Source organism: Ursus americanus, chromosome 21, assembly GCF_024610735.1.
Source record: "Ursus americanus isolate L20-20 chromosome 21, mUrsAme1.1.p, whole genome shotgun sequence".
NCBI classification, from domain to species: Eukaryota; Metazoa; Chordata; class Mammalia; order Carnivora; family Ursidae; genus Ursus; species Ursus americanus.
In genome coordinates this window covers 57,585,697-57,655,667 of record NC_142147.1, presented here as the reverse complement: position 1 = coordinate 57,655,667, position 69,971 = coordinate 57,585,697, and the positions used below count along the sequence as shown (strand labels likewise).

Genomic DNA, 69,971 nt, shown 5'->3' with positions numbered 1-69,971 from the left:
TTATAAATTGCTTATAAACAAATTTAGACCTCTGCTTTCAATGATGCACACAAAAAAGTAATTCTAGCTGGACAGGCTTAGATGGGAAGACAAAAATCGCATCTCATATGACGAGTTAATAAAAGAACAGATTTCTCAAATCAAAGCATCACAGTAAAGAATCCCACTACATTACAATAAAGGGCTCCTGTTGTCATAAAAAATGAAATGATGAGCCACATAGCTGAGCAAAAATGACACAAATTCTTGAACCCTTCATAATTATTAAAATAAAATTTTAATACCTAATAAATTGAAGTCTTGGTTATATAAACAAGAATTCCAGCAAGCACTTTGTAAAAATGCAAATGTAATGGTAATCATTAAAGCAAAACTCACTAAGGCTGACCTTACAAGCCTGACACTGCCCAGTGCTAGTAAAACTGTAGAAGTTAGTAAATACTGTAAGCTGCTACAGGATATAGATTGGTAACATTTTGAAAACCAGTCTGGCATTATAAATTCAAACCTTTGACTACTTATAGAAATCTATCCTTAATATGCATATGCTAGACAACTGTGTGCTTGTATATCCCAGAACATGTGGCTATAGTAGCAATGTTTATAAATGCAGCAAACCAGGGGCAACCACCTATAAAGACTTTTATGTATTCCTACCACAGAATACTGCACAGAAAAATGGACGTAAAAAGTTAAAGCCACAATATACTATTGTGATGTGACTGTGATGTCCGTCCTTTCATAGAGTGTTCCAAGACACATGGCAACAAACTATCAAGACAACAGCTTAACTTTGGAGACTGGGATAATTGTGGAAACACTTTTGTGCACAGCTGGCTCCTGGGGTCCTATTTATATCCCATTTCTTCACTTGGCCAGTGTGAACGTTAATTAGAATGGAGTGGTCAGGCCGGCAGGAGGAGCTCTCAACCCTCCCACACGTTTTCAGTCGCGAACTCAACAGAAGACTGGTGGACCCTACTATGAGCTACTACTTTACTAGCCCTGCAACAGCCCAGCCAAAGAAAAGCCACCATACTTACAATGCCCGCTTTGCCCCAACGGGCTTTGTTTACAACAGCCCTTTCTAAACCTGCCTGGACTGCAATACTCTTGCTATTCCCGAATTAAACCCAAATAAACCCAACTGTCGTGGTAAATACCTGGCCGTTTTATTTTTTAAGGTTAACAGTAACAAGTATTAATTTTACAGCTGGTTACTTAACTGCACGTGTACATCATGTACAAGTCTCTTCAGGCAGGTCTTATTTCAAAATGTGGAAGAGCAAGGTAAATAGGACCGTACCAAGACCAAAACACTACATTTTAATGCAGAGTAAGAGCGGGGTGAGGGCCCAGAGAAACGCGGCCCTTACCTGAATTGGAATCGCCACGGCAGCTGCGGGGAAGAGCGTGGCACCGCAGGCTTTAGCCCCGGCGACAGCTACGTTGATGCTCAGAGCAGCCGGCGCAGCACGTCTGTCTTCCCGTTACCTCAGGCCCGCCCAGCAATCCAAAGCTTCCGACCGCAACAGAACCAAGTTTACAAGATGTCGCCGGAGGCCAACGCCGGAAGGCCCGCCCAGTCGCCGACCTTAGGGCGGAAGTACCTCCCCCCGAGTCCCCATTGGCCCAGTAAAGGTGACGCACAGCGCACTGCCTTCCGGGTAATGTAGTTCTGACGGAGTCAGAGAGGTCCAAGAGGGTCTCCATTCCTGACCTCAGGGAATTGTCCAGGCCCACCAAGAAAGGCGCTGGGTAGGGATGGCTGCAGGCTTTGAGGAAGGGGCGGGGCGGGGCTCCAGCTTCTTGGGTCACACCCAGATTTCCATGGAATGTAGTCTGCACTGAGACATACGTATGATTTCACATGTTCCCCAAAACTACAAATGGTTACTCAGATAAAAAGTGCATCCACCCACAGCTGGGACCTAAAATGCTGTCTTAGTGCTTTCCAAGTACATGTTACACTGAAACTTCAGAATCAATCGTAGGAGTTTTTCTGTTAGAAACAAGCTAGAGGGGCGCGGTCAGATAAGCATCTGACTTTTGCTCAGGTCATGCCCTTGGGGTCCTGGGATCGGCCTGCCCCAGGCTCCCAGCTCGGGGGTAGTCTGGTTGACATGCTCACTCTAAAATAAATCTTAAAAAACAAACAAACAAACAAAAACCGTAGAGCTGGTGATTATATCCAACCCCTTACTCCATGTATTACATTCTTTCTTAGATTTTAAGACCCATCTGAAAAGAGTGAGTGACTTACCACATGGGGAAAGGTGGCTTACGAACACTGCGACACAGAAAAGGATGAAGAGAAACTGGACACCTCACACACAACAGTAATGTAAAACAGTGCCAGCGTTATGGAAAACAGTTCCTCAGAAAAAATGAACATATTACCAGAGGATTCAGCAATTCCGCTTTTTGGGGATATATGCAAAAATAACTGTAAAGCAAGGTGCTGAAGAAATCTTCTTTGAAAGTAAGGTGTTAAAGAAATATTTGTACACTCGTGCCCATAGTAGCATTATTCACAATAGTCAAAACAGGTAGAAGCAACTCATGGTCCATGGACAGATGAATGGATAAAATAAATGGATAAAGAAAATGTGTCATACAAATACAACGAAATACTATTCAACCTTAAAGCAGAAGGAAATTCAGACAGATTCACACACAAGATACAGCATGAGTGAACCGTGAGGAGGATACTATGCTATATGAAATAGAACAGTGGTTTCAAAGGATCGGGGGAAGGACAAAATGGCGAGTTGGGCAATGAATTTAACAAGATGAAAAGAGTTATCCATTGTACAAGGTGAATGTACTTAACATTCCTGAACTGTACCCTTAAAAACAAGATGGTAAATTTCATGTGATGTGTATTTTATCACAACTTTGAAAATGAAACTATATATTAGTTTTTTTTCCAGTGCTAATTTAGAACACACTTTCGGCTGAAATCTTTCCCCATCTGCTCTATTCACGAGGTCGTTTGTTCCCAGATGCTGAAAAACGTGGGAGGTACCGAATGAGGTGGCAGTCTTGGCTAAAGAATTTCCCACATTCCCTGCACGCATGATGCCTTTATCCAGCGTGAATTCTCTGATGCTTAATGAGATTGGTTTGTACCTAAATATCTCCCCATGTTAGCTGCACTTGTGAAGTTTCCTCCACTGTACATTTTCTGCTGACAAGGCTTTCTAACAAAGGCCTTGCCATATGCTGAACTCCTAAAACCTCGGCCTGGTGTATTCTTTGGTGTTGTTAAGTCCAGCTTTTTGTGTAAAGAATTCCCCACAGTCTCTGATGCTGAAGGAGGTGGGACTTTCTGAGGAAGGTCTTCCCACATTCATGACACAAATAAGGCCTTTCTCCAGTGCAACTTCTCTGCTGTGTAAGGAGACTGGAGTTCTGTGTGAAAGACTTCCTGCAGTCACTGCACTTTCTACACTATGAACATACTTCCTTGTAGCTGGTAAGTGTGGAGTGGTACCTAAAGATTTTCCCACACTGGCTGCACTTAAAAACCCTTAGAGTTGTACCTAAAAAATGTTCCACTTTCGCTACACTCTTAAGACCCTTCTGCAGTGTGGACTTTCTGGGACTCTACAAGCATGTCCTGTGGCTGAAGGCTTTCCCACACCCGCTGCACTTACCACCATTTTGTCCAACTTGGTGTCCCTGGGTGGCTTCCACCCACTGTGAGTGGCTGGGAAGGGGGAGAAAGACTGTGAAGCCCTCTCCACGGCCTCCCTCCATGCCAAGGTCTTCTCTGCCATATAAGCTATGTGGTCCAAATGCAGGCCTCCCCTCATCACTTCTGGAAGGATTCTCTCTAATTTGATGCTTTTGGTGCCGGACATGCTTTCCCCCACAAGTGTGCAGGCCTCGCTCAGGGTGTGCTCACCATGCTCAGCCAAGTGCAAAAGGTCTTTCAAGAGCAAGCTCCACGTCTCCCAGGGCTGGGACTTCTGGATGCATGGGGCTGGCTTTGGAGTCCTGACCTGTGACCCTCCTACAGAAACACCTTGCTCTGAAGGGGCCTCCTCGTCCCGGGCTCCATGCCAGCAACCTGTAAGCAGAGAAATGCCGGTAAAGTGCCTGCTGACTCTGTTGGGAGGAGGCGGCCCCATTGGGAGTGTGTGTCGGACACACGCACGGACGAGGCCGCGGGACTGCTGACGGGTGAGGGGGACTGAGGACAGTGAGAGGAGGGTGTGCTCTGCAGAGCTCTGCAAGCTCCCAGGATGGGAGAGCCCTGACTCTGGGGAAGGCCACGAGGGACGGGGAAGTGCAGGGAGGAGAGGTGGGCTCCCCAACTAGCTCCTCTGCAAATGACTGTCAACAAGGCCAGAGCTGCTGGTGCCTGGTGGGCACTGACACAAGACTGGGTCCAGATGCAGAAATGGGTGATTGCAACACAGCAGCTGGTGTTCAGAGACTATTTAAGAATATGTGCAGCCCTCCAAGGAAGCAGTGGAAGGGAAAAGATGAGAGCCCAAAGTCAGAGTGGAAATATTAATGGGAAAGAAAAGGTAAAAATGAGGTGTGGCCACTGTCCCAGGCATCACACGATGGTGGACACAGGACAGATGTTCCCTGTGAGGGCCACATTCTTTTGAGCCTCTCTTGATGTTGCAGAAGTAATGTCCACCCTGTCAGGTACCCGGGGTCCTCCTATTGCTCAATGTGAGCAACTACCTGGGCCTGGAAGAGGCCAGTCCTTGGGGAAAGATGGGGAAAGGGAGTAGCCAGTACCCATCCAGAGTGACCCACCTCACAGCGACATCCCACGTTCTAAATTTACAACAGCTTCAGAGGAAGGTCTTTAAAAAAACAAACAATCCAGTGTTCCCTACAAGTGGTGACCAGATCAGTGCCTGAAGTTCCTGGCACAGGCAGGCCCCAAAGTATGTTAGCAAGAGGAATGGAGAGGCCTGGGGCGCAGAGGTTCCAAGCACAGAGAGAGAGGCGCCCGACCATGGATGGGCAAGGCAATGGCACTGAAACCCCCAGGCCCACACCGGAGGCACTGCTTTGGCCTTCTAACGTGCCGGTCTGCGCACTCAGCCCCAGCGGTACACTGCCAAGGCAACCCGCATCGTCTGCCCCAGTCCTCCACCAGAACCAAAGTCCCCGGGCACCGAAGAACAGCTCTCAGTTCCAGTATCTCCACCTAACTCTGTTTCCTGCTTTAGCTCATCCGCAGGGACCTGTGTGGGGATCTGACGATCTCATAAGCAACCCCGACCTTCTCTCACCACCTGACCCCTCATTCAAAGCCCCAGACTAGCAACGCTTCTGGCTGATGCCATTTGCCTCAACTACACTACCAACCTGAATGAAAGGATCCCAACAAGGGTCACCAGGAAACCCTGCTGCGTCCACTGAGGGGTAATAGGCCCTGTCCTGCTCTGGTATCTGGTCTTCATTGTGGAGGCACCTCAGCATCCATCTTCTGTCCACTGAGAAGGCTTTATGACCTCCCCCCTTCACCTCACATGCACAGCCCCGCAACACCACCATCCAGGCGCCCAACTGAGACACAGATTTAGCCCCCTCCTTCCCTTACCTTGTCCCTAGTGGTGCTACCACCATAATATAAAGATGCCTCCTCTGAAATCAGACCCACAGCTTTACTGGGGTCCACAGGCCAAGTACTATATTGTGTGTGGTTGTGTCCCACTGAACACTAAACTCCAAATCTTTGGGTCCAACAGCCAACTAACTGGACACATCCACTCAAAAGTCTCTGGAACATTTCTGACGTAGCCAAGAACGGATTCTTCAGATTTCCTCTGAAAAACCCCTTCTACCACTGACTTCCCACATCCAAATTGATGGAATATCCATTCTTCCAAACAAGGCCCAAAGCCATGGGCCTGTTCCTCATTCCCCGTTTCCACATCTCCCAGCTCCCTCTCTCTCCACATCAGAAAACGTGGGCAACTCTGTACAGAACGCATCCAGAAGGCAGCCCCAGCTCCCTCCTGTCTGACCACCACCAACAGTCACTTGCTGGAGTGTCTGTCTAACCCGGTCTACCCTCCACTCTGTAGCCATGGGAATCTGCTACAATCTGGATCAGTCCACCTCGCTACTCAGCTCCAAACCTTCCCTAGGTCCTGCTGTCCTCAGATTAGAGGCCTAGAACCTAGGGCTGTCATTTTAAGCCTGACCTCTCACCCCACCACCTCGCCACCACACTCCCTACCCCATCACGTATAATAGGAATGGGAAGCTTCCTAAACAACCCCAGCTAAGTCTCACCTGCAGGCATTTGAACACTCTGGATCTGTGCCCAGGATGCATATTACATCTTATCCAGTTGGCTGTCAGCAACAGAACTGATCCATGGAACCCAGATTGAGTTTGGGACCCTGGGCTTTGTGGAAACACAGGATCATCAGTCCTGAAAGAGAAGAATAGATGAAGATTCTCAGAACATCACCATTTCCTATATTGAGTCGCCTAAACCACTCAGGTGACAATCAGGGTTGGTGAGAGCCTGGGACATCCTCTACTCATTGGTGCAGGATCTAGAAGCATCATGGGACCTTGTGGAAGGAGGGAAGCCATGAGAAATGGGAACCATGGTAGGATCCTATAAGCTGAGCTGAACCACGGTCCAAACTGAGCTCCTCAGGCCTCAATGCTGCCTCTGCTAGCTGCGTGACTCTGCAAAGACAACGTTCCTGTGCGTCAGTGTCCTTATTCCATAAAATGAGAAGACGTTTGCACCTCGGGGCTGATACTGATGCCACACCTACGAAGTACACACCATGTACCAGCTGTCGCTGGCCACAGCATCGATGGTTTTGCCTGTTTTCAGTGGAAGTGAAGTGGTAGAGTTTTTAAAAATTTGACTGTATTTCTCCCACTTTTTAAGGGTTTAAGCAGATGTGATACACAAAACTTACATCACAAGCCAATACTTAAAGGTAAGTTAACATTTAAACCAATCATTAAGTATTTGGATAAATTTAAGTAATTCAGTGCGTTTGTTTCTAATTGCCTGTCTATGTGTACATATCTGGAAAGTGGTTGCTTTATCAGTGTTCAAAGGGAGGCACTGAGCACTACTAGTCCTTGTACTATAATCCACTGAAGACGGCATGCGGGAAGCCCTTGACCGGACAGTGGATGGGAGGTGAGGCAGCAGTGCCCTGGTCAGGGACCCAGCTGCTTCATGAACCCCGCTGACCTCTGCCTTGTTCCATAGGGAGTGGTCTTGGAGGTCTGCTTAGCCTACAAGGCGCAGAAGCTGTAGCAACTCACGCCTCAGTCTCCGTGTCAGGCCAGCGCCTTCACCTGAACCTCCCTTTCTACATACACAGGCCAGAATTCAGCCTACAGCAGGACGGCTCCTCTCTGAAAAAGCATCAGGGATACGTGCCCACCTGTGCCCGGCTCTCTGGTCTCAGGCCTTCCAAACCTCACTGCAGAGCCCATCTGAAAGAACAATCTTAAGAGTCTCCTTCTTTAGGGGTGCCTGGTGGCTCAATCAGTTAACTGTCCAACTCCTGATTTTGGCTCAGGTCATGATTTCAGGGTCCTGGGACTGAGCCCCAGGTCAGGCTCCATGCTGGGCATAAAGCCTGCTTAAGATTCTCTCTCCCCCTCCCTCTGCCCTTCCCCACCTCTATAAAAACAACAACAACAACAAACTTCAGATGGTCTTTCACCTCTGTCCTTTTACTCACAGACATACTGGATGCAGCAGGAAATCTTGTCGACTCTATATGATCTATCCAAACTCTTATCACAGCTCTCCTCTAGTGCCACTCCGTTCTAGCCCTACCACAAATTCTCCTGGATCTATTGCAGTGTCCTCCTCATGGGTCTCCCTGCCTCCATTTCCTATTCATCATTCAATAACCTCAATTAGGTCCCTGGAACCAATTCCAAGAAGTGTGTGTGTGTGTGTGTGTGTGTGTGTGTGTGTGTGTTGGGGGGGAAGGGTTCCCTGAGGTTCCTTACACAATACCAAGCAATTTAAAAGAAAAAAAAAGAAATTATTATTTTGGCAGCGGCGGAGGGGGGAGGGTGGTGAAGAGCAGAGGGAGACAGAGAGAATCTTAAGCAGACTCTGTGCTGAGCGCATATCCTGAGGCGGGACTTGATCTCATGATTCTGAGATCACCACCTGAGCCGAAACCAAGAGTCAGATGTTTAACCGACTGTGCCACCTGGGTGCCCCAACACGAAGCAATTCTTAAAAGCCAGCAAGATGTCCAAGCAGTCAATTCAATTCTGACACTATCAGGAAATAGCATCAGATTCACAGGTTAAGGGTTCTGTCCTAAATGAGTGCACCCCCCACCATCAACCCCCCGCCATTTCGGATACCATTTGCAAGCCAGGCTGTTACTTGTGATTCTCACTGACTGGTTAAAAATCAGAGGTTCTTAAGACCCCCTCCATAGGTTTAACTGATCTGCTGGAATGGCTCACAAAACTTAAAAAAAAAAACACCACCAAAAAAACCATTTTTCTTGCTAGATTACCAGTTCATTATAAAAAGGATATACCTCAGGATAGCCAGACGGAGCCCTGATGCATATGGCCGGCTATGAAGACAGGGCGCAGAGTGTCCATGCTCTCTCCAGGTGCACCGCTCTCCTCAAATATCCGTGTTCACCAACCTGGAAGCTCTCTGAACCCTGTCCTTAGGCTGCATTACAAAGCAGAGTAGATTAAATCACTAGCTGTTGGCTATTGGTTCAACCTCCAGCCCATCTCCCTCCCCACAAGGTGGGGAGAAATGGGAGGGGAGGAACTAAAATTTCCAACTGTCTAATCACATGGTTGGTCTCCCCCACCCCCCACCTCCCCGCAACCAGCTTAGGTGCTTCCAAGTCACCTCATTCATAGAGCAAAAGACAACTTTATTACTGCCAACACTTAGGAAATTTCAAAGTTTTTGTAAGCTGTGAGTCAAGAACTATAGACTGAGTCCAGATATATATGAGAAATATATTCTGGTCATCTGATGAACAAATACATATTTTTTTGTAAGTCACCGCCGCAGCCCTCCCATCCCCGACCTCTTGCGACCTTCCGCGGACCCCGGCTGCCCACGCCGCCGCTGCAGGCGACACTCCGCCTAGCCCTCTGTTCCCCGCACACACAGGAGTCCCGGTCCCCCCGCCCCTGGTCCCGACTCAGGAGCACCTGCCGGGACAGCCCCCGGCCGCGCCCCACCGTACGGGTGGAGCCAGGACTCCACGCCTGGGCGCCCTCCGCCCCCGCCCCGCCGGCCCGGCTGTAAGGAGCTGGGCGGGCGCCCCCCCATCCCGGCTGCAGGGCTCGGGGCTGGGGGAGGGCGGCTGAGGGTCCGGGGGTCGCAGCACCCACCTGAGCCGGCTTCATCGGCGCGGCCTCCGCCAACGACGCCTGGGAAGAGCGGGGCGGGGAGCGGCGGGCGACCGGGCGGGGACGAGGGCGCCTCGCAACCGCCTCCGCGGCCGGGACGACGCCTCTTCTGAAATTTTCCGTCCACTTCCAACTAACCCAGGGTTCCCCAAACCCTACATCAGCCAAACCGCCCAAGAACGCGAAGACGCCCAACACCACGAGGACGCCGCCGGAAGTCCCGCCTCACACGCGCACCCGCGGGAAAAGGGCTCCGTGCTGCGCTTTCATTGGCTTAGCTCCCACCCGGGCTTGCCGCAGAGCCTTCTGGGTAATGTGTAGTTCTCCGGGGGCTACCCGCCGTATTTGGGAGCCAGGTCCTTCCTGACTTCGGCGATGGAGGCCAGGGGACAGCATGGGGTGCACTGGGCAATGGAGTTCCTAGGTTCCTATGATGTAGCGTGGGGTCGCTGACTCTTAAAGAGGTATACCCAGATTTTCTCCGAGTGCAGTGTTGAACAAATGCCAGAAATAGAGATCTGTTATTACAGACTCTAAGAAGCACAGAAGTTCCCAAAGGCCACACAACCAAAGGGACATACCATAGTATTGTTAAAAAAATAAAATTCAACCAAGTAATTTTGAAGATCTAATTGGCTTTATTAAACCCCTTATCAATCCCATTTAGCAAATAGAGGAGAGCTCTGAGGAGTTGTACAAAATGGAAGATTTTATAGGGAGAAGGTTGGGGCAAGGAAGTTGGCAAGAGAATTGTTCTGGGCAAGGCAAGGGAAAGCATGCAGATGACCTCATGTTCCTTTAGGGGATGGAGAGGGCCCATGTGACAGCTTACTTCATTGGTGCTTTTCAGAAAATTCCTGACTGGTTAAGACTACAAATCTGGGGGAGGTGGAAATTGCAATTAGATTAGGTATTAAGCCCCAGTTTGGGGACTCAGCCTGAATGACAACATTTAGGGCCTGTGGTTTTCTTTTTTACTCCGTAATAACACTCAACATCCACTCATAGCTCTCCATTTACCTTGTTGCTTGTCAAATACATGTTGACTGAAGTTTTGGAGGCTGTTTTATGACCTTCAATATGCTAGCTCAGGGACAAGAAAGAAAAAGACCCTAGACAGGGCAGGATGGGGAGTTGGAGGAGGGATATATATCTGGCTTGGATAAATCAGTAACTGTGTTCGAACTAGCAAGCAACACTTTTATTGAGATAATATTTAATACTTCATATCTTAGATATTTTCCATTTCTTAGCTTTAAAAATAAAACGGCCGGTTATTTTGCAAGCAAAAGATGGGTTTATTCGAGAACAGCTCAGAATTGTAACCTGGTACAAGCAAACTTTGGCGAAGTCATGGGCAAGTCTGGAGAACAAGGGCGAAAATCTCTCTTTTATAGAGGAAGGGAGTGGGTGGGGCTGTTACAAAGTGAAGGTCCATTGGAGTCAACTGGGAGTTGTAATTATAGTGGCTTCTCATTGGCTGGGCTGTTCCAGGTGCGGGTGGAGAAAGAAATGTTTCTTCCTCCTGATGGAATAGTAAAGTAGAACGGACTTGCAGTGTCCACCTTTATTCTTCCCCTTGGGTCTGCAATTGACAACTAGTGCTGGGAGGCCCCTGCTGGCCTCCTGAGTCCATTCTAAATCATGTTTTCTTTGATTAATTTTCTCTCATTTAAGAATCTGAAACCTATCTGAAAATGAGAGCAACTTGTCACATGTCATTCCCTGCCAAAGCAGTGTGTGCCCTCCAGTCATGGAAGCCTGCCCTGTCTAAAAGTAATATAGCTACTCCTGCTTCTTTTAGAGTTTACATCGTATATTTTTCTCCATCCTTTTACTTTTAATCTATCTAGATATGTCTTTATATTTAAAGTGGGTTTCTTATAGACGACACATAGTTGGTCTTGTGTTTTGATCCACTCTAACAATCTTCCTTTAGATCGCATTTAGACATTCAAAGTCATTAATGATATAGTTGGATTACTAATCTACCAATCTACCACATTGGTTATTGTTCTCTATTTGTTGCCCTCGTAATTTGTTCCTATTTTTGTCCTCCTATTTTTTCATCCTTTCTCTCCCCTTTGTGGTTTTAACTGAGCATTTTATGGACTCCATTTTCTCTTTTTTTTTTTTAACATAAGTTACACTTTTTTTATTTACTTTGTTTAGTGATTGCCATACAGGTGACAGTATATATCTACAGCTAATCCAAGTCCACTTTCAAATAACACTACCATTTCACAGGTAGTGTGTGTACCTTAATATAAGAAAATAATACTAATTCCTCTGTATCGTTGCTGTTATTTATTTCACACACACACACATATTCATACACATACATACTCAAGTACATTGTTGCTATTATTTTTTGACCAACTAATCTGTTAGATCAGTGAAGAATAAGACAAATAAGTTCTTATTTTACTTTCACTTATTCCTTTTCTGATGCTCTTTCTTTCTTTGTAGGTCTGAGCTTCTGAGCTATGTCATTTTCCTTTTCTCTAAAAACTTATTATTATTTTACATTTCTTGCAAGGCAGGTCTACTAGCAACAAATTCTCTCCATTCTTGTTTTTCTGAGAAATGTTTGATTTCTCCTTCACTTTTGAAAGGATAATTTCGTAGGGTATAGAATTCCAGGTTGGTGGAGATTTTCTCTCAACATTTTAAGTATTGCCCTCCACTGTTCTTGCTTGCATGGTTTCTGAAAAGTTGGGTATCATTATCTTTGCTCTTCTAGAGGTGACATGTTTCCTTCCTCTGACTTCTGTCAGGGTTTTTTTTTTCTTTTTTCCCACCTCTGATTTTCTATAGTTTGAAAATGATATGCTTAGGTGTAGTTTTTTGTTGTTGTTGTTGTTTGTTTGTTTTTGTTTTTTTCCTTTTAACATCTTTCCTGCTTGGTGTTCTCTGAGCTTCCTGGATCGGTACCTGAACGTTTAAATTTGGGTAAATTTGAGGGAAATTCTCAGGCACTATCATTTCAAACCTTTCTTCTGTTCCTTTCTCTTTCATTTCCTTCTGGTATTGCCATTATTCATGTTACACTTTTTCAGTTGTTCCCTAGTGTTTGGATATTCTATTTTTTTTTTTTTTAGTATTTTCTGTATGTTTGCCTTTCAGTTTTGACCATTTCTATTGAAATACCCACAAGCTCGAGATTCTTTTCTGAGCCACGTCTAGTCTACCAATAAGTCCATCAAAGGCATTTTTCATTTTTGTTAGTGTTTTTGATGTTTTTACTTTTTTTCCCTTAGAATTTCAATCTCTTTGCTTACATTACCAATCTGTTCTTGCATGCTGTCTGCTTTAACCATTAGAGCCCCTATCATCTTAATGATAGTTGTTTTAAATTCCTGGGCTGATAATTCCAACATCCCTGCCTTGTGTGAGTCTGGTTCTGATGCTTGCTCTGTTTCTTCAAATTTTGTTTTTAGCCTTTTAGTATGTGTTGTGATTTTTTCTTAATACTTGGACATGATGCCCTGGTAAAATAAACTGCTATAAAGAGACCTTTTGCAATGTGGTGGTAACCGGTGGTAAGGTATGAGAGGAAGCATACTACAGGACTACAGTTAGGTCTGTGTTTCAGTGAGCTTCTGCTTCTGGGCTATGAATTTCATATACTTCTCCCAGTTCCAGCACCCCCGTGAACGTGGGACAAGATGGGTAGAGTGGCCTGGATTTGGGTATTTCCCAGGCTCTGAAAAATCTCCACCTGATTCTGAGAGCAGTCCTTAAGAACGGAATGTTCTGATGTGTTTCAAATCCATTCCTTTGTCCCTCTCCCACACGAGTGTTTTTCTCTGATATTCATTGTGAGGAAAATTCCCACAAGTGTGATGATTTAGGTTCTCCTACCACAGCACTGGGGTTCATGGAAGAGGGTCGGCTCCTGGGTTTCCTTCATTCTCTGTTCCCCTGTGGGACTAATTTGGGGTAAGCAGTTTGTCTTACCACCTCACTTCTCTTAGAGACCCAAGAAGAGTTGTTGATTTTCCATTGTTTTCAACTTTTTACCCGTCAGGTTGGAATGGCAACTTTCAGCTTCTTACGTGCTGGAACAGAAAACAAATTCCCTGTCTGCTCATATTTTGTTCTCGTCTTTGACTTCTTACTAAGAATTTAGAACATGCACGTCTACAATTATCTAAAACTAGGCTCATTTAGCTATCTTAAATATCTTCTCAATCACCCAAATCTTAAAATTTTCACTGTCATGAGCTTTATGAAACAAAGTTTGTTTTAATTTCAATTTGTTTAAATTCTAGTTAGTTAACATATATGGTAAAACTGTTTTCAGGTGTAGAATTTAGTGATTCATGAAACAAAGTGTTAAATGTAAATGTAAATTTAGATAATTTTTTCATTAAATATTTTGTGCATGTTGAGATTTGAACAATACAATCAGAGCGTGGAATCGGGAATTGTTTTCCATGTCTCACTCTCACACTGTTTTCTTTCCATTTCCTATTCTATAGTGCTTTGTTGCCGTCCTTTCTAAATTTCAAATTTCTCAATGAGCCACCTGGTTTGAAGATTACACGATAAAAGGTGACCCCAAGCAAGAAGAAATCCTACCAGCAGACCGCCTTCGGGCCTGAACTACACCACTGCCTTGGTCCCCAGCCTGTTGGCCTACTCTGCAGATTTTCCACTGGTCAGGCCATCACAGAGGCTTTAGCTAATTCTTTAGAACACATATCCCCCCCTCCCTCTACACACACACCCTGACGGTTGTTTCTCTGGAGAACCTAATAGAACACAAAACCGAACACTTAAAAATAACAAGATAGTAAACTTTGTGTATTTTACACAATAAAAAATATTTTTAAAAAACGTCCTAAGAATTTTTATGATACAAAGACATAGCTTAAAAACACTACTATTAAAAAAGAGGTCAAACACGAATTTTCTAGAAAGGTGGTTCAGATGGTTCAAAATCTTTTATTGATAATGAATTCATACGAAACCGAACTTAAATTTACTTTATTTAAACTTCACTTTCCCACTCTAAACAACTTTCACTCGGTGACTAGCACCGTTGTTGCTGACAGACAATGCAGCTCTAAAACATAACCTGGAGCCTTGCTTGTTACTTGATTCCATGCTTTTGCATACACGACATGGATGATACTAAAAATACATATATGCATTTAGTGAAAACAGCTTACAAGAGTAACTGTAGGATTCCCTTTATATAAAATTCTAGAAAATGCAAACTAGAGTGTCCACCTGGGGATGGCAAGTTGGGTAAAGCTTGGAGAGACAGAACATGAAAAGGGGCTAAGGGAAACTACAGGGCCTGTGGATTATTCATTATCACGACTCTGGTGATGCTCCCATTGTGCACATATACGAAAATATATTTTACATTTTTAATAAATGCAGTTTATGTCAATACCTCAATAAAGCTGTTAAGAAATAAAGATTCCATATAAAATCCGGATCTCCTCTTCCCTAGAAATAATATAACATCTGGCAAAGCTGCATTGATTCCATCAACACCCTTCCCTATATCTTAGGTATGTCAACTCTGATTCCTTCTCAGAACAGAAGGAAACGCTCAGAGAAGGAAATGCTGACAAATGGAGAAATCATGCGAAGCAAAACAAGCCAGTCACAAAAAGACAAATACTGTACGGTTCCACTCACATACAGTACCCAGAGTAGTCAAATTCATAGAGACGGGGTATAAAACCGTAGTCGCCAGGTGTGGTAGGGAGGGGGCAGAGAGGCAGAACTCTCTTTCGTGGGTTTCGTTTCAGTTTTGCCAGATGAAAGGAATTCTGGAAATTAGTTGCATAAATATGTGAATTTTTTAAACTACTAAACTGTACAATTCAAAGACAGGGTAGACTGCTACATGTACTTCGCCACAACATAAAGGTAAAATAAAGAACTAGATTACGGCAGCTCCCAGCGACAAATAAGAGCAGATATTTGGCTAAGTCTCTCCCCCTCTGCAATACTCTCTGGCGTGGTGTGAACGTTTTGGTGCTGAACAAGGCTGGCGTTTAAGATGAACAAATGCCCGTATCTGTTGCACAAATAAGGTCTTTTTCCATCGTGAACTCTCTGATATGTAATGGGGCTGGAGTTCACCTAAGACCGCACACTGACTGCACTCAGAAGGCCTTCCCCAGTGACCTCCGGCTGTCTAATGAATGGCGAGCTGTACAAGAACAACTGCGCACGTTCGCTGTGCTCGTAAGGTGCTGCTCCAGTGTAATGAGTCCAGAGCGGTACCTAACGGCTTCACCACATTCGCTGCACTCAAAGTTTCTTTGCCAGTGTCATTCTCTGGCCAATGGCTTGGAGCCATATTTCATGACTTTCCCACATTTACGGTGCTCACAGACCTGTTTTCACTGTGGATTTTCTGGTGATGAACGAGGTGGGACTTTCGAATGAAGGCCTTCCGACATTTGCTGCACTCATAGGGCCTTTCTCCAGTGTGGATTTTCTGATGCTCAACAAGTATATGTTTGTGGCTAAAGGCTTTCCCACACTCGCTGCACTCGTAAGGCCTCTCTCCAGTGTGATTTCGCCAATGTTTAATAAGGTTGGAGTTATACCGAAAGAATTTCCCACAGACACTGCACTCATAAGGCCTTTCTCCGGTGTGAACTCTTTTATGTCTAATGAGTCTGCAGTGGTACCTAAAGGCTTTCCCACACTCGCTGCACTCATAAGGCCTCTCTCCAGTGTGATTCTGCCAATGCTTGATGAGCTTGGACTTGTACCTAAAGAATTCCCCACATAAGCTGCACTCATAAGGCCTTTCTCCAGTGTGAACTCTTTGATGTCTAATGAGCGTAGAGGTGTACCGAAAGAATTTCCCACATTCACTGCACTCATAAGGCCTTTCACCAGTGTGAACTCTCTGATGTTTCATGAGTGTGGAATTGTACCTAAAGAACTTTCCACATTCACTGCACTCGTAAGGCTTTTCTGCAGTGTGAACTCTCTGATGTCTAATGAATGTGGAGCTGTACCTGAAAAATTTCCCACATTCGCTGCATTCATAAGGCCTTTCTCCTGTATGAACTCGCTCGTGTCGTATCAGTCGATAGTTGTACCTAAAGAATTTCCCACATTCTCTGCATTCGTAAGGCCTTTCTCCGTTGTGGATTCTCTGATGTTTCATGAAGTTGGCATTGTACTTAAAGAACTCCCCACATTTGCTACACTCATAAGGGCTTAATCCAGTGTGAACTCTCTGGTGACTAATGAGTGTAGAGTTGTACCTAAAGAACTTCCCACATTCATTGCACTTAAAAGGCCTTTCTCCAGTGTGAATTTTCTGGTGCTGAACAAGGTGAAACTTTCTAATAAAGGCCATCCCACATTTGCTGCATTCATAAGGTCTTACTCCACTGTGGATTTTCTGGTGCTCAACAAGTCCCTGTTTTTGGCTGAAGGCCTCCCCACACTGAGTGCACTTGTAATCATTTTGTCCAGATGCAAAGGCCTCCCCATGCTCAGTGTCCCTGGGTGGTTTCAACGGGTCCTGGAGAAGGCCTGCACTGGCCGGGAAGTCCTTCCCACTTCTGCTGCACGTGAAGCTACTCTCTGCCATGTGAATACTGTTGTTCATTGCAAAGGAAGGACTCCCCTCATCCCTTCTGAAAGATCTGTCTCCAATCTGCTCCTTTTGTTGCTGGTACAGGTTTGCCCCACAAATGGATAGCTCTTGGTCAGGGGACATTCCATCATGCTCAGCCGAATGCAAAATGTCTTTCCAGACTAGGCCACACATCTCCCAGGGCTGGGACTTCTGGATGGATGGGGCTGGCTTTGGAGTCCTGACCTGTGACCCTCCTACAGAAACACCTTGCTCTGAAAGGGCCTGCTCGTCCTGGGCTCCATGCCAGCAACCTGTAAGCAGAGAAATGCCGGTAAAGTGCCTGCTGACTTCGTCGGGAGGAGGCGGCCCCATCGGGAACGTGTGTCGGACCCATGGACGAGGACGTGGGACTGCTGATGGGCGAGGGGGACTTAAGACAGTGAAAGGAAGGTGTGCTCTGCAGAGCTCAGCCTGGCAAGCTCCCAGGATGGGAAAGCCCTGACTCTGGGGAAGACCACGAGGGAGGGGTCCTGTCTTAGTCCATCTGGGTTGCCACAACAAAACACCACAGACTCGGTGGCTTATAAATGACAGAAATTTATTTCTTGCAGTCCTGGAGGCTGGAATTCCGAGATAAGGGTGCCAGCATTGGTGGGTGAGGGCCCTCTTCTGGGCTGCCAACATCTCACTGTGTCCTCACACAGCGGAAGGGGCTAAGGGACTTTGTGGGGTCTCCTTTACAAGGGCACTAATCCCATTCATGAGAGCTCTACCCTCATGACCTAAGCCCCCCGCAAAGGTGCCATCTCCCAGCACCATCACCGGGGCCTGAGGTTTGCGACACAGGAGTTGGTGGTGGGGCACAAACACTTAGAACGTAGCAGGTGCTGTGCAGGGAGGAGAGGCAGGGGTTTCACGTCACTCCTGTGCAAAGGGCTATGGCTGCTGGTGACCGGTGAGCACGGTGCAGAAAACTAAACAGACCTAGAAATACCTCAGCACATGGAGATGCTGCAACTCAAGAACTACGTAAGGACACCTGCAGACCTCGCAATACCCTAAGTCTAGCTCAAATGCTGGCGAGCCCTGAAAAGGGAGCAGTGACACAGAATCAGGGGTGAAGGCCAACAGGTGCTGGACTGTGGCGGAAAGGGGATTAGAATTCAGGGTGCATATGAAAATGGAGGAGAAAAGGTAGAAATGAGGTGTGGCCCCTGGCCCGAGCACCAAACAATGGTGGACAAAGGACAGGTTCCCAGCTCTGACACACCCCCTTCCCCCACTCCCTCGCACCAGGGCCGTGTACTTCTGAGTGTCTCTTGCCACTGGCACAGTAAGGTCCACCTACTAGGTGCCCGGGGTCCTCCCCACTGCTCGAGGTGAGCACTGATGTGGCACCTGAGACAGGCCAGTCCTAGACAAAAGGAAGGAAAAGGCGTGGCCAGCGTGTGCCCAGAGTAACCCGACACAGGATATCCAACATCTTAAAATTACAAGAACTTTACAGGAGAGACTGTAGAAACAATTCAGTTCCTCAAAATTAGTAATTAGGTTGGTGCCTGAATTCCTGGCACCAGCAGGACCCAAGAAATGTCAGCAAGAGGAAGGGGGAAAGCCTGGGGCACCACGGTTCCACGCATCTGGACTAAGTGACCCAACCAGGGACAAGGCAGGTCTGAGGGATCTCCCAGACAAACTTCAATCCCTCTGACCTCTGAGCCTGATCTTGCAAGTGCTCAGAGCAGCAGGGATGTGACTGTGTGGGGAGAGAGGGTGCACACGGCCCAGTCCTGGCACCAGTAACACGCACGCCGGGAAACCAGGAAAGGAAGCAGTACCCATGGCCTTGTTGTGGAAAGGACAGAGCTGCCCCTGGACCAAAGGGGAAGAACAGAGCCCAGCGCAGGACACGGGGTGGGTGTGCGGGCCTTACCCAGGGAGGACAGAAGCGCAAAGTTCTCCAGCATCACGGCATGGTACAGAAATCGCTGAGCTTCATCAAGGAGGCCCCACTCTTCCTGGGAGAAATATATGGCCACGTCCTCAAAGACCACATGGCTCTGCCAAAATTGGAACATTTGGTTCATGAGTAGCTTCTTGTGTTAACTGTGTCTCGTGGACTCTGTATTTAGCTATTTGCCAACCATTATTTAGAGGACTAAACGAACAGCCAAATGTGTTTCTGTACCTCCCTCGCAATCCGGAATCCACACAGAACCACCTCCTTCACTAACTCACACACCGAGTCAACAGTGTCCCTGCCCTAAATCAACCGGGGCCAGGTACCAGACAACCAGGGACATCCCTTCCACCCCAGGTACACGAAAATTATGGGAAATAGCCATCACTAAGCTTTTCACCCTACCCCTTCTGACATTTCTCCTAGAAAGTTCAGTAAAGGCTCCGACCGGAGGAGCCCCTCTGCTGGTGTTTATGCCTCCTAACCAAATCTGGCGCTTCCCCGTGTGGCCCTGTGTTACATGGTGTGCTCTGGCCCCCTCGAGAAATAGAACAAAAACCTTCTTTGAGTGTCATTGGTCTCTCCATGTCATCACTCACCCACCTCCATAAATTAAAATCCTGTGGGTGCAACTATCTGATACACTTCTCTTGCCAGGCCCTTCGGTCCTTCCCACACACATCCATCCCTGCTCGAACTCCTCCCTGATTTCCCAACGTGGAAGAGCCACCAGCTGCCGGTGGCACCGGTGCCTGCTCGGGCCTCACTCCCACTGATTACTGTGTCCAAAACACAGCATAAGACATGAGGAGCGAAGGGGCAGAACACCATCTAGGTTGTGGGCCTGGCAATGCAGGGCTCTCCCCCCTCCTGCCAGCCAGTTTCCCTGGGGTCCCCCAGGTCCTGTCTGAGAGGTAAGACTCAGACTCTCAAGTCAAACTCGGACGTGTCCCTCTCCCTTAAGCACCCAAACGCAACCATTCACACTCCGCCTCACCTGCCTGTTGGTCATTGGACTCACCCTCCTCATGACTCTGACTCCTCCACAGTGACACCCCCAGCCCACACCCCTGGCATTTCCTTCATGTCCTAACAGGCAAATACATCCAGGATCCAATTCAGCCCCGACCCCGTCCCTGAACACTGGAAGTCCCCAAGGCCCTTAGCGCCAGCTCCAGCCCCAAGTCCAGCTTTGAAGGTCTCCCTACCAGGCCTGGCTTCTTGCTTCATCCTCAGCGACCTGCCTATGTGAGGACATCACACACTCTCAGCCCTTTCTCCTTTCTGTATCACACCAACTGTCCCATAAGCAGTCAGAACCTTCCTCTCTCCTCATTTGAAGCCCAGGTACCCGTACTCCCCACCCACACTCCCACCCCACATGAGGTCTAACAACACTTCAGGCTGACCAGGTTCCCCCCAACATCTGTCTCATGTGCACTCTGGTCTCAGAAGCCTTTCTCACTCCTATACCCACTGTCTCCTCTCTCTCTCCCCGTGTTTCTCTCTCCCTCTCTTTCTCACACACACACACACACACACACACACACACACACACACACAGACACTCGGCTACCTCAGCTTTGTGATGCCTCCCCCACCACCCAGGTGCCCAATCAAGAAACCCAGTACTTGGGGAGCCTGGGTAGCTCAGTCAGTTAAGCATCTGACTCTTGGTTTCAGCTCAGGTCACAATCTCATGGGTCATGGGATCAATCCCCGTGTCGGGCTCTGCACTCAGAGGCAGAGTTTGGGATTCTCTCGCTCCCTCTGCCCCTGCCCCCACTGGCACGCACGCCCTCTCTCTCTAAAATAAATAAAGCAGGGGCGCCTGGGTGGCTCAGTCAGTTAAGTGTCTGCCTTCGGCTCAGGTCATGATCCCAGAGTTCTAGGACTGAGTCCCGCATCAGGCTCTCTGCTCAGCAGGGAGTCTGCTTCTCCTTCTACCCTTCACCCCCCTCGTGACCTCTCTCTTAGTCTCTCTCAAATAAATAAAATCCTTAAAAATCAATCAAGCAAGCAAGCAAGCAAGCAAACAAGCAAGCAAAAAAACCAGTACTCAGGCCCTTCATTCCCACTCCTGCTCCTCTAATGGCATTGCCACCATAACCTAGAAATGCTGCCTCCTAAATCTGACCCATTGCTTCATCCTAGCCCACAGCCAGCATGCTGTCTCCAGCTTGAATCCATCCCCAGAACTCCAGGGCTCTGTGTTAAAGTGCCTGCTTGAGGGGCGCCTGGCTGGCTCAGTCAGTGAGGCGTCTGCCTTCAGCTCAGGTTATGATCTCAGGGTCCTGGGATCGAGCCCTGCGTCGGGCTCCCTGCTCAGTGGGGAGTCTGCTTCTCCCTCGCCCTCTGCCCCCCGCCCTCACTTATGCTGGCTCTGTCCAAAATAAACAAAATTGTAAAAAAAAAAGTGCCTATGTGACGCCTCTCCTTGGAATCTCTGGGGCATTTGTGACATAGACAAAAACTGACTCTTCATATTCCACCTGCAAATGCCTCATACCACTGACTTCCTCCATTTTAGTTCAAGCATCCATCCTTCCTAACAAGGCCAAAAACCTGGGGGCATCCCCAACTCTTCCCTCTATCCCACCGCCTCATCTCCAAGTCTCCACATCCTAAAATATGAGGTCTAGTTGAAAACACATCCAGAAACCAACATCCCATCTACCTCGACAGCCAGCGCTCCTGTGTAGCCGCCGCCACAACTCTCACCTGGACTGTGGCAAGCAGTTCACTGACACCCCCCTGTCCGTCTTCTACTCCGCAGCCAAAGGCAGCCTGTTAAAATCTCGGTCATAGCGCCTTCCTGTTCTGTTTCAAACCTTCCCTACCTCCCACCAACCTCCGATTAGAGGTCCAGAGCACACCCTTACCCAACCCCAACCTGGCTCCCCATTCTAACCAGCTATAAAAGAGACCTGCAGTTTCCTGAACACCCCAGCAAAGTCTCACCTCCAAGCAGGTGAACATTCTGAATCCTGCGGCCAGGATTCCCTGCCACATCTTACATCAGTCATTAGAAACGGGAACTGTTCTACATATAATTTAAATACAGGATCTAGGGACTGGGGAAAGCACACAAGTCTTCAAACTTAAGAGAGTGAGATGGACAAGTCTCAGGACACTACCACTCCCTGAGGGTGTATATATCGGGGTGCCCAAAACACCTGGGTGACAACTGGGATGGTTGAAAGGTAAGACACCGTCCACTCACCTGCACAGTGTCCATAAGCATTTCTGCCACCTCCGTGGGACCCTATGGGAAGAAGGAGACCATGAGAAATGGGTAACCATGGAAGGATCTTATGAACTGAGCTGGACCACCGCCCCTGCCCTGCCCTGAAGCAAACTGATCTCAGCCTGATGGTCTAGGTTCAGCTCCTCCAGAAAACAGTGCCGCGTCTTATCAGCTGATGACAGCTGTTACTGTCCATAGGATCAACAGTTTTGTATATATTTTCAGTGCAAATGAAGTAGAAGGGTTTTGGAATTTGAGGTCTTTATTTTTACCACTTTTTAAAATTTCATAAGATATCATACATAAAACTTGACACTGTAAACAAACACAGGTAAATTAATGTCAAATCAATTATGAAGTGTTTGCATAAATTTAACTTGTTGGAGAGATTAATTTGTAATTGTCTACCTCTGTACGTATTTAAAAGTATACTGATTAATGAGTACTTAAGCCAATAAGTTTTTTATACATTCTTAAGTTAATGAGTTGTAGGAAAAGGCTAAACAGGCAGACAAGCGACTAGTCCATACAGCAACAAGACCTGCCTGTTACATAATCCTCAAAAGGGAGCTTGTTGGAGGCCCTCAACTGGACGGCAGCTCACCCCTCTCGCCTGAGGGGTAGGGGTAAGGAAGCAGTCCCCTGTTTGGGACCCTGAGGCTCCATCAGCCTGGCTGACCTTTCCCTTGTTCCACTGGGAGCGGCCCTGAGAGTCAGCTGAGCTGCAAGTGGACAGTCAACACCAGCACATAACACCGGCTCCAACGAAGGGAGACTCCTCACCCCACCAACACCTGTCTTCCTAAAGACACAGGCGAAATATTTCTCCTACAGCAAATCCGCTCTTTTTTGAAGGAAGCATCAGGGATGCCAACACCTGCGTCCCATACCCTGCCCACGAACTCTCAGCCTTTGCCTCCTCACCATCTAAAATCCTTTTAAGGCTCCCTCCTTGATCTGGTCCTCAGGCAATGCACTGGTGCAGTCCACACCCTCCACACCTTTGACAGCCCAGCCCCCTTCCCCGACCTCCAGACCTTTACCTTCACATACTCCTATCATGTCTCCATCCTAAGATATCTCAGCATCAACACGTCCAAAATCAAACCCATCATCTCCCTGATACCTGCTTCCTGGGCTCGCTTCCCCCCCTCCATCCTTTCAGACGTTCAGGCAAAGAAACCTTGGCATGGCCCTTCACTCCCTACTTTTGCTCACGTGTGGATGTGATGCAGCAGGAAATCCTGTCGGCTCTGCTCTGGAACTCTCCGCAGAATCTCCTCGCATCTCCCTCTAACGACACCGCCCCGGGCCAGCCACCACCAGAACTCTCCCGGGGGGGGGGGGGGCTGCGGGGTCTCCTGAGCAGTCTCCCCGCCTCCATTCCCCGTCCTGCTCTCCCCTACCTTAAACTTCTGACTCTGGGCATGTCCCTCCCATCCCCGCCCCCTTGCGACCTTCCGCGGACCCCGGCTGCCCACGCCGCTGCTGCAGGCGACACTCCGCCTCGCCCTCTGTTCCCCGCACACACAGGAGTCCCGGTCCCCCCGCCCCCAGTGCCGACTCAGGAGCACCTGCCGGGACACCCCCCCCCCGCCACGCCCCACCGCACGGGTGGATCCGGGACTCCACGCCGGGGCGCACTCCGCTCCCGCCCCGCCGGCCCGGCTGTAAGGAGCTGAGCGGGCGCCCGCCCATCGCGGGTGCCCGCCCATCGCGGGTGCAGGGCTCGAGGCTGGGGGAGGGCGGCTGAGGGTCCGGGGGTCGCAGCGCCCACCTGAGCCGGCTTCATCGGTGCGGCCTCCGCCAACGACCAGTGGGAAGAGCGGGGCGGGGAGCGGCGGGCGACCGGGCGGGGACGAGGGCGCCACGCAGCAGCCTCTGCTGTGCGGACGACGCTTCTCCAAGCGTTCTCCCGCCCCGTCACCTCCGCACCGGCCAAACGCCTTCGAACCCGAGAGCAACCAAACTGACAACGAGAACGAACGCCGGAAGTCCCGCCCCCTCACGATGCGCACGCATGCGAGCGTCACTCTCTCAAGGCTTCATTGGCTCGGTCGCCGCCACCGCGCACCGCAGACCTACGGGTATCGTAGTTGCCGCTACCGCCTCCACCTTCCCCCTCGGCGACACCGGCCCCGCCTCCTTACGTAGAGGATTAAGGACTACAGGCCTCGTCAGGGGCTCTGGGAAATGGAGTCCCGCGGCTCCGACGGTGGGGCGGGGTCTCGCCTGCTCTTAAAGGGGACACACCCAGATTTCTTGGAGCGCAGTATTGGAAGTCACAGAAAGGTTAGGGACCTGTTACTTAATACGCTAAGAAGCACGTAAGTTCCCAAAGGCTACACATCCAAAGGGACACACCATATCACGACTCCACGTCCACTCATAGCTGTCAACGACCTTGTCGTTTTTCAAATACAGACCGAATCTCTGAAGTTCGTATTAAAGAGCAGTACAGGGGCGCCTGGGTGGCTCAATCGGTGGGCATCTCCCTTCAGCTCAGGGCGTGATCCCGGGATCCTGGGATCAAGCCCCGCATCCAGCTACCTGCTCCGCTGGGAGCCTGCTTCTTCCTCTCCCTCTCCCCCTGCTTGTGCTCCCTCTCTCTCTGGCTGTCTCTCTTTGGCAAATAAATAAAATTTTATTTATAAATAAATAGATAGATAGATAGATAGCAGTACATTTGGCCCAGGACAAGAAAGAAAAGGCTTCAGACAGAGCCATGGAGGGGAAGATGGGGGAGGAATGATGGGGCACCGAAGTAGATAGAAAGGGTGAAGCTACGTCTCTGATTCCCAGAAAAACATCTTTGCTGCCCGAATAGTCAGTCGGTGATTGTGTTTGAACCCAGTGAGTAGTAATACTACTACTCCATACCTGAGGTATTTGTCAATTCCTTTAAGAATCTGAAATCTATCTGAAAACAATAGTGACTTAACACATGCCATCTCCTGCCAGGATGGTGTGTGCTCCTTTCATAGTTGGGGCATCTGTAAAAAGGGAGCATCCTGTTCTTGAGACAAAGGTGAGGAATCCACTATCTCATCTCCTTGTTGGGAAGAGATTTATCGTTTTACTGAAATTCTAGTAATAGTGTCATCACAGGGAGTCAAAATGATCTGAGAAAAACAATTGTGAAATGGAAATTACTAAAGTGATCAGTTATTTATATTTTTATTTTTTCAAGACGTATTTATTTATTTTAGCAAGAGAAAGAGCAAGAGAGAACAGGAAGGAGCGGAGACAGAGGGACAAGCAGATTCCGCGCTGAAAACGAAGCCTGATGTGGGGCTTGATCTCAGGACGCTGAGATCAAGACCTGAGCCGAAATCAAGAGTCAGATGCTTAACTGACTGAGCTACCCAGGCGCCCCATAATCACTTATTTAGAGAGATGAGCAGAAATACTTCTAGGGAATCATACCTGTAACAAAGAAAGAAAGAAAGAAAGAAAGAAAGAAAGAAAGAAAGAAAGAAAGAAAGAAAGAAAGAAAAAGAACCACATGTGACGCCTGGGTGTACAGGACACACTGGGGATAGGGTTGCCAGCTGCTCTCTGTATACAGGATTGTTCTGTGTTTTCTGTAGTTGTCTATTTAGCATTCATTTATCTGAAGTCAGACTAATAGTCAAAGATGTATACTTCTCTCTTCCAAGTCAGCTTCATGGACGTGCAAAACTCCTGTTATAAACACCTCAAGAACAAACCCTAATCTGTGTTTTTGGTTCCTGCCCAATAGGACATGTCTCCACCTGGGTAGTCCCTGACACTTTAGTGTTGAAGGCATACTCTCAGTTCCTCCTCCCGCTCCTCCTTCCTGCATGTCACATGGTTTCATGTGGACCTCCGTGGGGTGTGCTGTTTCTCTTGTTTCCAGGGTGTTGAGAATTTAGCTAAGTTACTTCATTGTGTCACTGTCTCAGCATCCATTTTATTTGGCCAAACTGTCTGTAGGGGACCTTACACTGATGCTCACCCCCTCATGGAAGCACATGCCCTACATAACAGCCCAAAGGACCGCAAGCAAATGTAGGTTTCTGATAGGACTTCCAAAGACCCTTCCAAATCCCCAGCCTTGCAGCACCTGTATGCCTTATGTTCATCCTTAGATAAAACCTCCTTGGAGCTTACCAAAACCCAGCTCTTCTTGGTTTTAACTGAACAATTAGGGCCTCCTGGGTGACTCAGTCAGTTAAGCCTCTGACTCTTGATCTCAGCTCGGGTCTTGATCTCAGGGTCATGAGTTCAAACTCCATGTTAGGCTCCACACCCACCATGGAGCCTACGTTAAAAAAAAAAAAAAAAAAAAAGAATTGACCAGTCTGGCCTTAACTGGGACCTTAGTAAAAGCATGTGCCCCAGATGTTTTTCTTTCTGCCTGCACTTTGCCTTGATGTCCCTGTGTGGCCTCTGGAAGTGTGCCATGTACTTCCTCCAGGACCTGTGAGTATAAACTTCTCTATTTCAATTTCTCTTGGTGCTCTGTCATTGAACCACAACCTGACCCACCATCCAGCATCCTGTGCGGTACTTAGCAAATGTTAATTTACCAGTCATAACACAGGAAACTGTTGTTTCAACGGCACTGACCTCTCCATGTTGCACTCAGTCACTTTTACAAATCAAGAGTCTGTCACAATTCAAGGACACGCTTTCTGTGTTTAACAATTTGGTCCTGATTCTTACATTAACTTTGTCAGGACACCCTAAATATCCTGTATTACAGCTTTTTACGATATATTACAGAAAAGTCATGCAGGTGACATGATACTCTATGTAGAAAACCCAAGAGATTACACCCCAAAAATGCTAGGACTCATACAGGCATTCAGCAAAGTGGCAGGATATAAAATCAATGCACAGAAACCAGTTGCATTCCTATACACCAAAAATGGGACAGAAGAAAGAGAAATTAAGGAGTCGATCCCATTTACAATTGCACCCAAAACCATAAGATACCGAGGAATAAACCTAACCAAAGAGGCAAATCCGTACTCAGAAAACTGTAGACTACTCATGAAATAAATTGAGGAAGACACAAAGAAATGGAAAAACGTTCCATGCTCATGGATCGGAAGAACAAATATTGTTAAGATGTCTATGCTACCTATGGGGCGCCTGGGTGGCTCAGTTGTTGGGCATCTGCCTTCAGCTAGGGTCATGATCCCAGCGTTCTGGGACTGAGCCCCTTCCCGTGCTCCCTGCTCAGCGGGAAGCCTGCTTCTCCCTCTCCCACTCCCCCTGCTTCTGTTGCCTCTCTCGCTGCCTCTCTCTCTGTTAAATGAATAAATAAAATCATAAAAAAAAGATGTCTATGCTACCTAGAGCAATCTATACATTCAATGCAATCCCTATCAAAATACCATCAACTTTTTTCACAGAGGTGGAACAAATCATCCCAAATTTGTATGGAAGCAGAAGAGACCCCGAATAGCCAAAGGAGTCTTGAAAGAGAAAACCAAAGCGGGTGGTGTCACAATTTCGGACTTCAAGCTCTATTACAAAGCTGTCATCATCAAGACAGCATGGTACTGCCACAAAAACAGACACCGATCAATGGAACAGAATAGAGAACCCAGAAATGGACCCTCAACTCTATGGTCAACTAATCTTTGACAAAGCAGGAAAGAATATCCAATGGAAAAAAGACAGTCTCTTTAACAAATGGTGTTGGGAAAATTGGACAGCCACATGCAGAAGAATGAAACCAGACTACTTCCTTACACCATACACAAAAATAGACTCAAAATGGATGAAAGACCCAAATGTGAGACAGGAATCCATCCAAATCCTAGAAGAGAACACAGGCAGCAACCTCTGTGACCTTGGCCACAGCAACTTCTTGCTAGACACATCTCCAAAGGCAAGGGAAACAAAGGCAAAAATGAACTACTGGGACTTCATCAAGATAAAAAGCTTTTGCACAGCAAAGGAAACAGTCGACAAAAACAAAAGACAACTGACAGAATGGGAGAAGATATTTGCAAATGACATATCAGATGAAGGGCTAGTATCCAAAATCTACGAAGAAATTATCAAACTCGGGATGCCTGGGTGGCTCAGTTGGTGAAGTGTCTGCCTTGGCTCAGGTCATGATCCCAGGGTCCTGGGATCGAGTCCTGCATCAGGCTCCTTGCTCAGCAGGGAGCCCGCTTCTCCCTCTGCCTGCCACTCCCCCGGCTTGTGGGCTCTCTCTGACAAATAAATAAATAAAATCTTTAAAAAAAGAACTTATCAAACGCAACACCCAAAGAACAGAAATTTCTCCAAAGACATAAAAATGGCCAACAGGTATATGAGAAAATGCTCGTCGTCACTAATCATCAGGGAAATGCAAATCAAAATCACAATGAGATATCACCTCACACCCGACAGGACAACTATTATCAAAAAAGCAAAATACAACAAGTCTTGCCAATGACGTGAGAAACTGGAACCCTTTCACACTGTTGGTGGGAATGCAAAATGGTAGAGCTGCTATGGAACACAATATGGACATTCTCCCAAAAAACTAAAAATAGAACTACCATATGATCCAGTAATCCCACTTCCAGGTATGCACCCAAAAGAAATGAAATCAGGACCTGGAAGAGATATGAGCAGTTCCGTGTTCACTGCAGCACTGCTCATGAGAGCTGAGATGTGGAAACAAACTAAATGCCTATCAACAGATGAATGGATGATGAAAATATGATGTATACAAATAATAAAATATTATTCAATCGTTAAAGAGGAAATTTTGCGATACATGAGAACACGATAGACCCCGAGGAGATTTTGCCAAGTGAAATAAGCCAGACACCGTATAAAGACAAGAACTGCATGATTCCACTTAGATGATGGGGAATCTAAATGGTCAAATTCATAAAGTCAGACTGGAATGATGGTGATCAGAAGCTGGGGGGAGGGGAAAATGAGAAGTTATTAATCGACAGGCATACACTTTCAGTTAGGTGACATTAAATGTTATTTTAATAATTTTCTTTGCTATTAGAGGAAATCCTGAATATTTCTCATGTTTAGCTGTTAGTATATACTGGTTTATAGCTGTTGGAAAACGTCACCAAAAAGATGTGAACGCCAGTTAACCTGCGAACTAGACCCCAGGCACTCCGAGGCTCCTCACCCCCTCCCCTGTCCTTGGAAGGTGGGTTCCGGTTGTCTTTCTCACTCCCAGAGGCTGCTCCAAGGACATAGCCTTGAGATCATGATGTGGTGTTGAGAACACCTGCACAGTGTATGTGACTGAACCCAGTTAAGGCCTCTTTCTAAACTTCTAAGATTTGGCAAGCGGTGCAGGGATCCATTTGTCTTGCTGCTATCCAAGACAAGCCTCGTTCGTAAGTTCCCTCTGCTTATTAAAACAGCCAACTACCAATCTGGACTGGCCTCTCTCTTTCTTTGGTCTCTCCCTGCCCTCTGCACACAGGAGCTGGTCTTAGCCTACACCTGGGAAAACTGAGAGAATTGAGAACTTGACTACTCATCATTTTCAATATTGAGTGAACAACTGCATACCGCACAAATACCTTTGAAAGGAAGTATAATCATCTAATGCCAACTCTTCAGGAAACTCACCATCAATTGACACAGGCATTTTGGTATTTTCTATTTGATACACACGAAAAGTGGATAGCATAACCTCCTTGCCATCTCACTTTGCTGTGCACAAACTTTTTAGTTTGATGTAGTCCCACCTGTTTATCTTTGCTTTTGTTTCCTGTGCTTTGGTGTTAATCAAAAATTATTTCCAATACCAATGTCAGGGAGTTTCCCTTTATGTTTTCTTCTAGCTTTACTGTTTCAGGTCTTTTGTATTTATGTCTTTAATTCATCTTTAGTTGATTTTGTGTATGTTGGAAGATATGGGTCCAATTTAATTCTTTTGCACGTGGATATCCAGTTTTTCCAACACCATTTATTGAAGAGACTATCTTTCCCCCCATTGTATATTCCTGATTCCTTTGTCAAAGATTAGTTGACTTCACATGTGTGGGTTTTTTTCTGGGCTCCCTCTTCTGTTCCATTGGTCTATGTGTCTGTTTTGATGCCAGTACTATATTGGTTTCATGAGCATAACTTTGTAGGGTAGTTTGAAGACAGGAAGTTTGATGCCTCCAGCTTTGTTCTCCTTGCTCAAGATCGAGCTGTTCAGTGTCTCTTGCGGTCCCACATAAATTTTAGGGTTTTTTTTTTTCGTATTTCTGTGAAAAGTGTCACTGGAGTTTTGATAGGGATTGCGTTCAATCTGTAGATTACTTTGGGTAGAATGGACGTTTTAATGTTATTAATTCTTCCAATCAATGAACACAGGATGTCTTCCCATTTATTTGTATCTTTGATTTTTTCATCAACGTTTTATAGCTTTCAGTGTTCAGATCTTTCATTTCTTTGGTTACATTTATTCTGAAGTATTTTATTCTTTTTGTTGCTGTTGTCAAACTCCGTTTTTTAAATGTCTTTTCCCGATAATTTGTTAGTGTGTAGAAATGCAACTGATTTTTGTATGTTGGTTTTGTATTCTGCAACTTTACTGAATTCATTTACTAGTTTTTACAGTTTGTTTTGGTACAGCCATTCAAGTTTTATACATATAAGTATATAAATATATATACACACACTAGTACAGTTCATCTGCAGACTAGACATTATTTCTTCTTTTCCATTTTGGATGCCTTTCAATTTTTTTTTCTCACCCAATTGCTTTGGCTAGGACTTCAGTACTATGTTGAATAAAAGTGGAAAGAGGGGGCACCCTTGTTCGTAATCTTAGAGGAAAAGATTTTGGCTTTTCAACATTGAGTATGATGTTAGCTGTGTACTTTTCGTATATGCCTTTTATCATGTGAAGGTATCCACCTCTACTTAATTTGTTACAAACTTTTTACCATAAAAGGATGTTTGTCAAATGCTCTTTCTGCATTTATTGAGATGATCATATAATTTTTATCCTTTGTCAATGTGGAGTATTACATTTCCTGTTTTGCACATATTGAGGCAACCTTGTATCCCAGGGATAAATCCAATTTAATCATAGTGTAAAAGTTTAAAGGTGCTGCTGAATGTGGTTTGCTAGCATTTCCTCGAGGATTTTTGCTTTTATATTTATCAGTCTCCAAATAGTTAAAGTTTAGAGAAAGCTCTGCCTGAATTGTCGATTGCTATATTGTACACCCAAAACTAGTACAACACTGTGTGTTGACTACACTGGAATTAACATTTTCAAAAACTGAAAGAAAAAAAAAAGTTCTGTCCGGAAGTGGAAGACAGAAGTGGGTGTTGTTACCAGCAGTGCTGGGCCGTGAGGGGCTTATTCTTGCAGCTTCAACCGTACTCAAGGGGCAAAAACTAAGGCCTGAACTCAACTGTGGAGTTAATTTTAGAAAATATGATTTGAACCTGCGGGCACGAGTCCAAGGCATTTGCTGAAACCACAGCATCAGCTTTGCCTCAACCTGTCGCACGTGACGGTATTTGAGATGAAGCTCTCATGACCCTTACAAGACTCTAGAGGGCAGGGGTAATTGAAGCCAATCTTTTTCTACACGTACTTTCTGAATAACTGCACATACCCTCTGGATGAGTTAGTAGTTAATGTTTAAAAGTAATAGTTCTCCTATGTTCTAAGCCTTCCCTGCTTTGAAGCTCTTTGATGAATCTGTCTGATAAGATTTTCAGTAAAAACCATGTTTAGGCCTGTGCAGCTGTTGCTCTCCTCTGGAGGCAGTCCAGAGTGTTTTATTTTCAGTGCGTGGTGACACTCAATCCCATCCTCAGCATATGGCTGGACAGATACCCCTAGAGGACCATGACCTCATAGGTACCTGAAAAGTAAAAGCATTATAAAATTTACTGTATACATTTAAAATAGTTTGATTAAAGTAGTTATAAAGTATGCATATAAATTTTATTAAAAACTGGAAAGGACAACAGTAGAGTCATTAAGTAATGAGGATTTCAACTCAAAATAACTATGAAATACGAAATATGTGAAAAATAGAGTAGGTGGAATGAATAACATAATGGATACAACTAGCTCTGAATTAAAAGGCTGTGAGTTCAGATCAGAGGATGCTTTAAAAATCTAAAAACATTAAAAAAAATAAGAGACATGAACACAGAATCTATGAATAAGAGGAAAATTCAGTGAGACAGAATTACTTATAACAGAATAACCCAATTACTAGTCACAGTAAAATAAAGTACTTTATTACAGAATAAAGAAAATCTTGCGAGCTGACAACAGGAAAAAATAGATTACTTTTTTTTAAAGATTTATTTCTTTATCTGAAACACACAGAGAGAACACAAGTGGGGAGAAGGATCAGAGGGAGAGGGAGAAGCAGACTCCCTGACGAGCAGAGAGCCTGAGGCGGGTCTTGACCTCAGGACCCTTAGATCATGACCTGAGCTGAAGGCAGATGCCTAAGGGACTGAGCCACCCAGGCACCCCAAAAGTAGATCACTTCAGAATAACAATGGGATCGAGCCCCACATCAGGCTCCTCCGCTGTGACCCTGCTTCTTCCTCTCCCACTCCCCCTGCTTGTGTTCCCTCTCTCGCTGGCTGTCTCTCTGCCAAATAAATAAATAAAATCTTTAAAAAAAAATGATGGGACTGAGCCATGAATTTTGATCAAACACAGTGGATGCAGGTCTAGAAAAATAGCTCCAAGAAAAAGAAGAAGTGATAAACTTTAATTCAAGATCTTTTTTTCTATGCAATATATTCATAGTCAAAATGTCCAAAATGAAGCTACTGTGCTAAATGAAATAAGTCACAAAAGGGCAAATGTATGATTTCTCTTATATGAGGTTCCTGGAGTTAGTCAAATTCATAGACAGTAGAGATAGAAAGCAGATGGTGGTTTCCAGGGGCCGGGGGGAGTGAAGTTGGGAAGATCGTGTTTAATGATACAAAAATACGTTCAGTTGAGGAAGATGAAAAAGTTCTGAAGATGGATGGTGATGTATTAAAGACCACATACGATGATTGATTTTGTGTGTCCACATATTTGGTCAGACATTACTCCAGATGCTGCTTTCAAGGGCTTTTTGGATTAACACTAAAATCACTTTGAGTAGAGCAGATTACCCTCCATAGCGAGGGCAGGCTTCATTCACTCAAAGGCTCTAATAGAAAAGCAGTAACCTGCACAAAATACAAGGAATTTTGTCTGCTGACTGCTTTGGGCTTGCCCTGCAATTCTTCCCTGAGTCTCCAGTCTGCCAGGTTACCCTGAAGATTTTGGACTTGCTAAGCTAACATGATGGTGTCACCCAATACTTTAAAATAAATCTCTCTACATACATATGCATGTGTACAGACATACACCAGTTTGGCTCTAGTTTTCTGGGTAATTCTAATATGTAACAGAACCAAATACTTAAAAGTGATTAAAATAGTAAATTTTAGGGACAGCTGGGTGGCTCAGTTGGTTGAACAGTGCCTTCGGCTGGGGCCCTCATCTCAGGGTCCTGGGATCAAGCCCTGCGTCGGGCTCCTTGCTCAGCGGGGAGTCTGCTTCTCCCTCTGCCTGCTGATCCCCCTGCTTGTGCTCTCTCTCTGACAAATAAATAAATAAATAAATACCAAAAAAAAAAAAAAACCCACCTAAAAATAAAATAGCAAACTTTATATTATTTATTTTTATCACTAGAAAAATGATTATTTAAAACGTTTCTAAGAAATTTTATGATGCAAAAACATACTTTGAAGACAAAAAAAAAGTATTCAAGTAAAAAGAGAAAATTCTAGAACAACGCCTTGGCGGACATTTGTGTAGAAGGCAGATGGTTCATTAAGTTTTATTAGCAATCACTTCATATGTAGATGAACGTAAATTTGAGCGACTTAGCTTAAACTTCACTTTCTTACTCTACTCTTTGCTCAGTCATTGTCTACACATAAAAGTACTTCTGTTGTTTATACATGATACAGCTCTGATACATAATGCAGCCTTGCTTATTTTGGGGAGTACTAAAACTTTTTTGTTGGTGTTTTTTATTATAACATTATAGCCAAATGGAAAGTCCCAATCAAATTCCCCAAGTCCCATGAGACAATTTATAGTTTTGTATAATTATTCACAGCAGCACAAATTCTGATATATTATTTTATGTCCAAAAGAGAACTTACTTGCTGCAGTAGAACCCATTACCAGGTGAGGTCAGGGGAAACTACACATGAAGATAAGAAGTGCAAAAAAGAAGCAAAATCCCTGGCAGCTCACCAGTCCACTGGGAGGGATTTGACTGCCTGGGAGGGGATCAGGTCCATAAGGAAATTAATTGCTCTATTTTTGAGCTTTAACATGAATCCCTTAATATTTAGCCTTACTAAAATATATTCTCATACAAGATTACATGCTAGCAAATTATCTAGAAAGAAATGGACTGGAAAATAATTCAAGGGAGACAGTATGCAACTGCTTCATGGTGACTTTGGTTTGCTATTTTGTAAAGATTTATATCTAAGAAAGATACCAACGTCTCTCCTAGTTGTAAATCCTGAAGGAATGAATCAATGCAATGAAAAGGACTATGGAATAGTATATATGGAAACGAGTAATGTATACAGAATACGTGCAATATTATCAAAATGGGATGAGACAACAGTCCTCAAAATGTGGTCTGTACACAGTAACAACAACGTCAACTGGGAACTTGTTAGAAATGTGATGTCTCAGGGATGCCTGGTGGCTCAGTTGGCTAAGTGTTTGCCTTGGCTCAGGCCTGGGATCGAGTCCTCCATCAGGCTCCTTGCTCAGCAGGGATCCTGCTTCTCCCTCTGCCTGCCACCCCCCTTGCTTGTGCACTTTCTCTCTGACGAATAAATAGAATCTTCAAAAAAAAAAAAGTGAATTCTTCTTCCTATTTCTGACTCAATGAGAACCTCTGCGGGTGGAACTCAGCAATCTGTGTTCATGGGATTCTGACAGAAGCTAAAGTTTGAGAAGCACAGCAAAAGAAAACCAAGAATAATGTAAGGCCACTGGACATAAGAAAATATTTAAGCTTAAAATTTTGGTGCTAACACTTCAGTGGATCCTGAAAAATTTGAATTACCATATGATTCTTATCTCCCAGAGCAATGCTAATTCTTTATATACTCCCCCCCCCAAAAAAAAAGGTGAATGCAGGGACTAAGATATTTGCACATTAATGCTCAGAGCAGTATTTCTGGCAATCGCCAAAAGGTGGAAACAATTCACATTATCTATCAACAGATGACTGGAAGACCACAAAGTTGCAAATATATACAATGAAATATTATGCAGTCTTAGAACGGAAGGAAAGTTTCATACATATTATTACAACATGAATGAACCTTGCAAATGTGCGTGAGGCAGGCACAAAAGGACAAATACTGGGGGCCTGGGTGGCACAGCGGTTAGGCGTCTGCCTTCGGCTCAGAGCATGATCCCGGCGTTATGGGATCGAGCCCCACATCAGGCTCCTCCGCTATGAGCCTGCTTCTTCCTCTCCCACTCCCCCTGCTTGTGTTCCCTCTCTCGCTGGCTGTCTCTATCTCTGTCGAATAAATAAATAAAAAATCTTAAAAAAAAAAAAAGACTATGACACATTTATTTTAATTTAAAAGACAGGCTATACCTATAATTGACAAAGATGTGTTCCAAATGGAACTCTTATATACACCTGTTGGGAGTATAAAATGGCACATTCACACTGGAGATCAATTTAGCCAATTCTTAAGAAGTTAAACATTCATCTCTGAGCAACACTCCACTCTCAGGTATTTACTTATATATGAATGTTTGCAGTTGTTCTGGTAACAGGTCTACACTAGAAACAACCTACGTGTCCATTAACAGATAAACACCTTGTGTTATATACACCCAATGGAATACCACTCAGCAATAAAATGGAATGAACACAACAGGGTAAGTCTCAACAGAGCCATGCAGGGATACACTTTAGGATTCCATTTATGTAAAAATAGAATGAAAAGCAGCCACGCAAAAGTATACTGTAGGATTCCAAGTACATATAAAAATTAAAGAAATGCAAATAAGTATAAAATGACATAAGTCGACAGACTCTCCCACATTCACTGCAATCATAAGGCATTTCTCCATTGCTGCAAATTCGAGTGTTTAATGGGGCCAGAGTTGTAAGTAAAGATGTCCCCATACTCGCAGTTCTTAGAAGGACTCATGTCAGTGTGAACTCTCTGCTCTGTAATGAGACTGGAGCTGTACCACCAAAACTTCCCACATTAGCTGCAGTCACATGCATTTCTCTACTGTGATTTGCCTGACATCAAATGAGTGTGGAGTTGCAACTAAAGGATTCCCTACATTGCTGCAGTCATCAGGCCTTTCTCCAGTGTGAGTTCTCTGGTGTCTAATAAGTGTGAAACGGTACCTAAAGAATTTCCCACACTTGTCACACTCATAAGGCCTTTCTCCAGTGTGAACTCTCTGATGAATAATGAGAGAGGAGCTGCCCATAAAGAATTTCCCACATTCTCTACACTCATAAGCCCTTACTCCGGTGTGGATTTTCTGGTGCTCAACAAGTTTATGTTTAAGGCTGAAAGCTTTCCCACATTCACTGCACTTATAAGGCCTCTCTCCAGTGTGGATTTTCTGGTGTTCAACAACTTTGTCTTTGCGGCTGAAGGCTTTCCCACATTCACTGCACTCGTAAGGCTTTTCACCACTGTGGATTTTCTGATGCTCAACAAGTTTATGTTTGCGGGTGAAAGCTTTCCCACATTCACCGCACTCATAAGGCCTTTCTCCAGTGTGAACTCTCTGATGTCGAATGAGTGTAGAGCGATTTCTAAAAAATTTTCCACATTCACTACAACCATAAGGTCTTTCTCCTGTGTGGATTTTCTGGTGACCAACAAGTTGGGACAGTCTAAGGAAACCCTTCCCACATTGGTTGCACTCGAAAGGCCTCGGCCTGGTGTGAATACCCTGGTGGTCACTGAGGCCAGGTATCTGTGTAAAGAATCCTCCACATTCTGGGTTCTCATAAAGCTGACCTTCATCATGGCCCTTCTGGTGCTGATGGAGGTGGAACTTTCTACGGAAGGCCTTCCCACATTCCCTGTACTCATAAAGCTTTTCTCCAGTGTGTATTTTCTCATGGTCAACAAGTATATGTTTATGACTGAAGGTTTTCCCACACTGGGTGCACTTATAATAATTCTGTTCATTCTGAAAGGCCTCTCCACTTGCTGTGTCCCAGTGTGGCTTTCCTACAACATGAGGAAGCTGTAGTTGGAGAAGGCCTGAGCTGGCTGGGAAGTCCTTCCCACCTTCCCTGCACGTAAAGGTCGTCTCTGTCATGTGACCTCTGCAGTTCTTCACAAATGAAGGCCTCCCCTCATCACTTCTGGAAGGATTCTCTCTAATTTGATGCTTTTGGTGCCAGACATGCTTTCCCCCACAAGTGTGCAGGCCTCGCTCAGGGTGTGCTCCACCATGCTCAGCCAAGCGCAAAAGGTCTTTCAAGAGCAAGCTCCACGTCTCCCAGGGCTGGGACTTCTGGATGCATGGGGCTGGCTTTGGAGTCCTGACCTGTGACCCTCCTACAGAAACACCTTGCTCTGAAGGGGCCTCCTCGTCCCGGGCTCCATGCCAGCAACCTGTAAGCAGAGAAATGCCGGTAAAGTGCCTGCTGACTCTGTTGGGAGGAGGTGGCCCCATCGGGAGTGTGTGTCGGACACACGCACGGACGAGGCCGCGGGACTGCTGACAGGCGAGGGGGACTTAAGACAGTGAGAGGAAGGTGTGCTCTGCAGAGCTCAGCCTGGCAAGCTCCCACGATGGGAGAGCCCTGACTCTGGGGAAGGCCACGAGGGACGGGGAAGTGCAGGGAGGAGAGGTGGGCTCCCCAACTAGCTCCTCTGCAAATGACTGTCAACAAGGCCAGAGCTGCTGGTGCCTGGTGAGCACTGACACAAGACTGGGTCCAGATGCAGAAATGGGTGATTGCAACACAGCAGCTGGTGTTCAGAGACTATTTAAAGATATGTGCAGCTATCACAATACCTTAGGGTAGGTCAAATGTCAAGTGTACTGCAAAGGGAGCAAATGGAAGGAAGACAGAAGAAAGCCACAAAAGTGGGGGAACTGGGGAATGCAAGATTAGAAATGATGGGAAAGAAAAGGTAGAAATGAGGTATGACCACTGTCCTGGCATCATACAGTGATGAACCCAGCTCTGACAACACACCCATTCCCAGTCCCCGAGCCCCAGGGCCACTTCCTGTTGCGACTGGTGGAATAATATCCACGCTATCAGGCACCAGGCCCCTCCCCCTTCTTCAAGATGAGCACTTACATGGGCCAACCTAGGTGAAACACAGGAAAAGGGAGTGGAAAGCATGCCCCCAGAGTGATCCCTCACACAACATCCCACATTCTGAAACCAAAAGAACTTCAGAGGAGGGTCTTGCAGAACCAGTGGTCTCTACAAATAGAGACCACATTGGTGGCTGGAATTTCTGGCACAGGCATGCCCCAAGAAATGTCAGCAAGGATGAAGAAGGCATGGAGCACAGAGGCTCCATGCTTCTGAACGGATTAACCTGACCAATGATGACCAAGACCACTGGGATTTCTCAGACAAACTTGGAGCAGAAGTGCACTGGGCCTGGACCTGGCTCCCATAAATGTATGCTAGGAAACCAGAAGGGAAGTAGTGACTGAGATGTGTGGGAACGACAGAGCTACCCCCTGGGAAAGGGGAAACCTGGTGCCCAGCCCCAGACACTGGAGGGGGTGGGAGAGCCTTACCCAGTGATGACAAAAGTGCCAAGTTCTCCAGCATCACACTGTGGTACAGGCTTCTCTGAGCCTCATCAAGGAGCCCCCATTCCTCCTGGGAGAAATGTATGGCCACGTCTGTGAAAACCACAAGCCCCTGCCAAAATGGGGACAGTTCAATCAATGTGCAGCTTCTCTCTCCAGAATCTTCAGTACCGCCCCCCCACCCTCACTTCTATCTCTTCCTTGCCCTCCACCCCAACTTCCCAATGTGGAAGAGATACAAAGCCTGGTGGTGCTGGTGCCTCTCTTGTCACTGCCACTGATCACTGGGTCCAGACCTCGGGAAGACAAGTGGGAGAGGGTGCAGAAAAGCCCCACCTAGGCTCTGGGGCTGCAGTAGGGCTCTCTCTATAGTAAATTATGCTGCAGTCCCCCAGATCTTGCCTCCCAGGCAACAAAACTGGAACTTATCTGTCTCCCATAAACGCCCCGTCCCAGGACTTTGGGTCAAACATTCACACTCCTCCTCGCCTGCACATCGTTCTTGGTCTGAGCCTCTCTATGGATCTGGTCCTTCCACTTCTGCAACTCAGTTACTGAGACCCACCAGCCTGCTCTGTAGGTAATTCCATGGCTTCCCAACACACCGCCGTACACGTGGAATCCAGGCAGTATTTTGCAAATGGAATCAACAGCTTATTTGGCCCCATCCTGCCCCAGAAACCCAAGTTCCCTAGCACCAGAGACCACCAGGGTCCCTTTGTGGTTCTCCCCACCTGGCCCTGCCACCTGTATCACACTCGCCCTCCCAAACCTAACGTCAGTACTTCAAGGACTCTTGGCCGTCTGCTACATCACTGCTACACATGCTGTCCTACAAGCAGTCACAAACAGCCTGTGTTTACCTGACCCCCATTCGAAGCCCAGCTTCACTGAACTCCCCACCCCGGGCCTAGCAATGCTCCTGGCTGATCCATTTTAACCTCAACTGATCTACCAGCCTGAATGAAACAATACAGGTCAGAACAAGAGTTACCACAAAACAGTGACGCGTCCAAAGAAAGATAATGTGTCCTGCCCTGAGCTCACTGACCTCTGACCTCCTTCATGGAGATGCTTCAACACCTGTCTCATATCCTTGACCCCTTGGAAGCCGTTCAGACTCCTCACGTTTATCCCTCATAGGCATACCTCCGTCCAGACACTCTGCCTTCTCATCTGCCTTTGTGATATCCCCTACCGCCATCCAGGCTCCCAAAAGAGATTCAAATCTCAGCCTTCTTCTTCCCCTTCCCACCTCCACAACCCAATGATGCCCCCTCTGAAGACTGAGGCACAGTGACACTTCAGTCCACATACCGGCCACTACGTTATGGCTGTCTGCAACCTGAATGCCTCCCCTAAACTCCAGACCTGTGTGTCTACCTGCCGACTGGGTACCTCTACTCGGGAGTCTCTGAAACATCTGTGACATCAGTGACAAAACCTGACTTCCTATTCCTTCTGAAAAGCCCTCTGACTACTGACTTCCCTAACTCAATTGATAGAACATCCAAACTTCCAGAGAAAGCCAAAAGCCTCGGGACTGTCCCTGACTCCCCCTCCCTTTGCACCTCCCGGCGCCCGCACTCACCACATCACTAAATGTGGGCAACTCTGTGCAGAACGCATCCAGAAAGCACCAGTCTTCTACCTCCACAGCCACCACCCCCTGTCCAGCCATCAGCAGCACTCACGTGCATCGTCACAGGTGCTCCCTCCCAGGTCACTATTCCCACCTTCACTCCAGCCTCTCCGCCACACTTGCAAGACATAGCCTGTTAAAATCTGGATGTGATCACCTGGCTCCCTCCGCTCCAAACCTTCTCTAGCTCCTACTTCCTTCAGATCAGAGGCCCACAAGCTCATGTTGTAATTGTGGATCTGATAACTGTGTGCCCCTGCCCCCAACACTCCCCCTCCCACCCTATATTCCCACCACATGTAAGACCCTTGCAGTTCCCTGAGCATCCTACTCACTCTCACCCCCATCACTCGAACATTCTGGGAACTGTGCTCAGGACACCCTTCCACATCTTACCCCATCAGTTGTCAGAAATGGGAAACGCTCCATGGAATCCAGGGCTCAGTTCAAAACCCTGGGCTTTGCTGAGACACAGGGACTTTAGACCCAAGGGAGGGAGAAGACAAGGTGAACAATCTCAGGACACCACCATTCTTTACATGGGAGTGGCAAAACCATCAGGGTGATAACTGGGGTGGATGAAGGTCTCTCACATCCTCCATTCACCTGTACAGGGTCCATAAGCATTTCTGCAAATGCCATGGGAACCTGCGGGAAGAGGGAGGCCATGAGAAGGGGGCAACCATGGTAGGATTCTACATGCTGAACTGGACCACCGCCGACCGCCCCTGCCCTGCCCTGCAGCACAGCGTTCTCAGCACGATAACTCTCAGCTCCTCTGACTTCAGTGCCGCTCTTACCAGCTGTGTGACTTTATAGGACTGAACCTCCTGAGCTCAATTCCTTTCCTGTAAAATGGGGTTAACAATGACCCCTACCTCACAGAGCTGATAACGGTGATAAACACAATTAATACACACTACCTGGCAGCCATAACTATCCACGAGATTAACAATTCTGTATGCTGTCGGTGCAAATAAAGGGATAGAGTTTTAAAAATGTGAGTCTCCATTATTTCTGCTTTCTAAGATTTTCAGTAGATGTAATATGTAACATTCTACTGTTAGCAAATACCACAGATAAATTTTGCCAGTTTATAAAGTGTTGCCATGCTTAATTTAGTGAATGAATTAATTTCTCATTGCCTACCTATGTGTACCTATTTAGATGACTATTGGTTACCTGACATCTTAATCGATAAATGTTTCATACATCCTGAATTTAATGCATTGTAGGGAGAGTCTGAGCAGGCAGCTCAGCTACTCTTCCTTTCAGCAAACAAGCCTACCTGCTACGTGATCCCCTGAAGGGCATTTGCAGGACCCCTTTACTGTAGCACTCTTTCCTTCCTCTTGCCCTCAAGGTGGAGGAGGAGAAGACAGTGCCCCTGTCTGGGACTCATCTGCTCCCCACATCTGGCTATTACTTTGTCTCACAGAGACTGTCGCCAAGGATCAGCTGACCTGCAGGGCTGAGAGTCTATACATCCATCTCCAACCAGGCCAGCAAACTTAACAACATCCAGGCACTCTTTTCTAGACACAGGCCAGAATACCTTCCATGATACGTACACTCCTTTATGGAGGAAGCATTAAGGATGCTGAATCCCCTACACGCTCAAAGTCTCAGCCCTCCTGACACCACAGAGGCATCGGCAATAACGACCTGAAGACTACCTCCTTGATCTGGTCCTCAGGTCACGCACTGGTGCAGTCCACACCCTCCACACCTTTGACAGCCCAGCCCCCTTCCCCGTCCTCCAGACCTTTACCTTCACATACTCTCATCATGTCTCCATCCTACGATATCTCAGCATCAACACGTCCAAAATCAAACCCATCATCTCCCTGATACCTGCTTCCTGGGCTCGATTCCCCCCCTCCATCCTTTCAGACGTTCAGGCAAAGAAACCTTGGCATGGCCCTTCACTCCCTACTATTGCTCACGTGTGGATGTGATGCAGCAGGAAATCCTGTCGGCTCTGCTCTGGAACTCTCCGCAGAATCTCTTCGCATCTCCCTCTAACAACACCGCCCCGGGCCAGCCACCACCAGAACTCCCCCGGGGCGGGGGGCCTGCGGGGTCTCCTGAGCAGTCTCCCCGCCTCCATTCCCCGTCCTGCTCTCCCCTACCTTAAACTTCTGAGTCTGGGCATGTCCCTCCCATCCCCGCCCTCTTGCGACCTTCCGCGGACTCCGGCTGCCCACGCCGCCGCTGCAGGCGACACTCCGCCTCGCCCTCTGTTCCCCGCACACACAGGAGTCCCGGTCCCCCCGCTCCCGGTCCCGACTCAGGAGCACCTGCCGGGACACCCCCCCCGCCACGCCCCACCGCACGGGTGGATCCGGGACTCCACGCCGGGGCGCACTCCGCCCCCGCTCCCCCCCGGCCTGGCTGTAAGGAACTGAGCGGGCGCCCGCCCATCGCGGCTGCAGGGCTGGGGGCTGAGGGAGGGCGGCTAAGGGTCCGGGGATCGCAGCACCCACCTGAGCCGGCTTCATCAGCCCGGCCTCCGCCAACGACCAGTGGAAACAGCGGGGCGGGGAGCGGCGGGCGACCGGGAGAGGACGAAGGCGCCTCGCAGCAGCCTCTGCGGCGGGGACGACGCCTCTCCCCGCGCATCCCACGTACTTCAGGCAGTACTCTGGTCACATTACACGAGGCACAGTCCCCAGAACGACGAGAGAACCGAACGCCACAGGAACGCCGCCGGAAGTCCCGCCCCCGGGCGATGCGCCAGCACGAAAAGGGCTCTCAGCTAAGCCTGGCAGGTTGTGCAAGCCCCTGCCGTTGCCTCTACCGCACGGCCTTCTGGGTAATGTAGTTTCCGCGCAGTTACTGCGCAGACTCAGGACTTAGGTCGTCCCTGACGGAAGATAAAGGCCAGGCGAAATAGGAGCTCTGGGAAATGGGAGTTCCGGGTTCTAAAGGGGGCGGGGCTTTGCTGTTTCTTAAAGGAGTGATAGGCAGCTTTCTTCCTGGTGCAGTGTAGAACAAGTCATAGAAATGTTCAGAGAGGGGCACCTGGGTGGCACAGCGGTTGAGCGTCTGCCTTCGGCTCAGGGCATGATCCCGGCGTTATGGGATCGAGCCCCACGTCGGGCTCCTCTGCTATGAGCCTGCTTCTTCCTCTCCCACTCCCCCTGCTTGTGTTCCCTCTCTCGCTGGCAGTCTCTATCTCTGTCAAATAAATAAATAAAATCTTAAAAAAAAAAATAAATAGGCAGAGGACCTGAAGAATTTTTTCCAAAGATGACTTATAGATGGACAATAGGCACATAAAAAGATGTTCACCACCACCATCAGGGAAATGCAAATTAAAACCACAATGAGGTATCACCTCACACCTGTCAGAATAGCTATTATCAAAAAGACAAGAAGTAAGTATTGGTGAGGATGTGGAGAAAAGGGAACAATTGTGCACTCTTGGTGGGAATGTTAATTGGTGCAGCCATTATGGAAAACAGTATGAAACTTCCTTTAAAAATTATAGACAAAAATACCATATGATCTGGCAATTCCACTTCTAGGCATTTATCTGAAGAAAGTGAAAGCACTAATTCAAAAAGACATATGCACCCCTATGTTCATCACAACATTATTCACAATAGCCAAGATATGGAGGCAACCAGGATGTCCAATGATAGGCACATGGATAAAGATGTGGTATGTGTGTGGAGTTACTAACTATATATTTAAATCTTGCTATCTATCTAGTTATCTCTCTATATATCTATCTACCTAGCAAGAGAGCTACAATGGAATATTACTCAGCCATAAAAAAGAATGATATCTTGCCATTTGTGACATGGATGGACCTAGACAGTATTACGCTAAGTGAAATAAGTCACGCAAAGACAAATACCATTTAACTTCACTTATATGTGGAATCTAAAATGCAAAACAAATGAACAAATGAAACAGAAACAGACTCACAGATATAGAGAATGATGGTTGCCAGAGGGATGGTATCTCAGAGGGGGTGGGGATAGATAAAACAGCCAAAGAGGATTAAGAGGTACCATCTTTCCATTGTAAAATAAATAAGACACAGGGCTATAGTGAACAACACAGGGAATACAGTCAGTAGTATTGTAACCACATTGTATCATGACATATGGTAACTAGACTTGTTGTGGTGACCATTTTATGTGTATGAATACTGAATCACTATGTTGTATACCTGAAATTAATACATTGTATGTCAATTATTCTTCAATTAAAAATTTGATGAAATGAAAAATGGATTCTTTCGAAAGATAAACGAAATTGACAAAATGTGAGGTAGGCAAAGAAAAGAAAACAACAAAAGCAGGAATGAAGATACTACTGACCCTTCAAAAATTGAAAATATAAGAGAATATTATAAAAATCTTTATCGTCTCAGACAATTTGGTTGAAATGGAAAAATTTCTTAAAGCACACCAATTATCCAAAATTGACACAAGTAGAAAATCTATGTAGGACTGTATTAAGCAAATTTTGACCAAAAATGAATTGAAAGTCTTCCCACAAGAAAATTCTAGGGTCAAACGCTTTCACTAAGGAATTCTAGCAAATATTTAAAGAAATATCACTAATCTTTCAAAAACTCTTCCATCCTTCCATAAAATGAAGGAAGAAACACTCCAAACTTTTTCTGAGGTCAGATTTTCTCTGATAGCAAAGTCACACAGAGATCCCACAAGAAATCTACAAAACTGTTATCTCTCATCAATATAGATGCAAAATACACTAACAAAGCATCAGAAAACTGACCTGGCAACATATACAAAGGTTCATACATCATGACCAAGTGGGATTTGTCCCAGGAAATGCAAGGTTAATTTGACATCTGAGTATCAATTAATGGATTATACCATATAAATCACCCCTCCCCCACCAAAACTCACCCCACACCCACATGATTATCTCAATAGACGGAAAAAAAATTGGGAGTCTAGAATTAGATCAGTAGAAATACAGTCAACTGATTATTGAAAGAGGAGCAAAGGCAATTCAGTAGAGAAAGGATAGTCTTTTCACCAAACGGTGCTAGAACTACTGAACATCCTCATGTTTAAAAAAATTGATCTAGGGGTGCCTGGGTGGCTCAGTCAATTAAAGGTTAAGTGTTTGCCTTTCGCTCAGGTCATGATCTAGGGGTCCTGGGATGGTGCCCCAGAGCCCCATGTCAGGCTCCCTGCTCATCGGGGAGTCCATTTCTCCTACTCCCTCTGCTCCTCCCCCGGCTTGTGCATTCTCTCTCAAATGAATAAATAAAATCTTTCTAAAATATGGTCTAGAAACAGAATTTACACTTGCACAAATATTTTCTCAAAGTGGATAATAGACCTAAATGCGAAACACAAAATTACACAACACCTAGACAACAACATTGAACAAAACGCAGGTGACCTTGGATTTGGCAATGCTTTATATACAACACCAAAAATACAATCCTTGAGAAAAACTGGTTGATTTGAACTTGATTAAAATTAAAATTCTTCTCTGCAAAAGTGTTAAAAGAATATGAAAATGACATTCATACGTCATTAGGGAATTTTACATTAAAGCAATAATGACACCTATTACAATGGCCATGTTTGAAAACACTGACACCACCAAATCCTGACGAGATATGGAGCAACAGAGACTCTCATTCATTGCTGGTGGGAATGCAAAACAGTACAGCCACTTTGCAAGATAGTTTCTTACAGGGGCACCTGGGTGGCTCAGTCGGTTAAGCGTCTGCCTTCGGCTCAGGTCATGATCCCAGGGTCCTGGGATCGAGCCCATGTCAGGCTTCCTGCTCAGCAGGGAATCTGCTTCTCCCTCTCCCTCTGCCCTTCCCTCCACTTGTGCTCTCTCAAATAAATAAAATCTTAAAAAAAAAAAAAAAGAAAGAAAAGAAAAGACAGTTTCTTATAAATCTAAACATACTCTTACTGTAACATCCAGTAAATCACACTCCTTGGCTAGAACCCAAGAGATAAAAACTTACATTCACACAAAACTTACACACAAACGTATATTGCAGGTTTATTCATAACTACCAAACTTGGAAGCAACCGCGATGTCCTTCAGTAGGTGAACAGACAAACTCTGGTATATTTATATAACGAAATGCTATTAAGTGATAACTTGCACACAGATCTTCAGAGCAGCTTTATTTGTAACAGCCCCACACTGAAAACAACCCAAACATCCACTAGTAGCTGAATGGATAAAACAATTGTGGTATATGCATACAATGGGATAATACTCAACGAGACAAATGAACAACCTATTGATACATGCAACAAGATGGATTAATTTCAAAATAGTTATGGATAGTGAGAAGGGCGAGAGTCCCCACTTCCCCAAACGTATATACCACATGATTCTGTCTACATAAAATTCTAGAAAATGCTTGTTGTTTATGAATTGTGGGAAGGGGTATTAGAAAGACTGAGACAATAGGATTATAAAGGGACACAAGGAATCTTTTGGTTGTGTCGAATATGTTCATTATCTTGATGGTGGTGATGGTTTCACAAGTATATACACATGCTGAAACAACACATTTCATACTTTAATATGTGCAGTTTATTTCATGTCAATCATACCGTGATAAAGTTGAGAACTAAATGTTCCCCATAAAGTCCCTATTTACCATCCCTCTTAGAAAGTCACATCTGCCAACTATTTTGGTTCTCCCATATCCCTCTCCCAATTTAGGATGAACCCTGACTCAATGTCAGCAAAAACTGGACAGCAATGAAATCCATGTCCACTTCAGTCACTAGGAATGCTAGCTGGGTCAGAGAAGCCCTATCCTCGGATCTCTCTTACGTCCGTGCTGAGGTTCCTGCCTGTGTAGTGATGGCCATAACATCAACAGCCCAGGGAGGTACAGGAATCCACAAACCTTTAGACACTGACAGTGGCCTTGGCCACAGGAGATACAGATGTCGAAGGTCCTGAGAATTTCTATACTCTCATCCCACAAAAATCATATGGACATTTGAAGATGCCTCTGCTAGAAAAGACACATATCCTCATTGGCCACATTCATCCCCACTCCATAATCTGTGTTCTGTACCAATTACGAGCCCCACCTTGCCCCATGGGCCTTCCAGTCAATGACGCTTGCCCATGGGATTCTGGACATCGGGGACTGGCTCCTATGCCGATCTAGCAGACAGAAATCCCTCAAAAGTGCTGGGGAGTATGGGAGAGTCCCCAGGAACAAGAGACCCGATTCATGTTTCCAGAAGCACCAGAGATTTTTCACACCAACTATGCCCTCCTCAGAAATGAACTCTGGGCTCACAGGAAATCTTGCCTTCCAGGCCACACGATGAGGCACACAAAGCTCTTCGCTCTTTTCTAGCAAACCCTGGGCACAATGCAAATTAGGCCAGCTAGACTGCGATCTGTTCTCTGCCATCCTGCTGACCCTTCTGAGGCACACACAGTAGATGCAGACAACAGGTGTTCCTCCCTTCATGGTGGAAGAACCCAACTTTTTCTTAATCCATTCCACACAGTGAATAGATCCCACCACACACCAGAGTAAAGATTGCCAGAGCAGGCCTGTGTCACTGCACTATTCAGAGCAGCATGGGGCAAGCAGTTCTAAAGATGGGTGATTTAGAAGAAGACAAATGAGTTTGTGGTTATTATGTTTACAGTCAACACTGTTCATGAAGAGAAATCTTGTCTGGAAATCCCCAGCAGACTCCAGTTCAGATCCTCTTAGCCAGAGCTGGATCATGTCCACCCAGAATCCAGTCATGGGGGAGGAAGTGAGGACCTCACTGGGCTCAGAACACTCATGATTCCCTCCAGAGAACAGAGTGGGGAGCACAGGGGTCTGCCTTCCCTGAGCATACTGGAGTGACTGACACACACCGTGGGACCTTTAACAGCTGGTAGCAATGAGATGGCTTCCGCCACAGGCACTGGCAGTGATATAACTCTGTCAAGAGCCCTGGATACTTTAGAAAGTGCAATGCACCTCACTTCCCACCTATGTGGTACTAACTGGGAATCTCTCCATGGTACCTGTATGAAAGTACAAGGTTCACCTGCCGGCTGATGGTTCCCTCACAAAGGGTACTCAGAGAGATTTTCTCAGTTGTGAATCCTATCAGGTCGAACGAGGAGATGGAGCACTTTTTGCATTCATAAGGCCTTTCTCTAGTGTGAGCTTTCTGGTGCTAAACAAGTTCCAGAGATGTAGCTAAAGGACCACCAAAACTGTTGCATTCATGAGGCTTTTCTCCAGTGTGAACTTTCTGATGCCGAACAAGATGGGAACTTCTACTGTAGGCTTTTCCACATTCGCTGCACACATAAGGCTTTTCTCCAGTGTGAACCCGCTGATGTAGGATGAGGCTAGAGTTTCGGCTAAAGAATTTCCCACATTCACTGCATTCATAAGGTCTTGCTCCAGTGTGAACTTTCTTGTGTTGAACAAGGTGGGAGCTACTAATGTAGGCTTTTCCACATTCACTGCACACATAAGGCCTTGCTCCGGTGTGAACTCTCTGGTGTAGAATGAGGCTGGAATTGTGGCTAAAGCATTTTCCACATTCGCTGCACTCATAAGGCTTCGCACCAGTGTGAATTCTCTGGTGTACAATAAGGTTGGAGCTATGGCTAAAGAATTTCCCACATTCACCACACTCATAAGGTCTTTCTCCAGTGTGGATTTTCTGGTGCTGCACAAGTGTGTCTTTCCGGCTAAAGGCTTTCCCACATTCGCTGCACTCATAAGGCCTTGCTCCAGTGTGAATTATCTGGTGCTGAACAAGTGTGTCTTTGCAGCTGAAAGCTTTCCCGCATTTGCTGCACACATAAGACCTTGCTCCTGTGTGCACTCTCCGATGTTTAATGAGGCTTGAGTTATGGCTAAAAAACTTTCCACATTCAATGCATTCATAAGGCCTTGCCCCGGTGTGAATTCTCCAGTGCTCAATAAGGTGGGAGCTTTGGCTAAAGAACTTCCCACATTCGCTGCACTCGTAAGGCCTTTCTCCAGTGTGAAATCTCCGGTGCTGCACGAGTGTATCTTTACGGCTGAAGGCTTTTCCACATTCACTGCACTTATAAGGCCTTTCGCCAGTGTGAATTCTCTGGTGTTGAACGAGGTGGGAACTTCTGCTGTAGGCTTTTCCACACTCACTGCAATCGTAAGACCTTTCTCCAGTGTGAACTCTCTGGTGCTGAACAAGTGTGTCTTTGCGGCTGAAGGCCTTCCCGCATTCACTGCATGTGTAATGTCTTTTTCCACTGTGAAATTTCTGGTGCATTTTTAGGTGAGACAGGTGAATGAAGGCCTTTCCACACTCTTTACACACATGTGATGTTTCTCCACTGTGCACTCTTCTGTGATTAAGTGCTAATTTCTCCTTGGACATATTTCCACATGGTAGGCATCTAAAAGGTCTTACTTCACTATGACTTATCTGGTTGCCAAGGAGAGTAAAGGTATTCAGCAAGCCCTTCCCATTGTCAATGCAACTGAAAAGCACCAGTCCATCATGGTCTCCCTGGTGTTGGCCAAGACTGGCGCTGTGCGGGAAAGATTCCATGAACTCAGTCCTTTTGCATGGAATAATCCCATGGCCAGGAGTCTGGCAACGGAAGAGGCCAGAGCTGTCCACCAAGTCCACCCCTTCCTCCCTGCAAGTAAAGGGTCTCCCTAACATGTGGACTGCACAGCTCTTCATATATGAGGCCCCACCAGCATCCCCTCTGAAGAGATCCTCTTCACTATATCGCTTTTGGTGCTGGTAAAAGTTTGCACTGAACAAGAATCCTCTCCCACATGGGCCATGTGTGTATAGTTTCTGCAGGGGGTGTGATCCCTGGTGTTCGGCCAAGTGCAAAATGTCTTTTAAGAGTGGGTCACACACCTCACATGGGTGGGCTTTCTGGATAAATGCACCTGACTCGGGAGTCCTGAGCTGCGACACTCCTATACAAACGCTCTGCTCAGAAGGAGTATCCTCATTATCTGTTACACGCCAACAGCCTGAAAGCAGAAAGAGGATGGTGAGGTACACGTTGACTTTGGTGAACAGCTGCAGCCCCATCACATACGTGCGTGTGAAACACCAAAAAATGAGGGCACTGGCTTGCTGGTGGGACAAGGGAGCCAGGATCAGAGCGAGGAAAGGCCCACTGTCAGTCCTAGGCTTCTAAAGGTAATAGTAAGGAGAAAGGATGGGTAGACACAATGGTGGTACAAGGTATTGGGAACAGAGGAGAGTTTTCCAGCTCACTCCTCTATGGAGTAGGGCCTTGGCTGCTGGTGCCAGCTGAGCTCTGTGCAGAAAGATGTGTCCAGGCCCAGGAAAATCTGACTGCAAATAAGTATCTGGTTATTAAGGATTGTTTAAGGATATGTGCACAACTCATTCCACATGAAAGTAGCCAGCACTGCAGAGCAGAGAAAAATGAATGAGACACTGGTGAACACACGGCAGGCTGAAAGTATGATCTGAACCGAGCACTACCATGCCACTCCTCCAGCTCCCATTCTGCAAGGCCAGACCATCTCTGGGTCTCTCTCACTGTGGCGAGAGTCAGGTCTGCCCTATCAGACACCCAGGACTTCCTGCCCCTCTCCAACTGGGCCTCCCACCACATGGGATCTGAAGTTGTCAAGAAAACACAGGGCAGATGAATGGCCCAGGCAGACCCGCATCACAGAGAAGAAAATTAAATGTTAAAAAACAGAACCTTGAGGGAGGTTTTAGCAGAACAGCCCTGAGACATCCACGAGCAATGACCACAGCCGTACCTGTAATTCCTGGCATGCTCAGGCCCCAGGAAATGTCAGCTATGGGATGAGGGCAGAACCTGGGACACCAAGGTACCATGGATCTGGAGAGTTACCTGGCCAGGGAGTATACAAGCCATGCTGAACCCGCTGAACAGACTGAAACAGCCCTGAACCCCTAACCCATTCCTGCAAGACTTTGGGCAGAAAGTGTTGGAACTGCTCAGCAAGGTAGGGGAGACTACACACAGCCCAGCCCTGGCACCCACAGCCCTCCTTATTCGGGGAACCAAAGAAGGGAGGGAGAAGAGTCACTGAGCTGGCTGGACAAAAAGAGCTGCCTCTTGGAAACAAGGGGATAACTAAACCCAAGGGACACTGGAGGGAATGTGAGGGCCTGTGGAAGGCAGCCTCTAAGATGGCCCTGGGAATGCCTACGTCCTAGTATTCCTGCCCTTGTGTAAGCCTCTTCCTTTGCCTGTAGGCTGGACTGCCTGACCCATTTCTAAGGATAATGGGATGTCACTTTCAAGGTCAGGTTAGAAAAAGACCGGATTCCATCCCGAGCATTCTCTCTTACTCACTTGCTCAGAGGGAAGGCAGCTTCCATGTTAGGAGGTCCGCTACAGAAAGGCCAACATGACAAGGAACCAAGGGAGGCCACTGGTCAACAGCCAGAGAGGAACTAATTCTCACAGTTCAACAAGCCACAAGAAATTAAATCTTGTGAACAACCACATGAGTGAGCTTGTAAGTGGATTCTTCCTGAGGCTGTTGTTCAGATGAGAACACAGCCCTGGCTTGACAGCTTGACTGAAACCTCATGAGAAAGCCTAAGCAAAAAGGATCCAGGTAAGCTGTGACCAGGTTCCTGATGCACTGAAACAATGATTTTTTACTGCTTTAAGCCTCTAAATGTAGGGCAATTTGCCATATACCAATAGATAAAACAGGGACTTACCCAGTGAGGCCACAAGTGCAAAGTTCTCCAGCATCACATCACGGTACAGGAGTCTCTGAGCTTCCTCAAGGAGCTCCCACTCCTCCCGGGAGAAGTACACGAACACATCCTCGAAGGTCACACAGCCCTGTCATGATGGGGGACAGTTGAGCCCACAGGTAACAGGAGTCCCCAGTCTATCCATTCACACAACCACCCCTGGTCCCTCTCCTCCTAGCCTCCCACCTCAGAGGAGATACCAGGTCTCGGCACCACTAGTGCCTGCTCCCTCATGTCTCTCTGATCGCTGTGTGTGGCCCAGAGCCAGGCAGGTGGGCAGACAGATAGTGTGTCAGCTGTGGGTCTTCCATGAAGGGCACAAACTCTCTTGCTGGCCAGTTCTCCTGGTGTCCTTCAGACCAGGCCTCCCAGACACAACCTTAAGGCCATTGGTTCATGCTTCTCCCAACATGTACATCGTTCTCTGAACCACCTTCTTCCCGGTTGGAACCACCACTACCACCAACTTCCTGGTCCACAACATATGCACCTACAGGGCACACCCCCCCATGCCGCTCTGCACATGGTATGTGGGAAGAGCTCATGTATCTTTGTGAGAGGCACCACTGTCACCCAGTGCCTAAGCAAGAGACCCAGTCCTCAGTCCCAAGTTTCAACTTTCTTGTTATTAGCTGCATTGCCGCCATGACCTGGAGATACTTCCTCCTAAATGTAGCCCACAACTCCACCCCATTCCACATACTGGCTACCACCTTTTGAACTTCTGCAACCAGTACCTCTTCCAGAACTAAAAACCTGCATCCAGCTTGACGTCTCAACTAAGGAGTCTCTGGGACTTCTTAAACTAAACAAGAGAAAAGCCTACTTTCCAATATTACTACAGAAAATTACTCCTGCTACCAGCTTCCCTATCTCAGTTGATGGCATTTCCATCACTCAAACAGGTAAAGAAAACAAAACAAAACAACAAACGAAAACCCCCAGGGTCACCCACAACTCATCCCTTTCTCTCATTCACCCTCCACACCAGAAAATCTGGTTACCACGCTTTAAAAGCTATACAAAATCCACCAACGTTTCTCACCTCCGCAGCCACCTCTCTGGGCCAGTTACCATCAACACTCACAGCCTACTGCAGTAAGTGCCCCACTCATACCCATACTCTGTTCTCAACCAAAGAGCAGCCAAAGGGAGTCCATTAAAATCTGAGTCAGGTACCTCTCTCTTCTGCTCCAAATTTCCCATGTCTTTCATCACCCTCAGAATGAGGCCCGGCTCCTCAGCCTGCCATTCCTGCCTGACTCCTGACCTTATTCCCAACAGACAATTAAGATCTGTGGTTCCTTGAAGACTCCCAACTCAATCTTACCTTCCAACATTTGCACTATGCTGTTCCTGGGCCCAATCCACCCTCAGTCCTCATCCTATTGGCTGCCAGAAGTAGGAACCTCTCTATATAACTCCTGGCCCGGATTCAGAATGCTGGGCTAGAAATGGCCCCCCTTTATAGTCTCCAGACTCAAATGCAGACAGAAGGAAAAGTAAACAGTCCCAGAATATCACTATGTCTCATAGTGGGTCCTACTTTAAGAGCAGATACCAAACTCATACACTTCCCTAACTTCCACTGCCACCGCTCTGGTCCACCTACCATCAACACTCACTTGGTCTGTTGAGGTAAGCTCCACTCTGGTCTCCCTGCCCAGCCCCATGCCACCCCCACATCTTTCCATTCTGCAGCCAGAAGAAAGGCTATTAACACCTAAGTCAGATCATCTCCCATCTTTGTTCCAAATCTTCCAGGGTTCCCACTACCATCAGAACATAAGCCCAGCTCCTCAGGCTGCCATTCCAGGCCTGACTCCTGACCACCTGCTGTGTGTTCTCACCAGATGTAACAGGGACCTTTGGTTCCTGGAACAATCCTAATTCATTCTCACCACCAAGTATTTGTATCAGCTGGCTCCTGCTTCTTGGAAACCCTCACACACCACAACCCATCGATGCCGGTACTGGGAACCTCACCACATTTCCGCCAGGAGTGACCGCCCTCCGCCGCCTTTACACTCAAGAGCAGGGAGAGTTGAAGGCAAAGGAGGAAGGTGCTTGAACACGCCACCCTCTATCCTAATTGGTGAGGGCCTGAGGGACCCTCTGCTCACCTGAGCCCCGTCCATCAGCGCCAGGGCCGCCATGGAATCCTGTGAGCAGAACCGGGTCGTGAGAAGCTGGCAAACCGGGCAGGCCCTGCGGGCTCAGCCGGAACCCCAAAGCTCCACTAAGCGGGGAGACCTTGGGGCGTCCGCCGCCCTCAGAGCTTGTCTCCCCGTGTGAAAACGCGCACAGGCTTAGGGCGCCGCGGCCGGGGGCGTACGAGGACAGAGTGCAGATGCGAAGGCCTCGGGAAGGGCGCAGCCCCGGAGGACACCTCCGCGCAAGGCAGCCGGTCCCACGACGGGGCTCACGGAGGGCAACAAAGGCGTGTATTTTACCGATCTCCCCTGCTCGGTTCCGAACAGCCGCGTGGGAAGCGGACCCGCCCCGGTCCCGGAGCCTCTACCGCCACTGCGGATAATCTTGGCACAGGCAAAAGACGTCACGATGGCGACGCCGGAAGTCCCTCCTCAGCGGCGCGGGGAGACGGGAAACGCCTCTCTTCCGGGCTGTCATTGGCACGGCGTCTATGCGACGAGCACAGATTTCTGGGTAATGTAGTTGGTACCCTGCATCCACGAGGCAATGGGCATTATTCCGGTTTTTCCTGGCAACTGCAAAGTCGCCCGGGGCGAAGGCCGCTAGGAGGAGAAAGATAACGGAGAAATACGGTCCAGTAGTGCCAAAGCTCCTCTTAAAGGGGGACGCACCCATATTTCTGTGGTCACCTGGGACAAAGCCACGTCCTCAGAGGTCTCCAGCACGTGGTCCAGTCTTTAATCCTGGGGGAGCTGCTTCACCTCTCTGAGCTTTGGGGGCTGAAATTTAAACTGAATAATGAATATGCCTCGCAGGAGGGGACTTTGTGTAGTATCACTGAGTGTTCCTCTAATTCGTTGATTCCCAATTTAAGCCCCTGACAGGCAGTATCATCATCACCTGTGAACTTACCGAAAATCAAAGTTCTCCGACGAACATGTAAACCCTGAGGGCAGAGCCCTAGCTTAAGCTAGAGAAGGGGAACTCTCTTGAAAAGTCATGACCAGGGCACCTGGGTGGCTCAGTCCGTTAAGCATCTGCCTTCGGCTCAGGTCATGATCCCAGGGTCCCATGACCTAGATCCCATGATCTAGCCCCGCGCTGGGCTCTCTGCTCTGTAGAGAGCCTGCTTCTCCCTCTCCCTCTGCCTGCTGCTCTGCCTGCTTGTGCCCTTTCTCTCTCTGTGTCAAACAGATAAAGTCTTTAAAAAAAAAAATCATGACTTCCCCCCAAGTTTAATAACTAAAATGGGAAAATAGTACAACCTATTTCATAGGAAATGATAAATGCTTAACACAGGGCCTAGTGCTAAATGTGTACAAGCTGTCATTATTAACCATCATCACAAAGTTCTCACATATACTGCTGTAGGAGGATGTCAGGGACCCCTCCTAGTAGGGGTATAGCATCGTAGTAGCATCATAGGTGATGGTTAGAATTTTTTGCATAAAACATACGTGTATACATTTAGGTGCATTTAATTAAAAAAAAAAAGACACCATATACAAGGTTTCAGAAAGCACAGGTAGGTCTGTTGTTCAAGGAACACATTCTTACAGGCCATATGATTCAAAACATAGGACTACCAAGACTAATTGCTCTTGGCCTTAAGTGGGTGTGGACTTAACATGGTTTCATACCGTTGACTTTAAAAACAAATCAGTTGTTTTGCTAGCGAAAATAGGTTTATTCTAGAATAGCAGAGAATTGCAATTTAGGACAGGTAAGCTGTGACAAAAACCATAGACTAGTTCAACAAACAAAGGAAAAGAACCGTTCTATGGAGAAGGAGCAAGTTGGGAAGGATTGTTTTGAACTGAAGTCCATTGGAAAAAAGCAAGAGTTCAGAATGATGATAGTTTCTCTTTGGTTGAGCTGCTGGGGTGGTCGATTTCTTGTAGGAGATGCAATGTGCATCTTTTCCTGTTGGGTCCTGTCGTTGATGATTCTTCCCTTAGCCTCTGTATTTGGCAATTCTTGACTTCTAGTGGTACTGAGTGAGAGCTCCCCCTTCGGGCCTCCCAACTCCATTTTAGTGAGGTTTTTACAAATTAATTTTCACATTTCCTCCTTTTGATCAAGATCTTTCTCTGAAAGCATTGCTGATCAAGAGTTAGTTTTTTTGGGATTTCTGGGTGGCTCAGTCGGTTAAGCTCTGCCTTTGGCTCAGGTCATGGTCTCAGGGTCCTGGGATCCAGCCCCGCGTTGGGCTCCCTGCTTGGTGGAGAGCTTGCTTCTCCCTCTCCCTCTGCCTGCTGCTCCCCCTGCTTGTGTTCTCTCTCTCTCTTTCTCTCTGTGTCAAATAAATAAATAAATAAATAAATAAATAAATAAATAAATAAATAAAATCTTTTAAAAAATGTCCAACCATAGCATGGATACAAAAGACACATCTAAAATATAACAGTACAGAAATATTTGAAACAGGTCTTGAAAAACACACCTGTTGTAATCATTTAAAAATAACACATGAACACATGTGAACCATGTATTTATATCAGAAAGAATAATTTCAAGGGAGAAAGCATCACCGAGAAGATAAAATATGTAATTTGTAATACTGACTCAAATCACATAAAGCAACAGTTTCAGAATAATAAGGATAATTATATTATATATATATATATATATATATAATAATAAGGATGAATACATCAAGCATTTTTATATCAGCCATCTCAGAATTTTTTTTTGCTAAATAATGATATCCCTATATATTATTTTTAAGATTTTATTTATTTATTTGAGAGGAGAGAACATAAGTGGGCAGGAGGGGTAGAGGGAGAGGGAGAAGCAGACTCCCCGCTGAGCAGGGAGCCTGATGAGGGGCTTGATCCCAGGATCATGGCCTGAGCTGAAGGGAGACGCTTAACCGACTGAGCCACCCAGGCACCCCTAACATCCCTATATATTCTTTAGAGATGTGTTTAAGGATGATAATTAACAAGGCATACATTCATTCACAAATGCTTAAAAAAATCCATAGTAGAGAAAAGCACACTGATTCCATTCATATAGATTTCAAAATCAAGCATAAAATGTATTTATAATTAATGATACATATGTAAGGTGTCAAACTATGAATTAAAAAAGAGGATTAATAAAGCAAAGTTTCTGGATAAAGGATTCCTCTGAGGATTTGTAATCTGTGAGGTTCATAAAGAAATTCTAATCTTGCTATGCTCCTTTTTATGCTGTGGGTTGTGCATTGGTATTTACTTATTTTTTTTCTATATGTGTAATTTCAATAAGATAAAATGAACAAATCTTAAGTGTGTGGCTTGACAAGTATTTGCTTGTCAACACACATATAAACCCCACCCATACAAAGTCACAGGACATTTTCAACAGCCCTGCAGAAAGATGACCATTACTGTCCTTTCTCACCATATATTAGGTTCACCTGTTTTTTAACCTTTCTACAAGGTTACAGCACATAGTACTTTGTCTCTGACCTGTATCACTGTCACTCACTGTCTTTTTCTAGGAGATTCATCTGCACTGTTACATGAAGCAGTTTTCATTGCTGTGTTTTCTTCTATTTTGTGACCATATAATTTATTTAGGCATGTGCCCATTGATAGCTATGTGGGTGGTTTCAGGTTATTGGTTATTATTAATAAAGTTGCTTATAAACATATGATCCTACAGTTGACCCTTAAACAACACGAGGGTTAGGTGTGCCGACCTAAAGTTGAAAATATGTATATAACCTCTTACTCTCCAAAAGTTAATAATAGTTTACTATTGACCAAAAGCCTTACTGAGAACATAAACAGTTGATTAATATATTTTGTATGTTACCTCCTACATCCTTACAATAAAGTAAGCTAGAGAAAAGAAAATGCTATTAAGAAAATCATAAGGGAGGTGCCTGGGTGGCTCAGTCGGTTAAGTGTCAGCCTTTGGCTCAGGTCATGATCTCGGGGTTCTGGGATGGAGCCCCGCATGGGGCACCCTGCTCAGCAGGGAGTCTGCTTCTCCCTCCACCTCTGCCCCTCTGCCCCCTGCTCATGCTCTCTCTCTCAAATAAATAAAATCTTAAAAAAGAAAATCATAAGGAAGAGAAAATACATTCACAGTACTGTACTGTATTTTAAAAAATCCACATAAAATGGACCCATGCAGTTCAAATCCGGGTTGTTCAAGGATCAACTGTATATTTTGAAGGAAAAATGCTCTCATTTCTATTGGGTCTACACGCAGAATTGGATTTGCTTGGTTGCAATATACAACTATGTTGAAATTTTATACAAATCTCGACACATCAGAGTTAAAGGAGAAATTAATGAAAGCATTCTTTGAGAATCAATTGGCTATGTGAAGCTTACAATAGAGATCATCGTCTATATTGTTAGCATCTGTGAGTCGCATGCTTCACATCCTTTATATCACTGAAGTTTGTAATGAGCTTCTGTAATCCAAATGCACTTTTTTCTTAGAAGCAGATGTTACACATTTATCACCACATTCCTGTGGATACAGATCTGTTTATCTGCGTTAGGGAATTTGTGAATGTGTGTCTGTGTGAATGAGTGAGAGCTTGTGTGTGTGCCTCTCTCTGGATGGCTGTATCTTTGCATTTATGACCATTTGTACACGTCTGTCAGTGGCTGTATGCATAAGGCCACCTTTGGCTATGTACCCGTTTCTGTTGTCCTTGTGATGTCTTGCGTCCGGCATTTTCTTTCTGTGGATGTCTGCATACTCTTTCTGCATGTGTGTGTCCCGGTGTGTACCTGGGTGTCTGTATGTATGCATTTGTACCAATGGGTCCATCTGCCTGGTACGCACAGGTGTCCCTGGGAGCACTGTTCTTGATGTGTGTGGGACTTGTTTCTGGGTGTCCTTCTATGTCTGTGTCTGTCTTGTGGGTGCACGTGTCTTCAGTTGATATAAATATACTGGTACCCCAGCTCTTATGTCTGTGTCCTGGTGGGTATCTGTGTGTACATCTGCGTAGGATTTTGTGTCCTATATGTGTGTCTCTGGGTGTGCACGTCTGCCAATATGTTTTTGGTAGTTCTGGGTGTGATGGTGTTTAGGGTCTGCTCCCAAACTGTGTATGTTCCATGGTGTGTCTGAGTGTGCTCTGCCCGCATCTGCCTCTGGGTGCCCCTCACCAACTGCCCAAACTGGACCGAGGTCCCTTGCTCTGCCACAGTCCAGTCTTCTAAGGGGATCTCTGAGTGCCACTCAGGCTCTACCAGCAGCGTCCCCACTGGCCTATCTGTGCCCTCAGCTTATCCCAACTCAGAACTCCTCAACAAAATACCTAGGAATGAATTTAACCAACGAAGTGAAAGATCTGTACAATGAAAAATTTAAGATTCTCATGACACACATGGAAGGATACTTTGTGTTCATAGATTGGAAAAAATAATACTGTTAAAATGTCCATGACATGCAAAGCTATCTACAGATTCAACACAATCCCTGTCAAAATTCCAATGGCACTTTTCACAGGAATAGAAGAAACAATCTTAAAATTTGTATGGAACCGCAAGACCCCTAAGAACCAAAGCAATTATGAGAAAGAACAGGTAGCAGCACATTTCCTGATTTTGACTATACTACAAAGCTCTAGTAACCCAAACAGTATAGTAGTGGCTAAAAATAGACACAGACCAATGAAACAGAATAGAGACAAAATTAAAACCCCATGTATACAGTCAACTAGTGAGAGGCAAGGATATCAAATGGAGAAAAGTCTCTCTCCAACAAACGGTGTTGGAAAACTGGATAACCCCATGCAGAGAAATGAAATCGGATCCCTAGCTTACACCACTCACAAAAATTAACTTGAAATGGATCAAAGACTTAAACATAGACCTGATGCTGTAAAACTCCTAGAAGAAAACAAGGGAAGCTCCAAGACAGTGGTTTTGGCAATGATTTTTTGGATATGACACCAAAGGCACAAACAAAAGAAAAAATCAACAAGTGGGACCACATCAAACTTAAAAGCTTCTGCATTGCAAAAGAAATAATTAAAAAATAAAAATAAAAACACAACCTATGGAATAGGAGAGAATATTTGCAAACCATGTTACCAGATAAGGGGCTAATATTCAAAATTTTATAAAGAACTCATACAAGTCAGAAACAAACAAAAAATCTGATTAAACCATGGGCAGAGGAACTACACAGACATCTTTCCAAAGACATCCAAATGGCCAACGGGTACAGGAAAAGGTACTCAATATCACTAATCATCAGGGAAACGCAAATGAAAACCACAATGAGATATCACCTCACACTTGTCAGAATGGCTGCTATCAAGAAGACGAGAGAGAAATGTCAGCAAAGATGTGGAGAAAAGGGAACATTTGTGCACTGTTGGTGGGACTGTTAACTGGTCCAGTCATTTTGGAGAACAGTATGGAGGTTCTTCAAAAAATTAAAAATAGGTGCAATCCTCTTGGGTCCCCTCCCTCCTCGGGAGCTTTGTACCATCACTTTGCTATTGCTTAATAAACCTTGCTTTGCTGCCCACCAAAAAGTTTTAACTAACTAACTAACTAACTAACTAACTAACTAACTAACTAACGGGTGCCTGGGTGGCTCAGTTGGTTAAGCATCTGCCTTTGGTTGAGGTTTGGGCTCTCTGCTCAGCCGGGAGCCTCCTTCTCCCACTCCCTCTGCCTGCCAATCCCCCTGCTTGTGCTCTCTCTCTCTCTCAGATATATAAATAAGTAAATAATCTTTAAAAAATTAAAAAGAGAACCACCATATGGTACAGCAATCCCACTTCTGGGTATATACATATCCAAAGGAAATGAAAACAGGATCTCAGAGATATCTGCACTCCCACGTTTATTGTAGCATTGTACACAAGAGACAAGATATGGTAACAATGTACGCGTCCATCAGAGGATAAAGAAGACGCGGTATATATACAATGGAATATTATTCAGTCATGAGAAAAAAGGAAATGCTGCATTTGCGACGATAAGGATGGCCCTTAAGGACATTATGCTAAGTGAGATAAGTCAAACACAGAAAGACAAATAACTATGTATTTTTATATGTGGAATCTTCAAAGAAAAACAAAAAAACTGAACTCAAGGAAGAGAGTGGAATGATGGTTACCAAAAGCTTGGGTGGAGGGATGTTGTTTAAGGCTACATACTTGCAACAAGTAAATAAATAAATCCTTAAGATCTATACACAGTAAAGGGATTATAAGGAACAAAACTATATTACAAACATGAAACTTGGCAAGAGACTAAATCTTAACTGTTCCTACCACTAGGAACAGAGGATAGCACAGGATACCATGAGGATACAGGTGCTAATGTGTCAATGGCAATCACACCGCAACATAAATCATCAATGTCGTACACCTTAAACTCACACGATGTTACATGTCCATTATATCTCAATGAAGAATAAATAAGTGAATAAATAACCGAAGCCTTAAATGGTCTTAAATGTTGCAGAGAATGTACCCATTCATATATACGTCCTTAGCAACTTAGATATGAATTTTAGGTAACAAAATTTTTAGTATTCTAATTTCTTTTTTTTTTTTTTAAGATTTTATTTATTTATTTGACAGAGAGAGAGACAGCCAGTGAGAGAGGGAACACAAGCAGGGGGAGTGGGAGAGGAAGAAGCAGGCTCATAGCGGAGGAGCCTGATGTGGGGCTCGATCCCAGAACGCTGGGATCACGCCCTGAGCTGAAGGCAGACGCTTAATGACTGAGCCACCAAGGCGCCCCTAATTTCTTTGAAGTGCTTCATAAATCATGACTTCACATTTATCACAAAAACTTATGACCCTTACTGGTTGAGTCAGTGTTTTTTTAACAAGGATTTTGATAAATATTTGAAAAAAATTCCAAGCGTCCAGCTCTCCTGACATAGAATGGCAGTGAGTGTATATTAAGTCAGGTGAAGGGATGAGGCCCCTTCACTCCCACCTGCCACCCCAAACAAAAACAACTGAAAACAAATTGCCATGGGTTTGTCAGGGACACCTGAAAGAAACCATGTATGTATTCATTTTTCTATAAATCTACTTCTTTTCTTCCTCCTCCCTTATGCCTTTTCTTTTTAAAAAATATTCCATGATTGCTTTTCAGCGCATACTAACGCTGAACTGTAGCTGAAGGTCTTGTAACTGCACAGTAACCACTAGTTTTCTCTCCTTTTTCAATTCGCATTTGTAGAGTAGGGTCCGAGCTGCGTCAACTTCCAATAGGACCTTTTAGAAGATAGCGATGATCTGCTTCAGAAGATTTTCTCACAACAACGACACTTACAGGGTTTCTCTTTGGTATAATTTCTCAGATGCCGAGCAAGATGTTTCCTCTGGCAAACATTTTCCTCAGGAGTTACATTCTCCCCAGTATGAGTTCTCTGGTGTTGACTGAGGTAAGTCCACTTGCAAAAGGCTTTCCCACGTATCTTACACTTACAGGGTTTCTCCCCAGTATGAATACTTAGGGAGTGGGTGAGGGATGAATGAGGGCTGAAAGTGTGTCCACATTCACTGTATCCACAAGGTTTTTGTCACTGTGACTCCTCGTGCAGAGTTAGGGAAGAGCGATCACAAAAGGCTCTGATCTTTACACTCAAAAGGTTTTCCTCCAGTGTGGATGCTATTAATGCCAGAAATAAAAATGGTGAATGAAGGCCTTCCCACATCACTGCACTCAGGCCTTCTCTCCTGGGAAAACCCTTAAGTGTTGAGTGAGAAAACAGCTGTCACAAAAGGCCTACCCACATATTTTGTACTGAAGAGACTCTCTCTTGGGTGGGGGAAGTTATTTTGGACAAAAGCAGAGCTGTCCCAGACTTTCCCACATTCCTTGCATTCATAAGGCCTCTCCCAGTGTGAATCTGCTGGTGCTGCATGAGGTCTGACCTGCAGCTGAAGGCCTTCCCACACTGGGAAGTACTCCCCTGGCTTCGCTCAGTGTACATCCTCATGTGTTGACCTAGGCCTGCCCTCTCAAGAAAGGCTTTCTCACATTCACTGTGGTCACAGGCTTCCCTTCAGCGTGATCTGCTGATGTCTCACAACCATGCCAACATTCATTAAGCTTCCACTTATAGAAATTCTGCCCAGAGACCATGGAAGCTTTTTGTGGCCTGTGTGAGTGGTTCATGGAAAGAACCTCCCTCCCCAAGAGACTCACTCCCATGAAAGTCTTGAATGCAGATTAGCTGTTCCCACACCAATGTGCTTAGAACTCACCTTCCTGGGGAGACTCTCCTTGTGGGAAAGTGTCCTGGGCTCAGGTGCCTTTCCTGCATCTCCAATGGCCCTTGATGTTTCCCAGTTCACCACAACGAAGAGTCCCTTGAGATGCTCTGAGTCAACCAACCCTGGAGTGAGGCTGCTTCCAACAAGTGGAAGGCTTTCTGGTCTCAGGTTGTGCTTTCTTGCCTAAAGGAAATCTGATATACAAAAGGCCTCCCCACACTCAGGGCCCCTGTGTGGTTTCTCCCCAGTGAGAGGAGCCTGGTGCTGGAAAGTCCAGAGCTGACCACAAAGTTCTTCCCACCCTCCCTGCACGTAAAGGCCTTCTCCAACACATGGGATCTGCAGATATTCACAAATCAGGCCTGGCTCCTTTCCTTTCTGAAGAAATTTTCTCCACTCTTCAGCTTCTGCATCTGGTCAAGGTTTATACGACACCAGAAGTCTCTCCTACAGTGACTCACATGATGGTGTTTGGGTGCTGCTCAGATGGTGTTCCCTGTGGCTCAGCCAGGTGCAAAGACGTCTTTCAAGACCGGGTCACACATGCCACAGGAATGAGCTTTTCGGATGGAAGGACCTGCCTTGGGAGTTCCCATCTGTGACACTCACAGAAACACCCTGCTCAGAGGGTGCAGCCTCCTCCTTCACTCCGTGCCATCAACCTGAAGGAAGATCAGTGTGGGTGAAGTGCATGCGTAAGTGGTGGCAAATGGAGGCCAAAACAAATGTGCGTCTGATACAACCAGGAATCAGTCCATGGGACTGTTGGCAGAACATGGGAGCTAGAATCAGGATGAGGAAGGGAAGACGTACGCTGCAGGCCCCTAAAGGTCAGACAGTGAAGGAGACAGGGAGAGGGTACAGAGATGGAGAACGGTATAAGGAGGGGCAGGGTCTCCAAATCACTCCTCTGCCAATGGTCTCCCAGCAGGCCTCATTCCTTGTGATAGGTGAGTGCTGTGCAGAAGGGTCTGTCCAGGGCCAGGAAGATCTGGCTGGAACAGAATACTTAGTTTTCAAGGAAAATTGGGATGTGAGCACAACTCATGACATATTAAATGAAAGCCAATGCTGCAGAGTACCAAGAGAAGAAATGAGGTGGAGATGGGAGGCGGAGGGGAGGGACTAACAGGTAACTGAGATCAGAGTAGAAATGACAGTGGGCAGAGCATCCAAATGGGGAAGGAAAAGGGGGATGAGGTCAGCCATGGATACTGGCGTCAGAATACTAGGAGATACAGCGTGGGTTGCAGGTATAATGTGAAGCCAGCCCTGATGCGACCATTCCCGTGGCTTCCACTCACCAGGGCCAGGCCTCCTCCAAGTCTTCTTTGCTGTAGCTGGAGCTGTGTTTACCTTCTCAGGCACCCTGGGCTCCCCTCTGGCTCCATTTGGGTACCTACATGGGACCTGGAAACGGCAAGTCCTGAGGGGAAAGAAGAGCTGCTGAGTGGCTGGCAGCACCCCAGGGCAACACTCTCCACAGAGAAGATTAAATATTTAAAAAGGAATCTTGGAAAAGCATCTTGCAGGAATAGCTCACTGTTCTTCACAAGGAATGACCACGTCAGTGCCTGCAATTCCTGAAGTCAGGCCCCAGGAAAAGTCAATTAGAAGAAGGGGTAAGAATATGGGCAGAGACCAGGGGTTTGGACAGACACCCAGTCAATGTGTGACCAGGCCATCTGGGATCTACTGAGCAGACTGCAAGACTCCTGACCCCTAAATCCTTCATTTCAAAGCTTTGGGACAGGAGAGATGGGGGCTGCTGAAGAGGAGCCAGTGTGCCCTGCCCAGCCCTGGGACCCACACCACCTACTCCAGTGAGCCAAGGAAAGGGACTGCGCCATGACAGTACTGTTAGACAGCCGCCCCTTGGGGGCTCTCAGTCCAGGAAACTGGGAATAATACCTATCCTCTGATATCCATGTCTTTGGTAGTCCTTCCAGCTGAATGTGGGCTGAACCTAAAACTCCCTTTTAATGAACAGAATATGGCAAAAATGATAGGATGTCACCTCTGAGAATAAATTACAAAAATAACAGCCTCTATGTTGGATGCTGTCTCTTGCTCATGCTCGTGGAAATCAGCTGCCTTGTTGTGATCTGCTTATGGAGAACACTACATGGCAAGAGACAGAGGGAGGGCTCTGGCCAAAAGCCAGCAAAAAAAAGACTAATTAGTCCAACAGCCTCCTGCTCAGGTGCATGACCTTGAAAGGAGATTCACCTCCAGTTGAGCCTTCAGATGAGACAGCAAACTTGCACAGCTTGACAGCAAGGTAATGAAAGACCTTGTGCTAGAGGTACCCAAGTAAGATATGCCTGATTCTTGACCCAAAGAGACTGTGAGATAAGTGTTTGTCTTCATCCCACTAAGCTTTGGGATAATTTGCCATGTAGCAACAGATAACTAAAGCAGGGCCTTACCCAGTGAGGACACAAGTGCAAAGTTCTCCAGCATCACATCACGGTACAGGAGTCTCTGAGCTTCCTCAAGGAGCTCCCACTCCTCCCGGGAGAAGTACACGAACACATCCTCGAAGGTCACACAGCCCTGTCATGATGGGGGACAGTTGAGCCCACAGGTAACAGGAGTCCCCAGTCTATCCACTCACACAACCACCCCTGGTCCCTCTCCTCCCAGCCTCCCACCTCAGAGGAGATACCAGGCCTTGGCACCACTAGTGCCTGCTCCCTCATGTCTCTCTGATCGCTGTGTGTGGCCCAGAGCCAGGCAGGTGGGCAGATAGTGTGTCAGCTGTGGGTCTTCCATGGAGGGCACAAACTCTCTTGCTGGCCAGTTCTCCTGGTGTCCTTCAGACCATGCCTCCCAGACACAACCAAACTTGGGCTCAGCCTTCTTCCATAAGCCCCCAGTACTAGGGCCTTAAAGCTCCCAGTTCACATTCCTCCCGAGTCTCCCTACCTCCTCCCTCACTTCCACAGTCTCCACTCTGTAGCCAGGGGAAGCCTGCTGAGTGAAATCTGCGTCAGACCACCTCCGTCCTCAGCTCCAAACTTTCAGGAGAGGCCCAGCGTTCGGGGGTGCCATTCCACTGCTCTCTTCCCGTAAGAGGCAACGGAGACCCTGTTCACTACCAACCCAATCTCATCTCCAACTACTGGCACATGCCTGTTCCCGTGATTCGGCCACCCTCCCGAGTGTTATTCCATTGGCCGCCCGCATCGGCAACATACCCATATAATATCTGACCTGGGCTCAGGATGCTGGTCCAGAAGTGACCTCCCCCAGGGACCCCATAACAGAGAAAATGGGAAATAATAGAGTTCCACCACCATCATCGGCCATAAGGAGGAGCGGTGACCAGGAGGGTGAGACGTGACGGTGGGGGTAGAGGGGAGGCTGGGTGACCCTTCACTCACCTGCGCCGGATTCATCCGTGCTGCCGCCCCTGCCACTCCAGGGGTCGGGGTGGGCTGAGTAGGGCCCGAGAAGCGGGCGACCAGGGTGGGTCCCGAGGGCTCAGCTTGGGCGGGGTCGCCTGCGGCTGCGGGTCGCGCTCCGAGCCTCGCTTTAAGATGGTGTAAGATGCTCACAAGGCCCGGGCCGCCTTCGGGGGCCTGGGCGACGAGCGCCGAGACCTCGGAGAAGGTGCAGTCCAGGCGGCGCCCGTCCCACAGCTGGACACAGTCTCGGGGAGATGGGGCCGAAGCCGGGGCGTCACGGCTCGCCCAGGGCGCGGAGGCGGTCCCCGCCACGTCACTCTCCTGCCCCGCGCGGCCCGGAGTGGCCCCGCGCGCGCTCCAGTCCACGTGGTCGTGGCCCGACCAGCCGCCGCTCACCAAGGGATGCGCGCCTGCGGCGCGGCCGGAAGTCCCGCCCCCGCCCGCAGGAAACGCCCCTCCCGGGCGGTCTGCGGCCCGTCGCTCGGGGTGGAAGCGCACAGCACCCGCTTCTGGGTAATGTAGTGTAAGCGCTGCCGCGCCCATGCGCGTGTGTCGTTCCCGTCTTCATGGCAACGACAACGGTCAACCGGAACGCGCGGGGAAATGGAGTCCCAGGTTTCCCTGTAAAGAAAAGCGTCACAAATCCCGCGGGCGAGGGGCGAAGCCCCACCCCCAGAAGCCAGGCGTCGCAGGACCGGGGACCTCTGCGGCCCGCCCCGACCCGGTGTGCGAGAAATTGCAGAGGGGGTTCAGCGCTGTTGTAAGGAGTCCTTCTGCTCCCAGGTTTGGGGACCGTGGCTCTACTGTGACTAGAACGGGAACTGAGTCCCTCGTGGGATTTAAAGGGCTTCTCACGTGGTTAGTTCTCAGTAAGTAACTAGTTGCTAGGATTAACATACCCTGCTGGGGGAGGCGAAGTCGGGGTTGCCTCTTTGCAGGATCCTTGGCATTATTTATCGAAACAAAATACAACGACTTCTTGACCGGAAAGTAGCCTCACAGACACTGATTAAAAATTTCACATAAAAGCACAGATTTGAACTATTATTCAGTTATTTCTTAAACAGCGTGGCAGGAGAGTTTCTTCAACTACAGGGAGGCAAGTTGCCCAATACATGCATTACTACAGGTCACAGGATTCAGATCTTGGCAGCATCGTGACCAGCGGCTGTCAGGGCTAAGTAGAGAGTGGAGTTGACATGGTCTCACGTTTGTGACATGATCTGTCATCTAGTTCACAGTAACCAGGACCTTCGTCTCCCCCCACTGTCCTGCCCTTCTGACGCTTAGGGCAGGTAGGCCCAGGTACAGATACGTGATCATGAAGCTCAGGGGCTTTAGGCCATCATGCCCTGTCCTTAACACTGTCACCGTCAGCCAATCACCTGAACTCGCAGCCCCCAAAGGAGTACTAAATCCTGGGACAGTGTAAAATCTAGAACTTGAGGATATCCCCAGAATTGTGTACAAATGTGAGAACAATTAAGGCACAATTTCACCATCACTTCTGCCTATATTCAGTTGGCCACAGCTCATTCACATGGTCCCAAAATAAGTGTAAGGAGAGCTGAGACATGTTGTCCTCCCAGGTGTCCAGACAGAGAAAATGGGATTAGTAAGCATTTAGCCACCTTATGTCACAATCCATCAGTTTGGTCATCAGATATACATTTTATTATTTCTCCTATGCATTCTACATTGTCACTTTTTTACTATTCCAACAACTCCAACCCCATCTAATTACTGAAGCCATCTCACCGTTACAATCTCTACAGTGTGTTGTTCTCTGCACCAGGCTCAAATACTTTTCCGTAACCCTAGGAAACTATCAACACAAGGTAAATTGCTTCCACTCGTATCCAGTATATGGTGGGTGAGCAACACATGGAATGACACAGTGAAGGTGCCAAAAAAATAATCATCCACATAGATTTCTATACTCCACAAAATAGAATTTTTCAAGAAGGAACACAAAATAAGACTAAATGAGGCATAAAATGAAAAATACAATAGAAAACTAAGCCATACAAAATGAATCCTGAAGTTAACATTTAAAGTCAAAGGAAAGTGATCCCAGGTAAAATGTCTGCACTGACAGAGGGAAAGATCCAAGAGAGAGAGGCATCTGTGGATTAATACAATTATTCACTATATATAACACATGAACAATATCTCCTTGTTGAGAAGAATGATAGAATTACCAAGCAATCCTCGATAATATCCCTTATATTGTGCAAGAAAAGGGTAAAGGTATTAACACTATATTCTGTTGTGTTAAAGACATGTATTATAATTTTTACCTTAAACATGAATAAAATAGGACCATATACATTCCCAACTAAAAGCAATGTTTAGAGAGCAAATAGTCTATACAAATTTTCAAAGGAAAGTATTAGAAACAGAACTGAAGCAAAGATAAGAACAAAATAGGAAGATGCATTTGAACCCAAATATCCCAGCCATCACATGAAATGAATATGGAATAAATGGTTGAATTAGTAGTCAGTTATTTTTGGTGGGCGAAAAATATCCCACAACAATCTGTTTATAAGCCACACTTCTAAGATATGCTGTTACAGAAATAAATGAAATAAAAGTTTGAGAAATATATATCTTATAATTATTTTTAAAGATTTTATTTATTTGAGAGCGAGCGAGCAAGCAGGGATGGGGTGGGGGTGGGGCAGAGGGAGGAGAGAATTCCAAGCAGACTCCGCACTGAGCTCGATCTCTCGACCCTGAGATCATGAAGCCGAAATCAAGAGTGATGCTTAACCGGGTAAGTCACCCAGGCACCCCTATACCTAATAATTATTAAACAAAAACACAAAAATGTGTATTTGTATTG

General features: G+C 46.4%; 5 protein-coding genes across 17 annotated transcripts in view; all 5 read right to left on the bottom strand.

Annotated features, from left to right (window-relative positions):
- LOC123777174 (uncharacterized) overlaps positions 1 to 9,585 on the bottom strand; it is a 16,697-nt gene extending 7,112 nt beyond the window's left edge. For 5 of the 9 annotated variants that reach the window (XM_087853270.1, XM_087853273.1, XM_087853275.1 and 2 more), the window contains exon 1: positions 1,377 to 4,057. Coding sequence is in view for 4 of the 9 variants with exons in the window: in XM_087853268.1 (XP_087709394.1) it covers positions 3,660 to 4,075; positions 6,274 to 6,283 (426 nt within the window). In the remaining 5 variants the exon portion in view is untranslated. Of the gene's footprint in view, positions 1 to 1,376; positions 4,076 to 6,273; positions 6,416 to 8,534; positions 8,678 to 9,360 lie in introns of those variants that run through there. The other 4 variants (XM_087853268.1, XM_087853269.1, XM_087853272.1 and 1 more) reach the window with 2 other exon arrangements.
- Positions 9,586 to 15,289: 5,704 nt separating this feature from the next.
- Positions 15,290 to 24,111, bottom strand: LOC123777124 (uncharacterized). The gene is made up of 4 exons (XM_045773619.2): positions 23,936 to 24,111; positions 22,135 to 22,176; positions 18,885 to 19,011; positions 15,290 to 17,262 (listed from the first exon to the last, which is right to left on the bottom strand). Exons 1-4 carry the CDS (start codon positions 23,948 to 23,950, stop codon positions 15,710 to 15,712), a joined length of 1,737 nt encoding a protein of 578 aa, XP_045629575.2. The 5' UTR covers positions 23,951 to 24,111; the 3' UTR covers positions 15,290 to 15,709.
- Positions 24,112 to 35,728: 11,617 nt separating this feature from the next.
- LOC123777165 (uncharacterized) lies at positions 35,729 to 43,466 on the bottom strand. 2 transcript variants are annotated; one of them, XM_045773648.2, is made up of 4 exons: positions 43,079 to 43,211; positions 40,989 to 41,240; positions 38,936 to 39,062; positions 35,729 to 37,782 (listed from the first exon to the last, which is right to left on the bottom strand). In XM_045773648.2, the coding sequence occupies exons 2-4, from the start codon at positions 41,019 to 41,021 to the stop codon at positions 36,410 to 36,412; spliced, it is 1,533 nt and encodes a 510-aa protein (XP_045629604.2). In that variant the 5' UTR covers positions 41,022 to 41,240; positions 43,079 to 43,211; the 3' UTR covers positions 35,729 to 36,409. The 2 variants fall into 2 exon arrangements, with proteins under 2 accessions (XP_045629604.2, XP_087709440.1); XM_087853314.1 differs by lacking the exons at positions 38,936 to 39,062; positions 40,989 to 41,240 and having other exon boundaries at positions 43,079 to 43,466.
- A 3,260-nt stretch (positions 43,467 to 46,726) lies between these two features.
- Positions 46,727 to 54,898, bottom strand: ZNF304 (zinc finger protein 304). The gene is made up of 3 exons (XM_045773530.2): positions 54,469 to 54,898; positions 52,307 to 52,433; positions 46,727 to 50,595 (listed from the first exon to the last, which is right to left on the bottom strand). Exons 1-3 carry the CDS (start codon positions 54,499 to 54,501, stop codon positions 48,776 to 48,778), a joined length of 1,980 nt encoding a protein of 659 aa, XP_045629486.1. The 5' UTR covers positions 54,502 to 54,898; the 3' UTR covers positions 46,727 to 48,775.
- Positions 54,899 to 56,009: 1,111 nt separating this feature from the next.
- Positions 56,010 to 69,743, bottom strand: LOC123777366 (uncharacterized). 4 transcript variants are annotated; one of them, XM_087853331.1, is made up of 5 exons: positions 67,100 to 69,743; positions 66,143 to 66,269; positions 65,018 to 65,139; positions 63,705 to 64,375; positions 61,299 to 63,105 (listed from the first exon to the last, which is right to left on the bottom strand). In XM_087853331.1, exons 1-3 carry the CDS (start codon positions 67,664 to 67,666, stop codon positions 65,066 to 65,068), a joined length of 768 nt encoding a protein of 255 aa, XP_087709457.1. In that variant the 5' UTR covers positions 67,667 to 69,743; the 3' UTR covers positions 61,299 to 63,105; positions 63,705 to 64,375; positions 65,018 to 65,065. The 4 variants fall into 4 exon arrangements, with proteins under 4 accessions (XP_087709458.1, XP_087709457.1, XP_045629938.2 ...); XM_087853332.1 differs by lacking the exons at positions 61,299 to 63,105; positions 63,705 to 64,375 and adding an exon at positions 56,010 to 56,792; XM_045773982.2 differs by having other exon boundaries at positions 61,299 to 64,375.
- Positions 69,744 to 69,971: the final 228 nt, after the last annotated feature.

Bases quoted from the DNA above. Each gene is read 5' to 3' on its own strand.
- LOC123777124 (XM_045773619.2), bottom strand. The intron at 19,012-22,134 runs GTGAGTGGACGG...CAATTTTGGCAG, and splicing joins TGCTTATGGACACTGTGCAG to AGCCATGTGGTCTTTGAGGA. The intron at 17,263-18,884 runs GTAAGGCCCGCA...CTCTGCTTACAG, and splicing joins TGCGCTTCTGTCCTCCCTGG to GTTGCTGGCATGGAGCCCAG.
- LOC123777165 (XM_045773648.2), bottom strand. From the start codon at position 41,021: ATGGAGCGTTTCCCATTTCTGACAACTGATGGG. The intron at 39,063-40,988 runs GTAAGATGTGGA...CCATTTTGGCAG, and splicing joins CATTTCTGACAACTGATGGG to GGGCTTGTGGTTTTCACAGA. The intron at 37,783-38,935 runs GTAAGGCTCTCC...CTCTGCTTACAG, and splicing joins GGCACTTTTGTCATCACTGG to GTTGCTGGCATGGAGCCCGG.
- ZNF304 (XM_045773530.2), bottom strand. From the start codon at position 54,501: ATGGCGGCCCTGGCGCTGATGGACGGGGCTCAG. The intron at 52,434-54,468 runs GTGAGCAGAGGG...CCATCATGACAG, and splicing joins CGCTGATGGACGGGGCTCAG to GGCTGTGTGACCTTCGAGGA. The intron at 50,596-52,306 runs GTAAGTCCCTGT...TTCTGCTTTCAG, and splicing joins TGCACTTGTGGCCTCACTGG to GCTGTTGGCGTGTAACAGAT.
- LOC123777366 (XM_087853332.1), bottom strand. From the start codon at position 67,666: ATGGGCGCGGCAGCGCTTACACTACATTACCCAGAAGCGGGTGCTGTG. The intron at 66,270-67,099 runs GTGAGTGAAGGG...CCATCATGACAG, and splicing joins CACGGATGAATCCGGCGCAG to GGCTGTGTGACCTTCGAGGA. The intron at 65,140-66,142 runs GTAAGGCCCTGC...CTTTCCCCTCAG, and splicing joins TGCACTTGTGTCCTCACTGG to GACTTGCCGTTTCCAGGTCC.